This window comes from Myotis lucifugus, unplaced genomic scaffold (assembly GCF_000147115.1).
Source record: "Myotis lucifugus unplaced genomic scaffold, Myoluc2.0 scaffold_139, whole genome shotgun sequence".
NCBI classification, from domain to species: domain Eukaryota; kingdom Metazoa; phylum Chordata; class Mammalia; order Chiroptera; family Vespertilionidae; genus Myotis; species Myotis lucifugus.
The window spans coordinates 2891472-2963560 of record NW_005871187.1 but is presented as its reverse complement, the minus strand read 5'-3'; the positions used below and the strand labels follow the sequence as shown (position 1 = coordinate 2963560).

Genomic DNA, 72089 nt, shown 5'->3' with positions numbered 1-72089 from the left:
GAGAGTGTAGGGGGAACAGGTGAAAAGGATGAAGGATTAAGAAGTACTCTTTGGTAGTTACAAAATAGGCATGGGAATATAAAGTACAACACGGGAAATCCATTCAATAATGTAATGACACTATATGGGCTCATTTGGGTACTAAATTTATTGGGCTGATCACTTTGTAAGTTATTTAAATGTATGATCAGTGGGTTGTATATTTGAAAGTATTAAAATATTCTATGCCAACTCTAATTGAAAAATAAAAATAATTTTTTAAAAAAAGAACTAGTTCTTTTATTAAGTGCTCAGAGCTACCTACAGACAATTTAATTCAAGTTTGGCCTCAGAAAAAAATTAGGGATAAATGCAAACTCTGTCATTTAAAAGCTTTAAGACAATGGAAAAGTAATTTAATCTTTAGATACCTTTATATTAAAAATGAAAATAATAAAAATGCCCAGTTTGCAGAGTTGCTATTGAAGATTAAATGTAAAAACATGTAAAATGCCAAGTAGATGTCAAATTAATGAAAATGGTTGTAATGGAGGTCATTTTTGACTAATTTTTCAACTTTGATTTTTGTGCGAGTGGGAAATGAGCAAATTTTCAGAGTGCGTGCATAGCCACGGATGGAAAATGGAGCTTCTCCCCTTCCCAGTGTGTCAGGTATGTTTTTTCACTTGGCCACTAGATGGCACTTGTCTCCCAGAACATTTGTGCTGGAAGGAAGATAAATGGTCTGCAAGGCTGGTTTTCATGTTACAAATCCGGCCTAGATCCACACCAAGTAACAGGGTAGCCCCTCAAAGAGAATTTGTTCTCTAGACAACTGAGAGATGCAGGGCTCCTTCCTGAAATTCAAGGATGAAGGGGACGACGAGCAATTATGACTTCCTCACAAAGGCACTCACCCAACTAACATGAGTTCACTCCTACTATAGAGCCTTTACCTCCCATCTTCCTGGGTCCTCTTCCCCAGGCATCGTGCAGTCCACTCCTTTATGTACTTACTTTCTAGCTCCCTCCCTCCATAATATAAGGCTCAGGAGAACAGGGCTGTGCTCTGTTCCCTACAGCATCCTCAACCTCAAGAACTGTGCCTACTACATAATAATAAATATTTATGCAATAAATATTCATCAAATAAAAATTAAACGAATACCCAAGTTCTCAAAAATTACTCATCCACTAGCTGAAACAAGGCCTGTTCTGTTTTCCTTAAGAAAACAAATTCAGCCCGGCTGGTGTGGCTCAGTGATTGAGCATCAACCTATGAACCCAGAGATCACAGTTCAAGTCCCAGTCAGGGCACATGCCTGGGTTGCGGGCTCGAATCCCAGTGTGGGTGTGCAGGAGGCAGCCGATCAATGATTTTCTCTCATCATTGATGTTTCTATATCTCTCTCCCTCTCCCTTTCTCTCTGAAATCAGTAAAAATATATTTAAAAAATAAAAAGAAAGCAAGTCCATATTCAAGTGAACGAGACAGACTCTATGTCCAACCAGCCAGGGCTGGATGCTGCAGTGGTTCCCCACCTCTCATCTGTGGAAAGCACATCCCATCTCCTACATTCCTTGACTCTCTATTGACAACTGCAAGGCTAATACCCTGTGTGACTTGAGAAAGTATTGCCTTAACCTCTCTATGTCTTGCCCCTGAGATAATGAGGAAAAGTCAAGAATGACCCCTTCCTTTCCTTATCAGTAACATGACTTTTAATAGTCATGCCATAGAGAAAAATGTTGCCAAAACCCAAGAGGTGTCTTTTACCTACCCCTCTGTGTCTTACAGGTGCTTCAAACTCAAAGTCATTCTTTTCTTCCATAAACTGTCCTTGATAATACCACCCCAGTTACAGAACTTCAGGCCCTGTAATCATCACCCCCTAATAATCGCACCTCAAGCATGGCTCTACATTTCTCTTCCCCATTCTTACTACCACCACCCGGGGCCAGCTCCTCATTTCCCAGCTGCTGCCACAGGCTGTTTGATGAAATACACAGCTCTGACCATGACCTTCTCCTCAAACCACGTACGTGTTACCAAACTCAAGGGGTTCGCCACTTGGGGAGCTTTATTCAAAAATGAGATGTGCTTGTCAAAAGGTGGTTTTATTTACTTGTAGCAAGTAAAGGAGACCGGGATTCATATCCAAAGCTCTGTCTCCTGGAAGGGAGGCTGAGTCATTGCATAGATACGCTGGTCAATTACATGTTGATTTCTTCCTTGCAGTTGGCTACATTTATCAGGTGGAGTTCCTCTCCAGCTCATCCTGTTTATAGTTGGTCTGCAAAATACGGTGCTACATTTCAAGAATAGCAAGAATAGCATTTAGTAAGAGTGGCCCAGATTTTGAGGCACTTGTCCTATCTAACATATGGGCCTTTTAGGGATCAGCTTATTCCATCTTCTTTATAAAGCCTACTCTCTCCCTGCCTCTCTGAGTAGAACTAACCCTCTCCACCTGTGTCTCCACTGTGTTTCATGTAGACTTCTCTCATAGCGTCTATTCCTCATTATTGCAGTGAATTTTCAACCAGCTGCTTCTTACTAGACCAGAAGGTGTTTGGGGGTTGGTTGACATCTTATTTATTTGTGTCTGTGTTTAATGCTCAACATCCAGAAATGTATCTGGAGTATTTTGATCCTCATAGTTGGTCCCCATTATCTACCAAATAAATTCCAAGCCTCATGCCCCATCTTCAAAGTCACCAAGCATGTCCCTTAATTATTTCCCTACACCCTGAGTGTCCCTGTTATCACATGTCAGAGGCTGCCTAGTGCCCCTGGGGAAAGGCCCCTGAATAATAAACTTTAGGTACATGATGATAGATCGTACTTAAAATATTAGTTATCAGGAAGGTTCTAGAGCCAGACTGCCTAGCTTCAAATCTTCCTTCTGCCCAGCTCGTGTGGCTCAGTGGTTGAGCATCGACCTATGGACCAGGAGGTCATGATTCGATTCCTGGTCAGGGTTGTGGGCTCGATCCTCAGTGGGGGACTTGCAGGAGGCAGCTGATCAATGATTCTCTCTCATCATTGGTGTTTCTATTTCTCTCTTCCTTCCTCTCTGAAATCAATAAAAATATATATATTTTTAAAAATCTCCCTTCCACCACTTACTGGCTGTGTGACATGGGAAAATATTACCTGTTTTCTCATTGGCAAAAAAGGTGCTAAAATAGTACCTTTCCCATACATTTTTTTTTTGAGGATTAGGTTAACATGTGAAGCTCTGGAACAATCTTGAAACATAGCAAGCATTCAATTAATTCTAATTATTGAGTGTCTGCTATATGTCAGCTGTGGTGCTCAAAACTTGACATATATTGCCTCTAATCCTTATAACACTGGAAGGATGTAGTATTTTCCCACTTCAACTGGTAAGAGGGCTGAGGCCCATAGAAGTTAAGTATTTTTCCCAAAATGACATGGTCAGGAAGTACTGGAGAAAGGATTTGAACCCTATGCCAACTCTTTCCAAATTTCAGTCAACTGCATGTCACTATGTGACTTTTGCCACATGTGTACTATTGTTCACTTACTATTCTTTAACTTGGCTCCATTTTTTATATAAATATAGTATAAATGTAAAATTCATTTCACTTTCACCAGTGAATTATCCTAATTCACATGAAAATAAACATACAATTCTTAAATGTTTGCCCATCTCTTCCTTGGTAAACAGCACTGTGTGTGTCATGCTGCTTAGCCTGTTATTTATATGAGCTTTACAATAATAAAGTAGTTGATCTGTGTACAACAATGTGCATATGGTTAACAATACTGCACTGTCCACTTAAAAGTTTGTTAAGAAGAGCTATTCAATTCATGTTGAATTTTTTATCACTATTATAAAAGAGAGTTCAGCTGGTGTAGCTCAGTTGGCTGAGCATCTTCCCCTGCACCAAGAGGTTGCTGGTTCGATTCACAGTCAGGGCACATGCCTTGGTTGCAGGTTTTGGGCTCAATCCCTAGTAGGGGCCGCGCAGGAGGCAGCCTATCAATGTTTCTCTCTAATGGATATTTCTATCTCTCCCCCCCCCCTCCTTTCCTCTCTCTAAAAAGAAAATCAATAAAAACATATTTTAAAAATTCTAATTAAAAGAAGAGAGAGGATGACAAAACAGAAGAATAAAAGAGTGAAGGAGAGATTGAGAGCAAGAGAGCCAAAACTGTGACCTATGTAGAAAGAAGAACATAGGACTCAGTTCAAAGGACCTCAATTCTAGACTTTGGTCTACTACCTAAGTAGCTTTGGTCCATTTGGCAATTCTCTCCACAGTTACTTTCTCTTATCTGTTACATCTGAATAATGCCATATGGTGCAGCTCTTCTCAGGACCCTAGGAAGAATAAAATTATTAACTGATGGAATAATATTATGAGAAATGTAAAGTACTCTATTAGTCAGCATTTTAATTACTTGAGCAAATTATCAATAGCTTGTGTTCATATCAGAATCAAATTATAATAACACAGGACCATTGTGAGAAGCTTTTGCCAATACTCCGGTAGGAACTCTGTTAGTTGATTCCAACCCAATCACCCCTCTCAAGGGAATCTGCTTCCTCAGAAAAAATTGACTTTTCCAGACGGAGTTCTTCTCCAGAGGCAGTTTTCCTTTTGTTATGGGTAGACACTCCAGTGAGGATGCAGTCCAGAAAATTGTATTCTGGGGAAAAAAGACTGAAAACTTATGTTCAGACTAGACAACATGAGAAGGGCAGCCGCCACTTGCGTATTACAAAACCCCACGTGCCAAGAACTGTGAGCGTGTTCTCACTACTCATTCTGGTCCCACATAAAGGACGTCCCTCTGAGACACAAACTAACCGGGACTTCACACAAGTTCAATGTACCTTCCATACACAACCACAAACAAATGCAAAGCTGCAGGTGAGAGTCATGTATCTTATAAATTCAAATGCTTACCCTTCACCCTTGCAAAAACGTGGGGGTTGGGAGAGCCCACCACCAAACAGAGAAAATTCCCCTGTAACTTTGACTCTGCAGTCGGCCTTCACATCTGCGATTCAACCAACTGCGAATTGAAAACACTACTTTCCATATGTGGTTGGGAATCCGAGGTTGGGAATGGGAAAATACTGTTTTCGATTCAGGTCTTGTGTTGAATCCTCGGGTATGGAACCTGAGGATATTATGGCCGACTGTATTAACTGAAAAAAATCCATGAACAAGTGGACCCACGCTGTTCAAGCCCCTGTTATGTAAGGGTCACCTGAGTCATTGTCCATGGAGTCTGTTTCAAAAGAAAAGTACGGTACCATTTTCATTTTACTGCATTTTGCTTTTCAATTTGCTTAACAAAGATAATCTGGGGATGTTCAAAATACAATTGAAACATAACTACTAGTTGATTTCACAATTTCTGTCAGCATAGGTGAAAGTCAAACACATTAAAATTTTATTTTGTTAAAGAAAAAATACTTATTTTAGAACTAAAATTATCTTAAAGGCTATTTATTTCAGAAACAAGTGGGCTTCAATTATATGCCAAATTTGAGGAATTGGCAGCAGCTGCCTGGAATGCTGTGTTGGTCACAGAAAGAAAGAAAAATGCCACAGTGCTCTCTGCCAAGGGCTCAGGAGGCTGGCGTGAGGGGACTGGCCTCCTGTTTGCCATTCCTCATCTAGTCAAAGCCATCAGCTGTTCAGAGGTGATTCTCGAGTAACTTTTCTTTCTCCCACCACCGTTCCCTTAACGGGTAACCAAGAAAGCCAGGTTTTCCCAAGAGAAGGAAACTATGACAACTCTCTTGTTACTGGGTGATGGTCCCTTAGGAGGTGCACAGGGGACCCAGAGCTACCGAGATGGCAATGAAAGAGCTGGGAGACATGCCACACGGGGCATGCAGGTGAGGCCAGGAAAGAACATCAAGGAGCTGCCCCAGCCAGACACAATAGGATCCCGGCAAGTAAACACTGTTTAATGTGATGACTGTGTATTAAACCTGAAATCAGCACTTAGGCCCTGTCAGTAAGCCAGCAGGATGCCTCTAAGTGCTTACTGGGGCTCCCGCACGTGTATATTTTCCTGCTCCAACACATACTTAGGGCAGACACTGGGTTGTGGTGAGGGATCTCTTTTATGGTATTTACCTGGGCCAAGCTGTGATGCTCATGTGGGCAAGCCTCTACTTATTTGGTCCCATTTGAGGGATTTTTTAAAAATCCTCCTTCTAATTCTCTCCCTGTAATTCTCCCTGTTCTTCCTGGTTTAGAAAGGAAGGGAGGTTTGTAGAGTAGTTACGCTCATTCCTACAAAAGAAGAGCCAGAGGTCCTACCTTTGCTGGCAAGACTAAAAGCCTTTCTCAGAAAATGTCGGAAGGACCACCATGCAGAAAAGAGTGGACATGGCAGGCCTAAACTGCTATCCTCAGAAAGCTCTGCTTGCAAGGTTGGCCTTTGGCTGGCTTCTAGAAACTTAGGTTTTGGAAGGGTTCCCACCATTAATGGATAGGAATGGCTCACTGTGCCTAAACTGTTTGTGCAAATAATATGGTTTATGCCGAACACCTGGTATCCTTCTGGGAGTCTGGAATTTGGCTACCTGCCTGGAAGAGGCAGGCAGAGTGAGCGTGTCACCAGCACCCAATAAAAACCCTGGGCACTAAATCTCTAATGAGCTTCCCTGGCTGACAACACATCACACATATTGTCACGACTTGTTGCTAGGAGATGTAAGCATGTTATGTGACTCTACTGAGAAAGAACCCTTGGAAACGTGTACCTGACCTCCCCTGGACTTGATCCTTTCCACCTTTTCCCTTTGCTGATTTTTCTCTGTATCCTGTAACCAAAATAAATCAGAGCCATGAGTACAACTATATGCTGAGTCCCATCCGCTCTCCTTGGTAGGGGTAGATGTGGGGAATCCATGGACACAACCACTTTTGCTTCACCATGCTCTAGGGCAGTGGTTCTCAACCTTCCTAATGCCGCGACCCTTTAATACAGTTCCTCATGTTGTGGTGACCCCCAACCATAAAATTATTTTCGTTGCTACTTCATAACTGCAATTTTGCTACTGTTATGAATCGTAATATAAATATCTGATATGCAGGATGTATTTTAATTGTTACAAATTGAACATAATTAAAGCATAGTGATTAATCACAAAAACAATATGTAATTATATATGTGTTTTCCGATGGTCTTAGGCGACCCCTGTGAAAGGGTCGTTCAACCCCCAAAGGGGTCGGGACCCACACGTTGAGAACCGCTGCTCTAGGGTATAAGAAGATGGATCATGGACAAAAAGGCAAATAAATCTGAGCTAAGGATCTGAAACTTAAATATAAGATGCAAACTCCATAAATATCAACTAGAGAGCAGATCTCTGTCTGGGGTCTGTGGGGAAACACGATAAACTCCTGTAGCAATTACAGAAGGGGTATGTTGCCCTTGAGTGACATCATTCGGTTTATGACCTGATCTTGTATGGAAGAAAATAAAGTCACTGGGTAAGTAAATGCTACTTAACATGAATGATCTTCCTTGAGGTAGAATCACCTCAAAACCAGAAATCTAAGTTTTCTCCTTGCCTATTTTAGACTCTACCTGCCTTTTCAAAGGCATTTTAAAAACCTCAGACTTAAAAGGGATCTCAGAGGTCATCATTCCTTCTCCAGTAGTATAGAAATTCTATAGAACACACCTATCAGATATTGCTTGAGCAACACTCGGGGCTTCTCAAATTTTTCCTCTAAGGTGTCCTAAGGAAATAATTCTTATTGGCAAAGAAGTAGTTACAGGTGTAATACAAATCAGATTTGCAAATATAATTACTTCTAAAACTATCTCTTTTAGCTTTAAAATTCATCTAAAGTTTGTTTTTTATTTATTGTATATCTTTATTTGCTTAACATAAAATATTATAGAATCACACATAACCTGGCACATGTATATTTCTGTGGAGATATTCAACACCATTTTTAAAGGCATGGTCTGAAATAAAATACATTTTCTGTAACTTTTTCCTGAAATACAAAATACATAAAAGCCTAAGGAAAAAGGACAACATTCATACATAACCTCTCTCCCTGCCCCCAAGATAACTGCTTCTAATATTTAAGTGCATATCTTAGACAGAATTTTTAAAAAGCCAACAGTTATAATATATTGTGATAGATTCCACTCACATAAAATATAAGAAAGAAAATAAAAAAGAACTGGGTATTAAAATTTCAAAAGAAGGAAGTGCCTGGAAATATAACTTTGACTGGAAGACCTAGAGGTGAGACAGACAGAAAATTAGATATAATAACCATGTTTCCATTTTAAAATATACCTTTCCAGTAAGAATCCAAATGCTTTTGATATAATATGGCAAATACAGAGCCAAAAAAATTGAAAGAAAGGCTGTCTGCATGTTTGTTCACCTGGATTCTTTGTTAATATGAGGTTAGGCATCTATGGACCCTCTAGTTATACTCAGCTGCTGTCAGCAGAGTCGTTGCACAGATTCAGAGCAGGTATACAGTTTATAAAGGTCTTTCTAAGGTAGAGAACTGGGACTCGTAAGACAAATAATTGTGTCTGCAAGATGATTAAACTCTGTGGTTGGCCAATAGGAGACCTAGGAAGGTTTCAAGGGTCTAAACACACACACACACACACACACACACACACACACACACACACACACACACAGTAAAGACAGAGGATAGAAGTATGGGAGGGGCAAAACTCCCACTGACCAACATTCCACCAGGCACCAGGCATCTGGCTAAAGGACTGGAATTTCCTCCAATGATTGGAAATCTAGAGGCAGCTACAGTGTTTGAAAAAAACTGAGAACTTACCCTGCAAGAGGTCCATGTTCTATTCCTGCTTCTACTGTTTACCAACTAGTGAGTTTTTGCAAACCATGTCACTTCTTTGAGCCTGCATTTCTATCGATAAAATAGGTATCACCCTGGCCAGCATTGCTCAGTAGTTAGAGCATCACCCTGCACACTGGAGTGTCTCGGATCCGATTCCCAGTCAAGGGCATGTACCTGGTTGCAGGTCCGATCCCCACCCCCATTGTGGCACATATGAGAGACAACCAATCAATGTGTCTCTATTGCATCGATGTTTCTCTCCTTCCCTCCTTCTTCCCTTTCACTCTCTCTAAAAATCAATGGAAAAAATATCCTCACACCTAGGGTGAGGATACATACATACATACATACATACATACATACATAAAATGGGTATAGCAGTACCCACCTCGAAGGACTGAAGTTCATATATTTTATAGATTCTAGTATGAAATATATACTTAATAAATGAGAGCTCAGATGGCTGTTATACTGATAAATAAAACCATGTATGCGAAAGTGCTTTGTAATCTATATAGTTATCTGAGGGTGAGCGGAAGCCATCCCTCACTGGAATGCTAACACCTAGAACTAAGGATTGTTTCATAAGGACCTCATTGACTAAGGAAGGCAAATAGATCTCCCACCTGGAGGGACAACCGCATTCCATGCAGAGCTGCTGTCCGGAATGCTGCATTGTGGGTGGGGGACCCCGAAGCCATACTCAGACTTAGAAAGAGTTTTATGAGTGCTGAAGGGAAACGAATTGCAGCATTCTTGCCTGGCTAGACCTCAAGCCTACATCCAGCACTTCTGCAAAGGCACCCTGCCTTCACCCTGGCTCCTGCCTTACCCTGGCTCCTGCCTTCACCCTGGCTCCTGATCTGTAGCTGCTCTACTTAATGTTGCAGAAAAAGGTTTCATGAACAGAACACGGCAGTAAAACATCAGACTTGTAAGGTGATACGCTGGATGAGAAAACCACACTAGGCCAACCATTTCCAGTTTATCCAAGTGTATAATCTCAGCGCCCGGGGTATGGGCAAAAGAGAGCAGGGAGTCTTCCTGCCCACGATCCAAGGGCAATATTGGGCATCAGTTTCCACTAAACCTGAGGATAATTATAGTACTACTTTCAGGGGTTTTATGAGAAATAAGTGGGGTGAAATACATAAAATACCTAATATATGACCTGGCACATGGAAAACCTTCAATTATATTTAGCTATTATTATGAGGATGAATAATTTATTATCTTTTATTTCAACAATTTATATGATTGGGGATTAGGCTATAAAATTAATGATTAATGCATAACTCAAGTCAAATCAAAATTACTTTTGAGCCCGGCTGGTGTGACTCAGTGGTTGAGCATCGACTTATGAACCTGAAGTTCATGGTTTGATTCCTGGTCAGGGCACACGCCTGGGTTGTGAGTCACAGGCTTGGTCCCCAGTAGGGGGCGTGCAAGATGCAGCTTATCATTGATTCTCATCATTGATGTTTCTATCTCTCTCCCCCTCTCCCTTCATCTCTGAAATAAATTTATACACACACACACACACACACACACACACACACACACACGCACACACTAGTGGCCTGGTGCACAAAATTCATGCACGAGGGAGGGGGTGTTTCTCAGCCTGGCCTGCACCCTCTCCAATCTGGGACCCCTCGAAGGATGTCCTACTGCCAGTTTACAGGGATTAGGCCTAAATCGGCAGTCAGACATCCCTCTCTCAATCCGGGACTGCTGGCTACTAACCACTCACCTGCCTGCCTGCCTGCCTGCCTGATGCCCCCAACTGCCCCCCCTGCTGGCCTGCTCGCCCCACTTTCCCTCCCCACTGTCCTGCTCCCCCCTAACTGCCCCCCTGCTGGCCTGCTCACTCCAAACTGCCCCCCCCCGCTGTCCTGATCACCTCCAACTGACCCCCCACTGATGGCCTGCTTGCCCCCAACTGGCCCCCCTGCTGGTCTACTTACCCCCAACGGGCCCGCCTCCCACCAGCCTGATCACCCACAACTGCCCTCCCCTCTTGGCCTCTAACTGCCTCTACCTTGGCCCCGCCACCATGGCTTTGTCCAGAAGAACGTCCAGAAGTTCTCCTGGAAGGTCTCCCAGTCTAATTAGCATATTAACCTTTTATTAGTATAGATAGAGGCCTGGTGCATGGGTGGGGGCCAGCTGGTTTGCCCTGAAGGGTGTCCCGGATCAGGGTGAGGGTTCCCTTGGGGAGTGGGGTGGCCTGGGTGAGGGGCCTGTGGTGGTTTGCAGGCCGGCCACACCCCCATGGGGTGAGGGTCCCCTCTGGGGGGGCATGGCCAGCCTGGGTGAGGGGCTGATGGCTGTTTGCAGGCTTGCCACACCCCCTTCAGGGTAGGGGTCCCCGCTGGGGTGCCTGGCCAGCTGGGTGAGGGGCTGATGGCTGTTTGATGGCTGGCCATGGCCCCGGGCAACCCAGGCTCCCAGACCCTCCTTGAGGGGAGACCACAGCGGCTGGAAGTAGGTATCTGGGATTTATTTATCTTCTATAATTGAAACTTTGTAGCCTTGAGCAGAGCCCACAGTAGGCCAGGGCAGGTGGGAAGCTTGGCTTCCTCCATCGCCAGGGTCAACCCAAACCTCCTGTTCCCTCCAGCTCCGTGGCCACCACCATCTTGGTTGAGTTTATTTGCATACTCGCTCCTGATTGGCTGATGGGCATGGCTTGTGGGCGTGGCTTGTGGGTGTGGCTGAGGTACGGTCAATTTTCATGTTTCTCTTTTATTATGATGTCCCCATAATAATTATATATAATTCAGGAGGGCTTTTCCTGAGCACCTTCTCTAGAGTGACATGCCTGTTCCCCTCCTCATTCTTCTTTATTTTCTCCATAACACATTACACTATCAACGTACTAGATGTTTACTTGTTTATTTTGTTAAAGGATAACTACCGCCCCCCCCAAAAAAAGTCACAGTTCTTATACATTACAAAATGAACACATTTGATATTTTTTAAATTTTAATTAATTGCAGGAACCAAGATGTTATATTTTTTTAATTACTTTTGAGTAATCCTTAAACTGTCAAAACCTGAAGACTCGGAAGCTCAAAGGCAAAGGATATATAAAATATATCACTTTTTACCTCTCTCTGTTTTTCAGGTGAGCTCTCTTTACCTAGAGCCAGGAGAGGTCTTGTTTAAATGTGATTGGAGGAAAGGGATAGAGGAAGAAGAGAGCTGATGCCGGGTACATTTAAGTAAAAAGTAAATGTAATGCAAACCTATTTATAATTTTCCTTAAGAATTAAATCTAATAGTAGTAAAAGACTTAAAATAAAGCTGCCTTCTGCTATGCCCCAGTCTGAAAAACTCAGAGGCAACCACTGCAGCATATTTAATTGTCTCCTAGTATTCAACTTCATTTCCCTAAATAATAAGCTAATGCATTTATTTCTTGACTTATCTATTTTATACATTATACTGACTGCTGTCAAAATAGGATTTAGCTCTATCACACTCCCAGTTCCTCATCCTTTTCCACCCTACACTTCCTTTTTCCTCATATCACATTTTAAACTAAATTAATACTTTACATTTTTATTATATAAATATTGTTTACTTCTAAATCAAAATAGTTACTATGAAAAAAAAATCCATTTACATACAACTTTCTGCTCTCCCAAAAAGGGTTTCTTTTCCTAATTGTTAGTTTTTGCTTTATTTTTCATTGCTTAGTTTTCTGTGTGCCCATTCCAAGTTTTATTCAAATGCTCCAGCTGTTTTATGTGTGCCTATCAATAATTATCCAACCATCTAATTTAGTTTCATTTTTCCTTCCTGAGCATGAAGCTGTCCATCCTGACCTACTAAGTCTCTAACCTTGATGCTCAGCTGCTTATCCTGAAACGTCCCTTCATTTCTCTTCTTCATTGGCTCCCCTCATTCCTGAATACCATGTCGTTCTCTTTATTATTTTATTCTGTCATTGACTATACTGTGTTCTCCAGTAACCATGAGAGAAGATACATGGAAAATTGGTTTTTTTTCTTAATTTATATTTTGATTGATAGACCTAAGTTAAAGTCATTTTCCCTTAGAACTTTGAAAACAGTTTCCCACTGTCTTCAAAGTCCAGTATTCTAGACATTTGAATTTTATCCTTTGATTGTGGTCTGTTTTTTTCTATCTGTATTTGTTTTTTTGAATTTTAAGGTGGACTTTTTATGTTGATCTGGGTCATTGGTTGACCCTTTCAGTCTAGATAGAATTTCCCAGTCTTTAAGGGAGGGAAATTTTCCTATATAATTTCTTTGATAATGTGTTACTCTCCATTTACTCAGTTCTCTGTGGAACTCCTCTTGGTTGGGTGTTAGTTCTCCTGGTTTGATCTCCAGATTTTTAGCTTTTCATATATTTATTCTATTTTCTAGACAATATTCTTCACTTTATTACTGTATTTTTAATGAAATTCACCGATTTGTTTGTATCAGTCAGGGTATTTGGTTGTAAGCATGAGAAGCAAACTCTGACTAATTAAATAGAAACAGAATGTACTTAAAACATTTGGGTAGCTTATAGAGTATATGTGAGACTAAAGAGCAAATTTAGAGGCTACAACAACCAAGAATCCCAAATACCTTATAAGAACCTGTTCACTAAAGATGCTACTTCACCATGGCTTGGCATAGTCATTGCAGCTTGCACTACCACTGCTACCAACACTGGGTGCTGGATACTATCTCTGGAATACTTTTCAGTATACCCCTGGAAGCTGGAAGTAGCCGCCGCCACAACTTCCAGACTCATCAGAATGTATCCGTGTGGCACTTGAGTCTTCCTGTCACTAGATGCTAATTCCAACTATGGAGAAGCTGACCAGGCATTAGTTGCAAGCAAATGCTTGGCACTTTCAGTTTCGATATGAGAGGGTGATTCAACCTCATAAGTGGGGACATGAGTAGTAAGACAAAGATTATTAATGATTTTCAGTGAATAGTGATACATAATTGGGAAACCTCAGTCTAAGATAAGCTTATAAAAATCCTGACAAAAAGAAAATGGGGTAACAAATCAGTGATAATAATACACGAAACTTTTACAGTATTCAACATATATCTAGAAATCATTTACTATGCATAATGCAAGGGGCAAGATATCTACCATTCTGCTCTGTGCAAGGCTCATAACAAGAGAATGAATGGGAAAGAAAAATAGAAATATTTTTTAAAACTGAATAGACTGAGTTGGAAGGTACTTTTATGTATTTACTTTTTATTGATTGATTTTGAGAGAAAGACACACACATCAATTTGTTGTTCCACTTATTTATGCATTCAATGATTGACTTGTATGTATCTGGACCCGTACAAGGATCAAACCTGAAACCTTGGTGTATCTGGATGATGCTCTAACCAACTGAGCTACTCAGCCAGGGCTGGAAGGTACTTTTAAGGTCCATGCCTGGTCTGTTGAATATTTACATTGGCGGGCACATTTTGCCTCCATAGTCAGCCAGCTCCACAACTTAGATTTGGAGTGAGCTGTTATCAACTCCTTGGGAACCCTGTTTCTCCACTAATTCCAGTTCAGTGCCTTGAGCTTACACAGAACAAGTTTAAGAACCCTGCAGGTGTTCAAATGGAGCTATAATGTGAATTTTCTCTATTTAAATACTTTACCTTCCTGATAGAATGTGTTTTGAGTTCCTTTTATCTTTTGATTCCTCTCTGGGGAGGTTCTAGTTATGACCATTTAAAAAATGTGGGCTCTACTACTGGTCACAATGGTTCAGATGTGTTCTGATCAGTGCTGAGATCAATGATTGATCTGGGCTGACACTTCCTCTACTGCAGGATGGCTGTCCAGTCCAAGAACACATGCAAGGCGGGAATCTCTTGTCCCATAAGGCTGATCCCTCTACTTCTAGACAATGGTTACTCGGAAGGAAGTTGTCAACCAAAGAAACCAAGGAACTCCTGCTCTTCAGTGTGTCTCACCCAAAAGCTTGCTACAGCCCCAATTCTGTTGGCTAGGATTAAGTCTTGTATCATTTTAATTGCAAATGTGATGGGAGTGTCAGGGCATTCCATCTCATTTGTCCATTTTACTCTATTTATATTTTTCAAATTCACCTAATTGTTTCCCTTCTCAGTCCAGGACACAATCTTCTCTCTGTTGGGTTATTGCTACATCCAGCTACTGGGGTCCCACTGCCTCCAGTGTTTCGCACCATAGCAAGTCCTCTAAAATACAATGAATAATGTTTTCCCTTTCTTTAAGTGGTCCTCCATCATCCTTCATTTTCTTAACGTGAGTTAAAGGCTCAAGATGACAAAAGTCTATACCCTGCTTCATTTTCATCCTTTACCCACCCAACCTTGTGTCTAATGCTTAAGACACAAGTTTGCCTGAACGTGGCCATGCTCTCTTTCACCTTTGGGCTTTTGCACTCGCCATCCTATTTTCCTGGAACTCTCTCCCTCTACCATCCTGTGCTCTTTACCTGTCCTTCTCCTTCTCAGGCTTTAGGACACCAGATAGTTCCCTTCCTCTAGGAAGTCTTCCTGAATCCTCACATCTAAACCCCCTCCTATGCTGCTCCCTTAGCACACTCCATGGTACTCCTATCATCATGTTTATCAAAAGTCCTTCTCAAGACAGCAGAACAGGAAGTCCACAACAAAATGATCAGAGTTGGTACAATCTCCATGTCTTGAATGGACCAAAGAAAATCATATACACTATGTTAACCCTTGGAATACTTTGGCTTTGAGGAGTAGAAAAAAACTAATAGCCCTACTCTACCAAGGCTGAGAACAGAACAAAATGCAAAACCTAGATATCTGATGGAAAACAGGTAAACATTTAAAAACAGTAATGACACAACATAGTTTGCATTGAAAATGGTGATATTTGGCAAATCCCAAGAACTGATTCACCAACTTTCACCTGCTCATGAATGCTGCAATCTGGAGTGGTCTGGCCTGTTTTAGAACCCCATAATCTGCTCTGAGTCTAAACCTAGATGATGGGCATCAACCTAAGCAGAGGATCAAAAAGAGAGGAAACAAGGCTACATTACATTTTCTGAAAGGAAGCACTGTGGTGGGCAAATGCGGGATGGGAGCACCCCCATGTGTGTATATATATACACACATACAGTACATGGGACGAAGAAAAATCAGTCACTGAAATCCCCGCTAGGGAAAGCACTATGTTTGTCCTGAAATAAATGTCTTAATTAACCACTATTGGTCAAAGGTGAGAATCACCCACATTCTACAGGCACATTCTCAAGAAACAAGAATTGATTGCTCAGCTGTTCTGTACAGGGGAGAAGTGATGCATTTAAAGTTCCGTTTGGAAAGAGGAGAAAGAGATCAGAGACAGAAAACTCCCAGATGTGGCAAGAAAAAGAAGAGCTGGGGAGAATGGATGTATCAGATGGTTAAATCATAACCAGAAGAGACATAAATAAAACATTTACTCAAAAAATGTTTGGACCTCTATGTGCCCTTCTTTTCTGGATATTTTGAAAGAAAACTATAGGGTAAGCAAATGTTTGCAGAAGTTTAAACTCCTGGCTTCTTAGAGACAGAGATTAAAAGACCTTTTGAGACCTTCTCAATCCTGTGATTCCATGACAGTTCACAGAATCAAGAGCATGATTAAACCTGAAGAACTATAATAAAAACAAACTTTGGGTGTAATTATAATACCCAAAAGTGCCTGCTTCGTCTCTTTTGTTGCTGCTTCTTGTGTTTTTCACCTAAACAGCTTCAAACTGCAAATTAGCACTTTAAAAAGATCCTGAGCTCTCAAAGGAAAGAAAAGTAAATGCTTCTGAATTTATACCATGATTCTGGTTCCAAGTCAATATATTTGCTGCTGCTATAATTTACTTGACACAGCGAATATGTGCTAAACTGCTCTCCACAGTTGTATTAGACCTTATGGGGATGGGGCATCAAATAGGAATGAAATATGATCTCTGCTTGAAGGAACTCACAATCTAGTTTGCGGGACAGAAATACAGTAGATAATCCAAATAAAAGGAGATAAGTACAAAAATGGAGTTATATGAAAATACTACCTAATAAGAAATTATTATTTAAGACATGGAACAATCTTAAGCCTTGTGCTTTGTGGTACTATTATATCCTGTGATTCTTCTTATCAAAACATGTCAACTGTATCAGCTTAGCCTTGTGGAGACAAACAACAAAACTATGATAATAGATGATAATACCAAATGAGAGAAAGAATAAGGCTCTAAACCAGAATTGGAGTATAATTCCATAAGGGCTACCAGCCTGGTGGGCAGAGTATTTTGCAATAAGCTAAAGTGTGGCTTCACCGTTCAAGTGGTCGAATAGGGTTAGAAGAGACAAAGTACCCGAGAATGAGTCAACCCTAAGGAGGTATAGTTCACCGCAACTATCCCATTCGGGTGAAGTCAGGTTATGATGAGCATCATGGAGAGGAAAAGAAACCATGAAAGGGCAATTTGCTACTTTCTCAGGCTTGGGTGTGGGCGTAGAGAACGACTTTGGTGTGGTGATGGTCTTGGGGAGCAACAAATGCGAAGGCTTCGGATCATTTTAGCCCCACCAGCTAAGTCATGGTGTCATGCCCAGCACTGCCAGCTTGACCACCAGCTGTACCCAAGGTGATCTCAGTGGCAGCAGACCTATGGTGGACTTCCAGGCGGAACAGAAGCAGGTGTTCTTAGCCAGGACACCGAGAGTTGGTGAAAGTTGTGTTGGGACATCCAGGAAGCTGATTCCAACCGAAGAACCAGGCTGTTTGGAACTTCTGCCCCAGGTTGCATGGTTTGTAGCAGAACCCATGTCATACCTTTGTCACAAAATTCATGCACTGTGGGGGGGAGGAGACGTCCCTCAGCCCAGCCTGCGCCTCTTGCAGTCCGGGAGCTCTTGGGGGATGTCCTGGGGAGCAGGCCTAAGCTGGCAGTTGGACATCCCTCTCGCAGTAGCCTTCCCTTAGTTCTTAAGGTTCCTGAAACTTTACTGTGAACATCAGGTTTGGTGGAACAGCAATTGTGACTGTGGGAAAGAGCAGCAAGATGCTGCAGCACGTCGACTATAGAACGAGATGCACCCTGCAAGACAGCACCCACAAGGCTCTTGACAAACATGTGAACTTGATCCTCTGTGACCAGGATGAGTTCAGGAAGATCAAGCCAAAGTGTGAAGGAAAGCGGGGTTTGAGTCTGGTGTTGCTGCCTGGGGGAGAACGTGGTGTCCATGACTGTGGAGGGACTGCCCCCCAGAGACACTGGTCTTGCATTTGTACTACTTGCAGGAGCTGCAGGAGGCCCTGGGTTGGCAGGGCCACCGGCAGCTGGTGTTCTGATTCCCCAGGCTCCTGCTGGGTTAACAGGTCCTGTCTGAGGGTTGGGGGACCATCCCAGGTAATGACTCCACAGGGAAGAGACACTGTAGCACCTGCTGCAGTTGTGGCCACTGTTGGTGTTGCAGGAGCCCCCCACACCTGTAGGCTGAGTAACCCCACCTCCAGGCATTATGGCTCCTCTACCCATTGGGCTTCCCCTGCTTGAAGGACGCCAACAAGCATGCCCCCCCACCATAAATGAGACCCCCCTCCACCAGGAATTAGAGGTCCACCCAGGAATGCCCCCACCAAGACCCCAGGATACTACCGATCCATAATCACTTTTTCCTGCAGTGTATCTTATGAAACTATGTAGAGTGTTTGTGAGCTTTTGTCCCCTCTTTGCTACATTAACATTCACTAATAAATAGATCAATTAAGCTGGAGAGAGAGAGAGAGAGAGAGAGAGAGAGAGAGAGAGAGAGAGAGAGACTGCATTCCTTCATTCAAAATTAATGATTAATATCTAAAGGACTTTCTGAAAAAAATTAATATTAATAACCTGAAAACACAGCTGAGTTTGCTTTCCTAATTAAAAGTGTTCATTATAATTAGTGTGTGATGGCACTACACAGAAATCACTCCTGGAACCCTTTCTCCCCCATTTCATCTTTTACTTCTTTAATAAAAATTAGGGGTTGGGGGAGGACTCTGAATGTTAAATGACACATGCTAGACTTAAAAAATTCATTGCTCCAAGGAAATGGGAACGCCTATTTTAAGAAATAAAAGAATCAAAACTATGAAATGAGAAATTATAAAGGCTGTTATTACATACAAATATATGACAACAGGAAAAAAAATCCTGAGAAAAACAAAGCCAACTGCAATGACAACATGAAAGATAATATTAACAGAAACTTCCCTTTAATTCAATCCCCAAGAAGAAAGAAAAAGAGAATTCATTGAATGAGGGTGTATAAGTAAATGTGTTTTGAGTGATTGCTTTTCCCATTAGTAATATAATAATCATACTTAACGTCAGAAATCTTGTCTTAAACAGCAACAAGGAAAATGAGACATGATAAACTCCAGGAACTTTTCACTTGATCAGAGAAAAAAAAAGACAGATGACTTAAAAAAAAACTGAAAAAAGGCAGGTCCTGAGGCCCCAGAAGAAGCCAGCACCTGCCAGGGGAGAACCCGGCCGGGCACTGTAAGCTCAGACCTAGAGGCAGGAGGCAAGGAGGACATGCCAACAGCTTCGTTTTGCTCCCCGGGGGCTCCAGTTTCGCAGGAATGCACATTTTCAGCAGAGCCAAGAGTCTACTCTTGATACTAGAGTCACTAGGAAAAGGTAAATAGAAACAGGAAAAGTCAAGAAGTTAACATTGAAAGCATTGGCAGGGTCAAAACCCATCAGTGTTTACCCTTGGCTCTACAAGATACAGCCTGGGCACTTAAGGGACACAGAAGACATGCCTGTCTTATTCTGCCTTAGGTCTTGCCACTCTGCACGCCCTTTAGGCTGTGGGAACACTGGGTTGGCATGTACTTGCACAAACCAGGCCATCTCATACTGCTCCACTTCCTAAAGTGCTACTTTTCTTTCTTTTGCCCAGTTCACGGCTGCCCATCCTGTCACGCTCAGGAAGCCTGCCCTGACCACTGCAATAACCCCCTAACAATGACATCCTATATCCGCCCTCGACCCCTGTTGATAATTGCTCTCTTGCGTGATTGTACCAAAGGACAGCGCTGAGTCATGTTTACTAGGGCATCACTGGTGCCAGGCATGTGGCCATGTGGTAAGTGAGTGAGTAACCGGGATATTTGTAAACTTTAATCAGCTGTTCTTTCAACTTTTACTGGCAAAAACATCCTAAGCAATGTTTAGAGACTGCGGGGCTAACCAGGGGGAGAAAAAAAGGAAATCCACAGGGAGCCCTATGTTCTCGAAGAGAATGCTTTTTAATTGTGGAGCGGTTGGGTGGGAGTAGGGGAGATACATTTAGGATATGTTTAAAAGATTGAGAAGGAGAAAAGTATGAAAGAAGGAAAACAGAGAGTTCTCTTATAACCACTCATTAAGCTGTATACATTTGCTTAGTAGTTCTAAGCATGTTTGAAGGGATTCAAATCAAAAAGGAGTGCTGTTAAGAGGCTTTGCAGATCAATTGTAGCTTAAGATGATAATAATTACCACGTACAATGTTATAATTGTATGTTCTATACATGTACATAATATGTAATGCCATATAATATGTAATACATATAATGGTATATGATAATAATAAACATTATCCAGCACTTTCTCCCTTCCAGGGAGACATGGCCTGGAAGAAGTTTCACTGAAAATACAGACTATATTTGGCAGGATAGCATCCAGTGGAGCAGTATGGCCACCAAGCACACAAGACAGTAGATGCCTATGGCACCAGCTAGAGCCTAAGGGGACAGAGTCAAGCAGGGTTTCCGGGAGACCACTGGATATATCTTAAAAGAAAAATCTTTGTTCAAGATAAAATTTAGGTTTCATCAGCATATATGTGGATCTTGAACAACAGTCATTGATGAGGTTACCCAAAGAGAAGACATAGAAAATGAGAATACATAGAAGAGAATACGTACTCAAATAAGATGATTAAAGATGTGCCCTGAAGGGCACCAGCATTTAAAGGACTGGATAAGGAGAAACAAAGAAATGGAGGAGCACAGGCACATGGGTAATGGGGAGCAATATGGCATTAACCAGACATGATAATGGTAGAGCTCTGTATAGAATGTAGTCATCATTTTCTTGTTTTTATCGTCTGACTTGATAATTTCTTTTGAGATACTTATAAACTCAGAAAACAAATGAAGTCATTATTTAATTTTCCCAACTTGGAATGACTTCTTCCAGATACATTTAAAATTAGATACCGCTCTGGCCTTTGTCATTTTCATTGCGAATTTTAAAGGGCATCCATATAATTCTCCTTCCCCAGTCAGGGCTAGACCAAGGCTAAATGAATATTGAGCCTGAAAATTTGGCACCCTTTCAAATTTATAATCTTTCAATATTTCAATTCAATGCTTGAAGGAGATCAGAAAAAACATGTTTTCTATGAATAAAGATCACCTCTTTCATGGATCCTAGTAAAGTGAGATTCATTACAGCACTTAATGAACCACAAAATTTTAACTTACAGTATTTGGACTCATCTTTTATTTGTTTTTCCCTTATATAATTAAGCAAAGCTAAAGATAATTTGCATGACTATGGCTCTACAGATTGTTTATAATACTTTTTTTTCCTGGCTTGAGTGTTGTCAAAATATTTCTATTTTTCTAGAGTGTTTTATTCTTCCCCTTGGTTGATACAACAATTTCATTTACAACTAACTTACACACACTTTCACTAGCTCCTCAGAGCACCACTGGGAAGGAGGTCCTTTTGTGTGAGTGTGAGTCCAATTTTCCATCATAGTGAAGGGGTCCTGAATTATTTAGATGATCACTTTTTAAATGCTTATGTTTTTAAGTATTTAATTTCGAAGCAGTTTTAAGCTTACAGAAAAATTGCAAGGATAGTAAAAAGAACTCTTACCTAGAGACCTCATTCAGGTTTTGCCACTCTGCCAATAATGTCCTTTAGAGATCCCATGTGGCACCTGGCTGTCACGTCCCTCTAGTTTTCTTCGACCTGGATCAGCTCATCAATCTCTCCTTCACTTTCATGACCTTAACATTTTTTTTAATTATAGGTGGTTATTTTATAGATTGTCTCTCAATTTGGGTTTATCTGGTATAGCCTCATAAATAGGCTCAAGTTATGTCTTTTTTTGCTAGAATATTATAGAAACTTTGTTCTTTTCTTTGCAACCTATTAAGCAGCATATGATGCTTATGTATTCCACTAGAGGCCTGGTGCACGAAATTCGTGCACTGGGCGGGGGGGCGGGGGGAGGTCCCTCAGCCCAGCCTGTGCCCTCTCGAAGTCCGGGAGCCCTCGAATGGGGAGCGGGCCTAAGCAGGCAGTTGGAAATCCCTCTTGCAGTTCAGGACCCCTCGCTCCTTACCTCCTGTCTGCTCGCTGCTCCTTACTGTTCAGCTCACTGCTCCTTAGCACTGCTGCAGAGGCAGGAAAGGCTCCTGCCACCACTGCTGTGCTCGCCAGCCATGAGCCTGGCTTCCTGCATTGAGCATCTGCCCCCTGGCCGTCAGTGTGCATCATAGCGACTGGTCGTTCTGGTTATTTAGGGTTTTATTATATAGCCTAGAAGCCCGATGCACAAAATTCGAGCAAGAGTAGGTCTTTGCAGCCGTGGTGGCTGCCTGGATCCTTCCCTCGCAGCTGCGACTACAGCCCCAGCTTTGTCCGGAAGGTCGTCCAGAAGGACGTCTGGTCTAATTAGCATATTATGCTTTTATTATTATAAACTAGAAGCCCAGCACGTGAAATCATGCAGCCCCGCCCACCCACGCGCACCCGCCATGCTCACAGCCCGGCCCACCTGCACCGGTCTTTGGTCATTATGGCGTTAGGGCCACTGGGTTTTTATAATATAGATTATACATGGTGGTAATGTTTTTCTTTGGTAATAATACATATTTTGCAGAATAATACATATTTTGTAACTATAAAATTCCCTTCTTCACCACACTTTAGTATCCCTTGATGTTTCTTGCCTGGATCAGTTATCACAAAAATAGTTTCCAAATGGTTAGTTTCTAAATTCATCATTCTTTTTCCATTTATTTATTAGTTGGCTCTCTACTTGGAAAGGAGAGCTGTCTCTTATCCCCATTGTTCGTTTATTTGTTCATTTATATCAGTATAGACTCATGGTTCCCCTTTTACTTGGTGGACTACCACTCATTACTATCATTACGCATTTTGATGCTTAAAGTGTCCCAGACTAGGCTGGAGCAGGCTCCAAGAGCTGGCTTGTGTCCGTTTCACATGCCTCCATCATTATTGGAGCACTTCCTTACTACCTGGCACCACAAGGTATTCTAGGTTCATCTTTTCATTTCCCTCCCCCAGCTCTACAAACTGCCATATCCATGGACCCTAGTTCCTTTTAGTGGTGGTGGTTTTGGAAACCAAACTGTGGGTGCAAGATATGCCTGTGGGGTTCCTGGTTGCCAGCCCCTTTCACCCCATCAACAGACACAGATAGGAATTATATACATATACAAGCACACACTCACGCACATTTGGCTCCATATTTATTTCTATGAATGTGAGTTTACACCAATACCCTCATTCCCATTCTCTCAGGTGTCACTGGAGCTTTCCTCCTGTCCAAATCTGCCCCTCTCTTTCCTGACGGTGAGAAACCTGGCCCCTGTCATCTATGTAGCCAGCCTCTTGATCCTGCCAGGCCACTGCCTCTTACTGCCCCACATACCCATGTCCTGACCCCTGCAAGGGGCTGCCTTCCCCAGGTTACCATCCCCATTTGGCCCTGCAGAAGGGCTTTTTGAGAAGGAAGGTAGGAACAGAGGAGGAGGGAGAAGAGGAAGGAGAAAGAGAGAAAATTTTAGAGGAAAAAATGGAAACTTCAAAAGAAACTGCTGGGCAAACTTCCCGAAATTGCTGATTCATAGACTGGAATATGTCTATAATTTAGTGAATTGCCTCACTAAAACGATTAGGCAAGTGGAATGTGATCTAATGAGACCTTTGACACCCCACCCTTACACAGGCAGCTGTAAACACATATACTGTCCAACCTCAAAAGCCCACATTGGTGATCATTGCATTATAGGCTTGAGATTTTACAAGAATAAACAAAATGCTAACTATATTGACACTATACTTGTCTTTCAAAGTTCATGATCCAAGATAAACATAGTTGTTAGCCTTCTGGCCCGCACTTCCTACACCCCACCTCTCGGTGACCCCTCGCCTCCATCCTCACTCCCCTCCAATCTACGCCGCACACTCCTTTCAGAGCTGTCTTTGTGTAAATGCAAACCCAATCATGTCATTCCTGGGGAAGAAACCCTCCAGTGGTTTCCCATCACAAACCGTTAATGTTTGGATGCCTTAGCTTGGCACACAAGGCTCCCATGACGTTGCCTAGTCCACTCCTCTCTGGGCCCTTTAAATAAACTCAGCAAGCCCTCAGTAGCCCTTGTTGCTACTGTGGCTGTTCCAGACTTGTTCCGTGCCTTCTGCCTTCCTTGTGCTGCCAGCGTATTCCAGCTCTGTGCCCTGGAACCTCACCAGTCCTGCCCCCTGGATCTACAGCTTGGGTTAGAACTTGCTTCTCTCCTGGCTCTCACCGTTGGCCATGCTCACCCAGCGAATGATTCCTGGCCTCCGCCTTCCTGTTTCAGTCATCGGAACTGTGGTGAGAGGTGTCCTCCATCAGGCAGTTCTCTGCCCACTTTTTCTGCCCCATCTCCTGGTGCTGCCACCAAATCACCTGTGCATAAAAATACCTTCCGTTTCCTAAGAATAGATGCACTTTGACATGTTCCTACCCCATAATCTCCTCGGTTTAGAATTTCTCCCTCCTCATTTCCTTTCACCATCTCACCCATCTCAACTCTTACTCCTTCTCACCTCACCATCTTTCTGGTGAACTCTAACTCCTTCAGCAATCAACACTCACCTACATCCCAGCCTATGGAAATCCCACCCTCCTTCCACTCTCATTCTCAACAGCCCAGGCAGAAATGGGCTTTCCCTCTTCTGCCCTCATTTGGACCTTTAAATACCTTTATTATTCCACAAATTATCCTGTAGGATATTTTTAGTTTACATTCAAGACTCTCACTGGAGACTCTAAGGCCTGGGAAGGCAAGAACAGGTTTTTATGTACCTTTTTAGCTAGAACACTTAGCCTAGTACCAGCATATAGAATAAATGCAAGAGATTTAGACTGAGTAAATAGATGAAGCCCGGGGAAACAAATGAATGAGTAAAATAGGCCACTGAGTCCATTATACATTATATAGATCTTTTGTTTTCTCAAATACAAACTAAACTTAAAGGATATATTGGCATAGACTTTCAAAATTTCACTTACTGTTTTTAAAACATATGTTAGCATCAAAGGAAATTTTACAAGAATGGTAAGGTATAAGGTCTTACCACCTTAACACTATCGTTTTCGGTTCTCTAGGTTTCCTTCCAACTTTCTTGCCTACACGTATATACTTTTCTTCAAAAGACATAGAACCAAATTTGTATTGGGGGGAGGGTAAATTGTTCTTTTAATATTTTATGCATTGTTATTTCACTTCTCATGACTATATTATGTAACATGGAGTTGCCATAACTTAGGTAACCACTTCCCTATTTTTAGATATTTAGGTTGTTTCCAAGTTTTTTGCTGTTGTAACTAAGCATAAAATAACATTTTGTTTTTTTCTTTTAAGTTATTTTTAAAAAATCATTCTTCTTAAATTCTTAGGAATGTATCCCAAAAAGTAATTCCTGGTATGTATTGTAGAATTGCTTTTTAGAAGGTTTCTACCAATTTGCAGTGTAAAGGCACATTTTTGTCACAAAGAGTCAGTCCTTTTTTATCAAAGGTCTTACTCTAAATTCTCTATCTTATTGCAGTAGTAAATTTTGAGCCCCTGGAGTATAAAATCAGTGTCTCATATCTTTGTACTCCCAGGGTCAAGAACACAGACTTTGAACTCTAACAGATTTGGATTTAACTCTTGGAGCCACCACTTAATATCTATGTGTATGTGAACAAATCTTTACCTTCCCTAAGCCCAAGCTTCTTCACTTGAGAAAGGAGATCTCTTAAAAGTTGAATGAAAAAATGTACATACAGTCCTTGGCTGAGTGGCTGGTATAAAATAAGGGTTTAATAAAAGTTTGACACCTAAGGGTAATGCTACACACCTTTGATTCATTATATGGGTTGATTTAATATGTATCCCTCTGAAGACAATCTTGTTTCCCTTATTCCTAGCTTTAATCATTCAATCCCTCACTCATTCAAGCATTCACATATTCAACAACACTTTATTGAATTCTTTGTTTGTGCCAGACACTGTCCTGTGTCCTCGGGATACTGCTGTGAACAGAATAAATAGAGTCCTTATCCTTATGGAGCTTAGTGGAGAAAGACAGACAGCAGACACATAAATAATCTATAGTATGTCCATGTGTACATTTCATGATATAATGTTGTATTTTCCCCCACAACTGTTATTTTAATCAATGGTCCATTCAATAAGCAATGGCATCTTAGAAGAAAATGTCATATATTCATTTTCATTAATTCATCACAATATTTCTGGGAAGAAATAATGGAGAAAAACAATTATGAAGGCTCTCATTTATGAACTGAACTAAGCATTAAGCAACCATTAGCCATTTTAATCTTCTCAACAGCCTTCTGAGATAGATTATCTCATAAAATATCATGAGATCATACCCCGTGTTACAAAGCAGGAGATAGTTTAAGAGGCTTCACAGATGGTGGTGGACCTTTACTGGGTTTGGCTGTTTGGTACCTCATTGTTGTTTTGATTTGCATCTCTCGGATGATGAGTGACTTTGAGCATATTTTCATATGTCTCTCGGCCTTCTGTATGTCTTCTTTCAAAAAGTGTCTATTTAGGTCCTTTGCCCATTTTTTGATTGGATCATTTATCTTCCTTTCATTAAGTTGTATGAGTTCCCTGTAAATTTTGGAGATTAAACCCTTATCTGAAATATCATTGGCAACTATGTTTTCCATGCAGTGGGCTTTCTTGTTGTTTTGTTGATGGTTTCTTTTGCTGTGCAGAAGCTTTTTATTTTGATGTAGTCCCATTTGTTTACTTTCTCCTTAGTCTCCATTGCCCTAAGAGCTGTGTCGGTAAAGATACTGCTACGACATATGTCTGCCATTTTGCTGCCTATGGAGTCTTGTAGGATTTTTATGGTTTCCCATCTTACATTTAAGTCCTTTAGCCATTTTGAGTTTGTTTTTTGTGTATGGTGTAAATTGGTGGTCTAGTTTCATTTTTTTGCATATATCTGACCAAATTTCCCAACACCACTTATTGAAGAGACTGTCTTGACTCCATTCTATGCTCTTGCCTCCTTTGTCAAATATTAATTGAACATAATGGCTTGGGTCGATTTCTGGGTTCTCTGTTCCATTCCATTGGTCTATATGTCTGTTCTTGTGCCAGTACCAGGCAGTTTGAGAACCATGGCTTGGTAATATAGCTTGATATCTGGTTTGGTTTGTTAAATTGTTCTTTGGCTGCCGGGCACTAACTTCCTCTCAAAGGGAATGTCTCCCACAGAGGAAATTGGTGGTGTCTATGCAATGTATCCTGCCTCCCAGTATGGAGGCCAGATTCAGAGGTCCTTCCTGCCTCTGGACATCCAGGTGAAGGCACATGACCCAGACCTAACCAACAGACTCTCCCACTGAAGACTCTGAAAGCTGAGGGAGTGAAACTAGGATAGTTAGAAACAAGAGCCTAGTCTCAATGCCTGGACTGTCCAGCTGTAATACTATCCAGTGGTAAGAGGCAAGGGCCCCAGCAACAGATGACTCCTTGGCTTTGGTTTCCATTGCCCTCGGTCCTGCTGCTTTTCCAGCCTGCTGCTCCAGTCTTCCTGGCAATTCTCTGAGCTACCTAATCTTTTTACATATATTAGCCAGAACTGAATTTCATAACTTGAAACTTAAGAACTGGTAACATATCTAGAAAATGGCCAAGTCAGTGTTTGACTCTAAGTCTGTCTAAATACAAAGCCTGCGCTCTTTGCACAAAAGCAAGGCCAATAGACAGTCAGTTATTTATTCAACAATTATTCCTCAAGCCATCACACATATAGCAGGTACCGTCTCAGAAACCTAAATGTGAAAGATTTCCTAGAACTACTATGGCATTGAATTCAGCTAGGATCTAGCAAGAAGTTCTCTGCAGTAAACATGATTATAAGAAGTCTGCAAATAAATGTCATCCCTGCTAAAAGGCTACCAACTTCCTTTTCATGTATGTTATTTTTATCATCCAATTTTTCTACAGATACTATGCTTTCTGACATTCTCTGTGACCTGGTCTCTCATTTCATGTCCTTGTAGTCACTGACTTGCTTTGATATGATCTTTTTAGGTTGGAATGATTTGGATTTAAATTTGATACAAGGATAATAGAAAGAAAGCAGACTTTGATCCCCTGTGAAGAGAAAAATATCAAGAAAGGAAACACCTAGCGAGAAATTACCAGCTGGGGTTAGTCATTCTTTTTGGAAAGAATAAGGATGTTGCCTAGCACTGGACTGGAGCTAAAATTTATTTACACTAACTTTTAAGTGACTTATGAACATAAATTGCTATTCCTCTTCAGTTTTTGCATTTAACAATTAAAGTATCATACTTGGGAATATTGAGATTGATTATATTCATACATGAGAAGAGTGGATAGTGGGACCTACTAGAAATATCTATATCACACCTTGTAGGCAGTTATTTACCTCAATCTGCTTTCAAAAGTGGAAGTTGGCAAAACTCTTTAGAATTCTAGAGGTGAGGATGTCTTCTCTCTATTGGCCCCAGAGTTTCTTATTGTCATTTCTTCCACTCAAACGCTCCCCTCTCTGTCTGCTTTTGTACTGGGGTCATTACCATGAATTGGAACAATGGTTTGGGGAGAAAACAAGAAAACAAAATGACCAAATGGAGAAAGTTTCAAGGATCCGGTCCTTGTTCTTCAATTTGGCAGCTGCTACAAAGGTACAGTTAGCACTGCAGAGCTCAGGAAAGCATATAAATGCAAATTTTGAAAGATTATTGTAATATTTTTTTCCTTTCCTCAGACCAAAAGGTGACCATGAGTGTTTGTACATTCATTCATTCATTCATTCATTTATAAAACAAGCTTGATTGTGATATTTGTATCATTTAGTTTTCAAGAAGCTTACAAGTTAGTGAGTAGAATGAATTTATTAGATCTCTGGTTTTCTTTCTTTTTTCTTCTGAGAATCATGTGTTACATGTCTCAGAGTATGTGGCAGCGATGATGTTCACATGTGCAACAAACTCTTGTTGAGTACCTGGGGTTATTCACTGGACCCCATACATTAGCTGTAACTCTACCATTTTCTTTTTCACATGGAAAGTATATCAGGATACAACAGCAAGAGAGAGTTAGTGAGAGAAAGAGAGGGATCACTATGGGAATAACCTTGAATCTAATAAAAATGTGAAGGCCATTCATATACTTTTGTTAGTGATGAAAAGTGGCACCAGCTGTTAACCTTGGTTCAGCAACCTCAGTTCTCTAGTTCTTGCTAAGAAATAATTCAGGGAAAGTTTATTTAGAAAATCACAGAGGTAGAAGAAGTGAGCTGTAGAAGAAATGGACTCAGGAAACAAGTTACAGGAAAAGAAGGGCCCTTCGGCTCTTAAGGAAGAGAGAGAAAGAGCCCTGGGAAAAGAAAGGGGTGGGAAGGTCAGGGTGTGTTCCATAGACAGAGCCTCGCTCTGGGTCCTCCATCCTAATGGCTTCTATCTGGAGGCCTGAGAGGAGAATCCCAGTGGAACATTCATCAGCTTTCCTGGTGTGCCCCCCATGGTATCCACTGATTGGTCAGCACCAGGAAGCCGTTAGTCAATACAGCTGGTCCTAATGTGAGCCATGGTATCACTCCATCAGATTTTGCTGCTTCTAGACATCTTCTTCCAGGGGTTAATGCTCAAGGGTGTGGCAGTGCAAGGGCTTATTGTTTTGGCCCATTGCTAGGCAACGGGGGCTCTCCACCCCGGTGACCCTCTGCACCTGGCCCATCCTTCCTGCTCTGCCCCTGCCTATCTAACTCCCTAACTCCCAACTACACTTTCATGGCTTGCTAAGTATTAGTAATAAATTATTGGCAATAAACTTCACAAATGACTTTCAAATACCAGGTATATCACCACAGAAAATGCATGGGTACGGGCAGAATTGAATACTTTCTGTGACTAGAATGTTCTTGGCACTTTTTATAAATTTTTTTTTCATTTCATCCCGGGCCCCACAATTTGTTATTTACTCAACAAATCCAGTGGTTTTCCAACTTTAGCATCCATCAGAATTACCTGGAAGGCTTGTTAAAACATAGACTGCTGGGACCAGTTCCCAGAGTTTCTGATTCAGTAAGTCTGGGTGGGGGCTGAGAATTTTCATTTTCAACAAGTTCCCAGAAGACAGTGAGGCGGCTGGTCCAGGAATCACACGTTGAGAATCATTGACGAAGTCATCCATTCAAAAACATTTATTAAAAACCTACCTGGTGCCTGGCGCCAAAGTGAAAAAGAGAAACTAGACATTATTTTATACGAGCTAATGTCTACTGAGCACTCTGCTATGAGCTTTGTTGTGACCGGATTTACTCCTTTATGGTAATTCTACAAAGTAGGTATTGTTTCCCCTATTTGACAGAGGAGAATACCACAACTGTAACCTGCTCAAAGTCATATGGACAGGTTTCTGAACTAGGATTTGAACACCTGTCTATTGCATGCCAAGTGGTGCCAGCAGACACCATGCAATATGCTATGCTACCCATGTAACACTGAAGAGCTTACATACAGTATTATAGTCAGTGTTTTGCAGGTTGTTGTTTTTTTATAAAATGATGTTCAGAGAGGTTAAATTACTTGTCCAAAGTTATTTAGCTAGGAAGTATCTTAAAATGTAATGTCAGTTTGTCTGATGCCAAAGTGCTTTTCCCACCCTAAACACCATTTCTCCTTGATTTATCTCTAGGTCAAGATCAATCTTAGTCAGAGCCAGAAAAAAAAATGAGCCTTAGTTAACTAGAGCCAGCAGAGAATGGATAGTTCAGTCTAATGTCTTGGTTAACTAAGTCATCTGTCTTGTGTTCACTTTCTTTCTAATAGTTATCAGTTCACTTTCCACCCGAAGTCAGCACAGTTTAAAGTAACATTTCCCTCATGATTCAGGACCATAATACCCCACAACCATCCTTAAGAACAGCATTTGTTACTGACAAATATCAAAGTGGGTGCAGAAGACACAGACGATTGGATTGAATGTGTAGGGAGCCCAGAATTCCTGCGGACAAATTAAACTATAACCTAATCACTTACCTTCCCTGGAACCAGAATGGAAAAAGGCCCCCAAACTGAGACTAATCAAATGACTCAGTTTAGTTGGGTTCTAGTTAATCAAGTTTATCCCAATTTGTGTAAGGAGCTGATAGAATTCAGTAAAAGTGATCGCTTATCTCCTTTTGTGACTTGGCAAATTGCAAAGAATGAAGCTTTCCCTGACTCCTGTGTACTGCTGTGTTACCCAGTCATCAGGGAGAGAAATGAGCTGTATAATTACCTTTTGAGACATGAATCATCCTTGATCTGAGGGTCCAGACCTGTTTGACTCTATAAAAGCAGCTCAAGGTCGAAGTGCAAATGTGCACTGTCTGCCGTCCCCGAGGCTGATATAATTACCAAGCTACCTTGAGGAGATGAAGGTGCTGCCTGCATCTGGCCTCGCTCTCCTCCTCATCACGGCTTTGAACTTTTCCTCTGCAGCCCCCTCCCTATTTGCAGCCACCCCCAGGACCTCAAGGAACAACTACCACCTCGCACAGGTTTGTGAATCTTTGCAGAATTCCCTCTTCCTTTTCCTACCCCAGGAAACTGAAAGAGTATAGCGAGAAAATAAGGGGGAAATCTGTCATTGTTTTAAAATCTATAATAATAAAAGCATACTATGCTAATTAGACCGGACGGCCGAACAGCAGAACAACTGTCCAGACAACCTTCCGGACGAAGCTGGGGCTACGAGGGCCAAGCCCCTTGCACGAATTTTGTGCATCAGGCCTCTAGTCTTCTTATAAGTCCATTGAAAGCCACTAGATTCCATCTGCTGTGAAACTAAGACTGGCTGGTGCATGTTAGGTGTACGTTTGTATGACTAAATAAATAAGTGAATAATTATCTACCTCGTTATCTTGCTTCTTACAGAATTTGAGGTGGTTTGCAAAAATATATGCCATACAAAAAGACCAAAGAAGTATTTGAGAAATAATGTATGAGGAAAATAAAGGCAGCAATTGAGGTGTACAGTTGGCATATAGTAACTAGGTTTCCTGGCAGTCCGCTTGTACTCAGGGAAAACTTGGTCAACATCTAAAGTGAACCAAGTTTTTCCTAGGTACCTACCTGCTTCTCATTTGACAGTCTTTCCTCTCTAAAGCATATTCCCCGTTGCTTTCATTTTCTGTATCTCCCCTTTTAAAATCTCTCCCAAATGACTATTGGGAGGGATCTGATACAAATAATTCCTATTGGAATTTTTGCAAAGACTACGTGTGACTCAAAGTGATTCAATGTACGGGGGTGGACAAAAGTAGGCTTACAGTTGTTTGTGTAGAAAAAGACATCCAGGCACGATTATTACAATAGCTTTATTAACTCAAAAGAATGTCACAAGGCAACTGTAGACCTACTTTCGCCCACCCCTGTATATATTCTTCTAAGTGTTTTTGTTGTTGCTCTTTTGCATTTAATAGGAAGGTGGCAATCTTTAACCTAAAAAAACAAGTCTCATATGACGGAACTTCCAACAGTAATGAAAGGTGTGTGGATGAGATGTTTTTGCACCAGGGCCTCTCTTTTAAGAGTCTCAGTGACAGCACATCTGTGATTAGCAGGCCTGCCCCCGGGTGCTTTCCTGCCTGCCAGGCTACACCTGTGTGCTGCCTGTGGAGCTGCCCCGAAGCGCTGATTTTCACCTACATGTACATCATCTTGTTCCTACTGACCGTTTACACCACTCATCCATTCTGACTGGTCAGGCCCCCTGCCAACCAGCCATTAAACATTTTGAATATCAATCGGCCCCGCCCACAAATAATACAGTGAATGCCAAGTACAGGCCTGTTGAGTTAAACTTCCTTTGACTTGAGTCCACTTTTAGAGGAATTCAATTCCAAATAACATATCTCAAATACTGGCGTCTATTTTAAATTGCATTTCATCGGTGCCACCTAGCTTTGGTCCCTTCTCTCCAAATGTGGTTTTGCCTCGCCCACCTCATGCCGCTCTGATTCGGAAACAGCGGAGACTTCGTGACCCCAGAAGGAGGAGCACACTGCGGCCTGACTGAGCTGAGGTGGATGGAGACCGTGATGCTAGTACAGGTTCCGACACACTATGGTCGTTGGAGATACCGGCCGCACCTATTCACTTACCTGTCGTCTATTACTCTTTCGTTCCACAGTGGAATGTGGCAAAACCAAAAATATTAACTTTCAGCCCTTTACAGAAAAAAAAAAATTAGTTGACCTAAAAATTAGCAGTTTGCACCGGAAGAAGACTAGAATATTTGGGGAAAGCCATCCTTGCAGGAGCATTTGGAAAAATTAGGTGGCCTGGCAATATTGGGGATTTTTAGCAATCCCTTACTTCTTTTTCTCCAAAATAAGCCAGCCTCGGTCTGTTTTCCTAATGATATGCCCTCAGAATGACTTTTGACCAAGGACCAAGAAAACCTGTCAACACCTTGCCACCTGGCAAACAACACCTTCTCCTGCCTGCCCCACCCCCAGTCATCAGCTCCGAACAAAAACAGGCATCACTCTTTCATTCTTAGAATAATCTGGGCAAACCTCTAATGTGGGTCCCAGTGACTAAACCAAAAATTAGTGTCCCACCTTCTGGTTTACAGAATCATATAGCAACTTTGACAGCCTTAAAATACAACAAATAAAACAGCACGAAAGTAGACAGTTTAAGTTCATTCATTCACCAATGATTTATTGACTGCTGACTGTGTGCTAGTGCCAGGGTCAGTTCTAAGTTTTGAATAAACATCAATGAACAAAACAAGTAAATGTCCCTGTGCTGACGGTGCTTACTTGGGGATGATAGAGGGCATGTTGCTGGGGGGAGATAAACACCTAGTCAATTGACAAATGTCCAAGATTATTTCAGAAAGTGATGTGATGTTGGAAAAAAATTAACCAGGTTGACAGAGAGTGACTGGGACAGTGGGGCGCATTTTCACCTGGGTAATCCAGGAAGGCTTCTCTGAGGAAGTGGCATTCGAGATGACCCTGCGCTACATGAAAGAGCCAGTCCCATGAAGATCCAGAGGCAGAGCAGTCCAGGCAGAGGAAATAGCCAGTGCAGCAGCTTGGGGGGTGAAGGAGCATCAGGCTAGTGTGGCAAGACAGGAAGAAGTCACTGGCTGAGTCCCAGAGACAGGCAAGGCCAGTGGACCACCTGGGGCCTGGAAGCCCGCATCAGGATAAACAGCTCCCACACTGCTCTCTTCCTTCCATTTGATCACTCACTGGGAGAGAACAAGTGGTTTCTTGTGCCTGGAAACACAGACAGGCAACATTTCCAAATGCCGTCTGCTGCTTCTCAAACCCACAAACACAGAAATCTACAGCTGAAAAGATGAACAGGATTTTAGTTGATGTATTTAATGTCCACTTATACCCTTTCAATTCTGATTTGCTGATGAACAGAAAGACTTCAAAATGAAGGATGATGAAATGCTTACTTTGTCTTAATCCAGGGTTTTATTCTTTTTGTTTGTTTTTTAAAAATTAGTGATATCAATACAGCATTTAAAGCAGGTTGTTAAATTGTCCTTAAAATAATATAAATTTTTATTATCACATTATTATGGACTCATCATTAAAAAAAAATAAAAACTTCCCAAATATAAATTGTTAAATTTGGGTGTCTTTACTACCATTTTGCTCTCTGTGCACAGAGATATTTTTAAATGTTATTATATTTGGTTCCTATCTTTCTCAGTAATTATTATGTCACAAGAAAATATTTATTTTTATGCTATTGTCATGAACATTATTTTGAAGAGTTACACATATTCCAGAATACAGGGGTGAGCAAAAGTAGGTTTACAGTTGTGAGTACACAAAACACAGAGTTAATAATAATCATTGTAATAATCATAATGCATGTCTTTTTCCATATGAACAACTGTGAACCTACTTTTGTGCACTCTCATACAAGTGAGTTTTAATTTAATAATTTATTTTGTTGGACACGTAAATTATTTCCATATGAATAATGTTTCTATGAACATCTTTGTACATCAGCCTAATTTAAAGGATTACTTTTTCAGGAAAGATTTCCAGAAGTGGAATTAATGAGTAAAATATTATATATATACTAGAGGCCTGATGCATGAAATTCGTGCAAGGGGCTTGGCCCTCAGGGCCCCGCCACCCCGCCCCTGCCCACTGGTCGTTCTGGAAGGTTGTTCTGCCATTCCGTCTAATTAGCATATTAGCTCATTATTATATAGGATATATACATTTTTAAATATTTTTTAAATACGTTTTTATTGATTTCAGAGAGGAAGGGAGAGGGAGAGAAAGATGGAAACATCAATGATGAGAGAGAATCATTGATTGGCTGCCTCCTGCACACCCCCTACTGGGGATTGAGCCTGCAACCCCAGCACATGCCCTTGATGGGAATTAAACCTGGGACCCTTCAGTCCACAGGCCGACACTCTATCCACTAAACCAAACCGGCTAGGGCCATTTTTAAATATTTTGATACATTTGAAAGCATTTTTCAGCCCTGGCCGGAATGACTCAGGGATTAGAGCATTGGAGGGTCTCAGGTTCAATGCCCAGTCAAGGGCATGTACTTGGGTTGCGGGTTCAACCCCAGACCCAGGTCAGGGCACATGCAGGAGGCAACCAATCGATGTGTCTCTCTCACATTGATGTTTCTCTTTTTCTCTCTTTCTCCTCCCTTCCATTTTCTCTAGAAATCAATGGAGAAAGTATCCTCCCACCTCAGGTGAGGATTTAAAAAAAATTATTGTTTTAAAAAGCACTTTTCACAATGAGGGTCTCATTGGATCCTCACACTGCTGTGGTCAGTAGGACAGATCCCAACCCTATTTTATAGATGAGAAAGCTGAAATCAAAAGAATTTAAAGGAATTTCTGAAAACCTAGGGGAAATTCTATTAGGATTTATCACACAGCATCAAAAGTTCTCACAACTCCCTTTCTGTGACTTAGCCAAAGTAGAAAGCAATGTTGAAGAAACCGTATCTTGAATTTAACTCTGAGTTTTAAACTCTTAATTCTCAGGAAGGACACTAGGAAAATGCAGTGAATGAGGAGTTAGGGGGAGGCCTGGGCCGCTGGTTTGCTGGGACAGACTCTCGGGGACTCCATTATTTTTATCTCTCAAACGTTGAAAGAGAAGTGGAGAGGCAACCACCTGAACCAATAAACCCTGGGGGATGGGAAGGGAGGCCGGTGAACGGGACAGTTCTGAGATCTTTGACCCAGGGTCACCATCAGGTGTTGAGCCAACAGTGCACGAGCTGGATTTAACACAAACACAATTCTAAGTGCACATCTATTTGCCTAATTAAACATTTTGACCCTGAAAAGTATGCTAAAATCTTATCAATAGTTTTGGCAAGAAAGTTCCCTGGGTGATTTAGGCTCTCAGAACATCGGATAATTCTTCAAAGAAGACCAGCACATAGCCATACAGGCCTACCTTGAGAAACAAGGAAAATCAAGAATAAACAATCTAACTTTACACCTAAAGGAATTAGAAAAAGAAGAATAAACAAAACTTAAACAGGATGGAACTAATTAAGGTCAGAGCAGAAATAGAAATTTTAAAAAGAAACAATAGAAAAGATAAATGAAACCAAAAGCTGGTTCTTTGAAAAGATAAACAAAATTGGCAAACCCTCAGCCAAACTTATCAAAACAAACAAACAAAAAGAGCCCAAATAAATAAAATCATAAATGAATGAGAAGTCACAACAGACACCACAGAAATACAAGGAATCATTAAAGAACACTACAAACAATTATATGCCAACAAATTTGACAATCTAAAAAAAATGGATAAATTTCTAGAAGCATACAACCTTCCAAGACTGAACCAGGAAAACATAAAATATCTAAACAGACTGATCAAGCAGTGAAATTGAAGCAGTAATCAAACTCCCAGCAAATGAAAGTCCAGGACCAGATGGCTTCAAAAGGTGAATTCTACCAAACATTTAAAGAAGAATTCATACCTATCCTTCTCAAACTATTTCAAAACATCGAAGAGGAAAGAATGCTTCCAACTCATTCTACAAAGCCAGCATTACCCTGAAGGTACTTTACCTGAGGACTAGTGTTACTTCACATGAATATATAATACTATATCTAACAAACCCCCTATTGTTAAACATTAAGATTGCTGCCAATGTTTTATTATTTACATATATAAATATGTATATATAACATGCAAATTAAAACATACATAATTTATGTAGAATATAAGTAAGTGTATAGTTCATGGAATATCTAAATAAATGCTATTTATATGCAATAAAATACCTTATATATAATGTATAAATATAAAATTTTATATATAATAAAAATGTATATATAAATCTTTAGCTCTTCCTTGTTTATTTTCCTGAAATAAGTTGGATCAACAGCAGGTTCTGATTCTGCATTTGTGTGACTCTGCCTCACTCACTTCACCTAAGCAGTCATAGAAAAGTAGTTTGAATGATATATGAGAGGGTTAAGCTTTATGTGCAAATGAAAGCTTTATAATGTACTAGAGGCCCGGTGCAAAAAATTCCTGCACTGGGCCGGGAGGGAGGGGGGGTTTGGTCCCTCAGGCCGGCCTGTGCCCTCTCGCAGTCCAGGACCCCTCGGGGGATGTCCACCTGCTGACTTGGGCCCGATCCCCTCCTAAGCCGGCAGTCAGACATCCCTCTGCCAGTCCGGGGCTCTCGCAGTCCGGGACCCCTCGCTCCTTACCACCCGCCTGCAGCAGAGGCAGGATAGGCTCCCACCACTGCCACTGTGCTTACCAGCCGTGAGCCCGGCTTCTGGCTGAGTGGCACTCCCTCTGTGGGAACGCACTGACCACCAGGGGGAAGCTCCTGCATTGAGCGTCTGCCCCCTGGTGGTCAGTGTGTGTTATAGCAACCAGTCGTTCTGCTGCTGGTAGTTCTACAGTTCTGTTGATTTGCATATTAGGGTTTTATTATATAGGATGATTACTTTTACTTGTCTCAAGGGACAAAGAGCCTGTCCAGGAATCTTGCCCCACAGAAACAAGTTCAACCCCACACACTGAACACACCTGAACTGATTAAAAGCCTCAGCAGGGAAACGGATTGAACCTCTGCCTTTGCATAAGGTGAGAGGCTGGAGCACAAAGCCTCTGAGAGTTAAAAACACTGGTGTCTAAGGAAAATATGATACCAATAACTGCTCACCAGAGGACTAGGAGAGTCTGTTTCACAAATTGGGTACAGATGTCAAGGACAAATAAATGATTCATGGGGGGAAAATGTTCTTTTTCCTTCCATTATTTTTCTCTCTTACAATACCTATTCATTGTAGGGAAACTATAAAATGCAGGTGAGCAAAAATAATAATAAATAAATGAACTAACTAACTAAAATTCCCATTACCAAAATATAATTGTTGTTAGTAATTTGGCACACTGTATATCTTTCTAAGCTTTACCTATGCAAATATATCTAAATTTTTTCAAAAATGGAAATATACTCTGCACACTATTTTTCATATATCCAGAAAATATTTCCTGAGCATGAGTACTCCCCAAGACTGTGCTGTAGGTGTGTCAGCCCGCCTCTCCCTTTCAGGCATATCTTGACAAGTTCTACACAAAGAAAGGAGGGCACCAGGCTGGTGAGATGGTTGTTCGAGGAAGCAATTCCATAGTAAAGAAGATTAAGGAGCTGCAAGCATTCTTTGGCCTTCAAGTCACGGGGAAGTTAGACCGGTCCACAATGGACGTGATCAAGAGGCCTCGCTGCGGAGTCCCTGACGTGGCCAACTACCGCCTCTTCCCAGGTGAACCCAAGTGGAAAAAAAATACCTTGACATACAGGTAATGAGATCTGAGTCTTTCCAAATTCAGACAGAAACACCTCTCTCTCTTTCCTTCTTTTCTTTTAAAAAAATCTTCCTTCTGTTCTGTATAAATATCATGACTCATCACAACCACAAGAAAGATTGTTTAGGCTCAATCTTTAGACAATGACAATGGAAAATTCACTAGAAAATATGATTTCAGGATTGCTGTAATTGCTGGCCATCTTAGGTATTACAATTTTACCAGTTAGAGACAACACATTTATCTTTAAAGAAAAATAATCTAGCCTAGGGTTAATAACCTGACAGTATCCACCAGTGTTCTTAAAACAACCTGTTCAATCAGGAGGATATGATAAAACTCCCCTATCGGTAAATTCATTGTTTTCATGGATTAAAAAAATCATTTATTGATGATTTATTAAGTACCTACCATAGGCATTCAATTTTGGAAATAATTTGTCCTTTGTGGACCCTTAGCCCCAGGTTCCCGCTCCCCCCACTCTACCCCCCTCCCCACCTCCACATTCACTCCCACCCTCTGGCTTCCTCTTGCCCGGAGCAAGGATTCTGTGTAGTCCGAAGGGACATGCCCAACCAGAACCTTCATCCTCCCTGTGCCCTAGGTCATCACATAGGAATTCCATCCCAGCAGCCAGGGGTCAGCACAGGCTTCTTTCGCAGGCCCGCTGGAGGGATCACGCGTGGTGCCCATCCCTCCGCCTGAGGGTGGGGTGGGAAGCAGGCAGTCTGCCAGTGGACCTATGGGCCTCTTACATGCCAGACAGAGGTGGCATGGAAAAAGGGCAGCTTCTGTTTCTATATTTGCCAAAGACCTTGCAAATGTAGAGGTTTTCCAGGTAGAAAAGCAGGCCAAGCAGATAGCCGCAGGGAGTGGAATGGCCTGGTGTTGGAGCGGCAGGGCAGTGGGCAGGGCGTGCGGGGGAGTAGAGAGCTCAGGAAGAGCAATGGGGGGAAGTGAGGATGGAGCAGGCGGAGGGCGCTAGAACAGGAGGCCACACAGTTTGGACTTTAATCCAGGGCACCGGAGAGCCAGACCAGGGTCAGGATCAGATTTCGTTGTCTGGAGGAGCACATCTGGTCGGTATCTGGGCCTGGAGAAAGGCTGGGCTGTTAAAACAGTGGCAGCGGTGGTGCGCTGGAGCTGGCTACTAACAGCTCACAACAGCCAATCCTGACATTTTCTGCAGTGTTGCAGCCAGTTGTTAAGTTTCCAAGAATTTTGTGAGCTGGTTGCTAAACAGAGCCATTATTAAAAACTAAGCTATATAATCTTACAATTAAATAAATTATATTAAAAACAGAGGTAATCAAACCATTGTTTTTTAATTATTATACTGTACTACATTTACCTATGTTCAAGAAGTCTCTGACATCTATTCTATTTGTATGGGGAAATGATGTGCCACTGCTCAGTTCTTCCCAACTTTGCGTTCCGTGGTGACAAGTTGGTAACTAGAAATTAGTCATAGTGAGAGTGTTTAGAATATGAAAATCTGCAAACCCTACAAATCAAGGTTTCTCATCAGAGAGCCAGTTGTTAAACTGTGATCAAATGAGGGCCCAAACCGAGGCCACTAATTAGCTGCTATGAGCTTCTGAGTCCATAAGGTGGAGCTCTGAACACAATTATTAGTCATTGGCTTCAGCCTAAGAATCATGAACATAGGGGTGCATATATCCTTTCTGATTGGTGTTTCTGGTTTCTTGGGATATATTCCTAGAAGTGGGATCACAGGGTCAAATGGGAGTTCCATTTCCAGCTTTTTGAGGAAACTCCATACTGTCTTCCATAGTGGTTGCTTAGTCTGTGAATATGCCCAGCAAAATAAGGGGCATAGATCAGGATAATTTGGGACTTGGAGAAGTGTAATATTCTTGTGATAAGTTGGGCACTCCCAAAACAGCCTCAACACTCCCACTGCCCATCCACGCCTGCTCCTGAATAACTCCCTACCCCATCACGGAAGGCCTAGTACTCTGTCTACATAGCTACTGGATTCCAGAGGATTTTAAAAGACAAAATATATCACAGTGCTTGTGTGTATAAGCTTTGAAGTCAGAACTGGGATTAAGTCCTGATGAATCATAAAATGTAGACTATTATAATTAACCCTTAAGGTGTTGTGAAAATTTTATGGCGCGTGTTTAAAAAAAGTGCTTAGAACAGTGTAATAGTATGTGTTCAAAGGATATTAGCTATTATCACTATTGCTTATCAATCTCTAGACCTGGGGTCAGGACTTTTCTTGTTCTCTCCTGGTGCTCTTCCTTTCTCTGTCTCTGCCTTCTCCAGCCCAGCACACAGTTGGCTCAAAGATATGGCTGACTTGTCCATATTGTAAGGGAAGTTCAAGTGCTAACTACACAGAATTGTAATAAACCACTGATTTTTGTTATATAGGGGTCTTGGCATATTTTGAAAGCACGAAATGGTCCCTTTAAGGATTACCTCTGATGGTTTCAGGTTGAGATTTTACCATTTGCATCAGAATAACCTATAGGACACTTGCAAAAATGCAGATTTCTGGATTACACCTATATATTTAAAAATCTCCCTAGGTAGTTATCATGGGTCCTAAAATTTGAGAACCACCAAGTAGGCCCTAAAAACCATTAACTTTTATTCATCAGTTCATCCATTTATCAAGTATATTTGCTAAATACCTACTGCGTGCAAGGCACTGGACTAGGAGCTGGAGAAAGAGAGACAGTAGGCTCAGTCCTGCTTTCAGGGTTGTTTCTCACTCTGCATCTGAATTCCATCCCACCAAGTCCCCAGGTGAAGTTCCTCTCTCCAGCCCTTCCTTGGAATGCTGCCAGAAACCAACCGCCCACCCCCACTCCGCTCCAGGGCAGCATGTGTTAGAAAACCACCAACTCTCTCTACAACTGTTTGTTCCTCCCCATACCCCACACCCCCCAAAAAACAACTCCTTAATTTTCTGCCTGCAGATGTCACTGTCATACCAGGACTTGATGAAAGACTCAAGCCTTTTCCAGCTCAAAAGAGCACTTCCTCTTTTAAAATGCATTATTTAAATATTCCCCCCAAGGCCCTGGGGAAATCCTGATGGCCTTTGAATGAAAGTTTGCAAAACTTTCCAACTCCACATTTTTATTTTTTACAACTGAAAATTCTCAGTCGTCCCTTATGGGGAAAAAGAGAGCTCTTCTCAATTAAAACCACATTAGGGAAAATGGACTTCTTGGTACTTGTCATGTTTCACAAAGTATGATTCTTCAAAATTAGAGAAAATATAGTAATAATGAAAGGCAAACTCTTTCAGCACCAGATAATCTCAATTCTTTCCTTTCTTCACTTTATTTTTCTTATTGTTTAACATGTTTCAGTATTTTAACGAATATGAAAGCAAAATAAGAATTATTGTATTGGAAAACAAAATCTACACTGTAAATTTATGTTCAATATTTAAGGTTTTAATACAGACAATATAATTTCTTGACTTCTTCACTTAGGGACATTTCCTGAAAGAAAGACATGTTCCTTCTATTTCACAGAATATCCAAGTACACGTCGTCCATGACTTCTGCTGATGTGGACAAGGCGGTAGAGATGGCTTTGCAGGCCTGGAGTAGCGCTGTTCCTCTGAACTTTGTGAAAATAAATTCAGGAGAAGCAGATATCATGATATCTTTTGAAACAGGAGGTACTGTGGTGCTTCTTGGATTTTGTCTGCTAATCCAAAGGAGAAATGTTCCAATACTTTTCCTTCTACAATACTTAATCCAAGTGATCAGCACAATCCTTCTTCGTGCAGTAGTGTGATGGGCAGAGGCTAAAATCATGGCAAAGTCATGATCTTCATCTGGCCAGAATAGAACCAGAGGGGTTCTCAACATTTCTTGTCTTTATTAGACTGAGCTATAGAATGGACTCCGTGTAACATGTGTTCATTATGGTTTTGTCCCACTAGGGACAGAGAATGTCAGATTTAGCTTTCCCATTGGTTGGGTGGCCACATGACCTCATACCATTCCCGTGATGTATTCATTGCTTTATATCCCCTTCCATATTAGTCAAGAATCTCCCACTTTGAATTCTCACTGAAGAAAGTAAATTTTACAGTGGCCCTGACAGTAAAAATTATTTCCTTCAGTGGGTAAGAGAGTGGGGTTGCCGTCTGGCCCCCACTTGCAGACGACTTGTGGAATCACTAGGCCTGCCTCCTACTTGCCTGCTTCTCCATCCCTTCTCACCCTGGTAAGCAGTAGAGGCATAACTTTGCGCAGAGATTGGTAGAACTCTCTGAACCTTTTTCAAGAGAAACCTTATCTAGTTAGTAGACAAAGGAAAGGCCATGAAATCACTTTCTCTCTTTAGGATCCTATAAACAAGGTAAGTGATCGCCACTGCCTCTTACCCTCCAAGGATAACATTTTTAAGTGTCTCTTTTATTTCAAGTCTTGATCTTAATTTTAATCTGATGTCACTGGGAACCCTGCTTAGAAGCTAGGAGAGAGAAGATCAAGCAAGTCCTGCCTGGGTACAAGCCCTTTAGAGAAGGCCCATGGTGGGTCCCGCTCCCAGAGGACCAAGGCCACCCCAGTAAAGTGGCAGGACAATGTGGCCAGGGCAGCTTGGGGTGATGGAGTTAACGTCTCTCAGGCTTGAACCCTGTCCCCTAAAAGACAATCTGACTAGGACTGTGTTGCCATTTCATTAGGTGCCTCAGGTCATACAACCTACAGTGCACCTAAACCTGGGAAATGACACACCAGAACTTGGTGTTGTTGTTTTTGTTTGCTTGTTTGTTTGTTGTTTTTAGGTTTTACTTTTTTATAACTTAATTTTATTGTTGATACTATTACAGACATCCCTATTTACCCCCCTTTCCCCATCTCCCCCAAGCCGCCCCCTCTCCTTCTGGCCATCACCACACTGGTGTCTGTGCCAACCGGGTATAAATATCTTTTGTGGGTTTTTGTTGTTGTTTGGAGTTTTTTTTTATTGTCTAAAGTTTTACATATGTCTCCTTTTTCCCCAATTGATCCCCCTCATATCTGTTGTTTTTTAATAAAATGTTGTTTTATCACTAAAATCCTGATAAACTGTGAAACATAGCTTCTACACAATCCCTCATTTTACTCTTCCTCCTTTTCTATTAAGTTTGTAAAGAAGTGTTAATTAAATATAGATAATAAAACAAAAATATATGCAGCGTTAAAAGTTAGGGTTTTATAAATACTGTTATTACTTTCATGAGTTTTACACATGAAAGTCTATCAAAATTACAGAGAAATTTGTGGCACTTCCTTAAATTGTATTGTATTGTATTGTGCTATTCAAACAGAAAGCACACACATGTTCACTTTGCTGTTCCTGTCTTAGCTAAATCATACGCTGAAAGCTGCACTCTACCAACGCATCCACATTCTAATCAGTGGAAGAGATCACTGTCAAATGACCATCTGTGTTTTCTCCGTTTGTAATCTGTGGCGTGGGTACTATTCACAGTCTGCCACGCATCAACTAATAGATATCACAGTAAAAACAATAACAGGAGTACATTTTTTACTTTTAATGCATACTACCTTTGAAATATAAAAAAGCCTTTTAATTTTCCAACTGACAGATTACTCATTGACACTGAACTTCTTATAAAAAATGAATATTGAGCCCTGACCGGTTTGGCTCAGTGGGTAGAGCATTGGCCTGCGGACTCAAGGGTCCCAGGTTCGATTCCGGTCAAGGGCATGAAAAAAAAAATGAATATTGAAAATCCATTTGTACGAGAAGTATCAGTGCTATTCAAAAAGTTGTTATGTTATGTATGCCACCATTGCCAGATGGACTAAACGCTATTGGCATTTCTCCCCACTTGTTTAGATCATGGGGATTCCTACCCATTCGATGGGCCCCGCGGGACGCTAGCCCATGCATTTGCACCTGGAGAAGGCCTGGGAGGAGATACACATTTCGACAATGCTGAGAAGTGGACTATGGGAATGAATGGTATATATGCACAATTCACCATAACCTGGAAAATATTGTACCTTCTTCTGGGCCTCCATCATGAAACCCTGAGGTTCAACGCCCCAGGCCACCCTTTAACTAGGGGGGCTGGCTAGGAAAAACAAGTAAGCCAAAAATCCAAAAGGAAAGACCCTCCCTCAGTTGTGCTGTAGACTTGTCTGGTCTCTGATTCATAGCATATAATCTCAAGAAGCAGCAACCCCTCCTCCACACACAGCTCTGTTTCTTCACCTCCATAGTATGTATTGTCTTTTACTTGTACTTGGAAATAAGCTGCATTCAGAAATGACCTGAGGGAGTCAGGACTCTCCTGAGAAGTGATGGGGATGGGGATGAAACTCCAGAACATTGTGCATGCCATCTGGATAAAAAAGAGAAGACTTGCCCTAACCGGTTTGGCTCAGTGGATAGAGCATCGGCCTGCGGCCTGCGAAAGGTCCCAGGTTCGATTCCAGTCAAGGGCATGTACCTTGGTTGCGGGCACATATCCACTAGGGAGTGTGCAGGAGGCAGCTGATCGATGTTTCTAACTCTCTATCCTTCTCCCTTCCTCTCTGTAAAAAATCAATAAAATATATTTTTTTTTAAAAAAAGAGAAGGCTGTAATAGCAGGGAACTAGTAAAGCGTCTGTGACCTATGTCTCCATATTATTGCTGCTATTATCATTTTACCACTATTGGTTCTGATTAGACCCTTGTTTATCAACCTGCCGAGCATCACTGACCATGAACAAAAGGGGTTGATTTACATTTCCCTCTTCCCCCACCCCCACCCCGAAACCCCTCCTAGCCAAAGGGGAAAGAACTAGAGGAAAGTAAGCAAAGCTAAGTGCCAGGATAGCCTACTAACCTCGGAATAATCCAGTTATAGAAAGAAAATGAGTCAACTGTAATTTGGGTGTAAATTCTCCTATAAAGTCAGAAGATATTGAAAATAAAACCCTGTGTTGATGCTGCCTTTTTCTCTCTCATGTTGTCTAGGTTTCAATTTATTCACCGTTGCTGCTCACGAATTTGGCCACGCCCTGGGCCTGGCCCATTCCACAGACCCCTCCGCGCTGATGTACCCAACTTATAAGTACCAGCATCCCTATGGATTCCACCTCCCCAAGGATGACGTGAAAGGGATCCAGGCATTGTACGGTACAATCGCTATGCTTCTTTGACAACTAACTCTGAAAGTCACAAGCATTTGGTCTCCAACTTAGAGAAAATATACTTTGCCAGGAGTTACCTGCAGAGATAAGATCAAGCTAGAGACCACAGCCCCAACTCTGCCCTCTCGTGAAGAGCTTATTTACCAGAATGGATATTGCTTTCTTCTAAGATGTGCAATTACATTTCATATCTTTCCTCCAGGGCATAAGTGACCTTATTTTTCTAAAAACAATTATGATGATGATAACTACATCGCTCAGTTGCACAGGCAGTTTACACAAACCTATCATATTTACAAAAACCTGTCATGAGTCATCCCACACCGTCCTCATGACCAGCCTGTGGGGTGTGAAGTGTTTCTCTCATTTGATAGCTGAGAAAGCTGAGGCTCGAAGATAGTAAGTATCCCAAGATATTCAAAATTATCTCGTGTTAACATCCTTTCAACATAATAAAGGATTCCTAGAAACTCTCTATCCAACTTCTTTAACAAAAGACAAATCCATTCATTCATGAGAAGGAATCTTGATGTACTGTTAGACCTTGACACTTTTTCTTTGATGCAGAAAATTCTAGAAACTGATTTTCCCTTAAACCTTGGAGCCGGGTTTTCAGACTTTACTTGTCCCCAGAGGCAATGACTCAGGCAGCGCATGCTTCTGTTGCTGGCAGATAGTCCCTCAGGAACAGCGTGGGAGATAAAAACCACCAGCAGTCCTCCCAAGGGGTGGGTCCAGCAGAAGATGCCTTTTCCCACCATTTATTCTCTTGTGTATATGGCAAGGGGTGTGGGAAAGTGTATTAGTGAGAATAATAAACCCTGGCTATGGAAATAAACACCTCCAGGAACTCAGGGGCCGAGTGCAATGAACAATAAGATGTATTCCTTGCTCATGAAAGACCAGCTCATATAGTATGACTGTTGGATAGCTCTTCTCCATGCAGTGACACAAATGTACGGGCCTCTTCTAGGTTCTATATCTTTTATTGCGTAGTGCTTCACTTCTATCCATAATGGATCAAAAGTTTGGGGAAATTATTCTCTACATAGATGTTTCTTGGCCTGCGAGTTACTCATATCAGAGATGATGCCTTTAAATAGCAAACACCTTCAGTGTACCTCCATGCACAAGAATTCTCAGTCTTTCCTGGGGTGCCTAAAAAAATACTTATGCACAGTGCAGCATGCCCAGAAGTGGCTGAAAATAATATGAAAACACATAAGAAATTTATCATCTTATTGAGAACGAAATACTTAATTACAAAGAAACAATCATTGGCAACTTTTAAAATCTCCAACTTAGAGCACCTGTAGTTATCAAAGAAGTTGTGTCTAATAATAAAACAATAGCTGCCATTCTTTGAACCAAGCTCTGTACTAAGTCCTGTCAGGCATTCTAGAATTCTCACAGAAACCTGAGGTAGGTATTATTGCACCACCCACTTTACTAGTAAGGAAACTTAGGCTTCGAGAGGTTTGATTATTTGCGCATTTATTACACACTCAGTAACTAGTGAAGCTGGATGCGAACCAGGGCTGGATGCCAGCCATCCACAGACACGCTCTTTATCACCTTGTCAGACGCAGTGAGGTCTCTGGAGCAGAAGTGTACAAACTCGATTCCTAGTGCCATTTGACCAAGTCGCTTTGAATCCTAGGACCTCGGAAACCATTCCCAGGGAAGCCCACTGTGCCAAATGTGCCTCCTCATAGCCCGTCCAACCCTGACCTCTGTGACTCCAGCTCATCCTTTGATGCGGTGACAATGCTGGGGAAGGAGCTTCTACTCTTCAAGGACCGGTAAGCCTAAAATGTGCTTAAGACAATGAGGTTGTCCTAGAAGTGTGAAGAAAATAATTTATAGCCCGGCCGGCGTGGCTTAATGGTTGACCTATGAACCAGGAGGTCACAGTTTGATTCCCAGTCAGGGCCCATGCCCGGGTTGTGGGCTCTATCCCCTGTGTGGGGCGTGCAGGAGGCAGCCAATCAATGATTCTCTCGCACTATTGATGCTTCTATCTCTCTCTTCCTCTCCCTTCCTCTCTGAAGTCAATAAAAATATATTTTAAAAAATAATTTATAAACTATTTCACTCAACAACACCTTATTTTTCCATGTCAATGAATTTTCATTTTTATCTTTATTTTATATACTTATACAGGATGGAGGCAAAAGCAGGTATACAGTTATGAGTATGCAAAACACAGTTTATTCTCATATTATTATTTATTAATTATTGTATTCTTTTCCATACAGACAACTGTAAATCTACTTTGGCCCTTCTCTGTATATTATCCCAATGAATAGATATATTATTAGTTATTTAAGCAGTTCCATATTTAGGAACATCTAGATTATTTCTAATTTTTTATTTCTAGTTTTTTAAAATTAAGAACAGTTTAAACTAAATCTTTAACAATTGGATGGGCATCAACTTTTCAAAGGCAAAATAGAGCAGAGCTCAGGAACCCAGGCTTTAACATCAGGCTAAGTTGGTTTAAATTCTGACCCTGGGCAAGTAACGTGCCAAACACATAGTGATCACAATAAATATTTAGGAGTGGGAATCAAAAGTTATGAACAATGGATTGAGGCTTAGAAACTTGAGGTATTTGTTATTATTTATTTTATTGATTTTTTTATTAAGGCATTGATTATTGACTTTTTATTGACTATTATCAAAAGTAAAACTAAACAGAATTGGTAGGCACTGATTCAGGAGTGATTGGCAAGAGACAGAGCAGGAGGAACCTGGAACACCATGCTCAGTAACACTGGCTTCAAAGGGACAACGTTGTCAGATTTTACATTACCTGGAGGGGTGCATGTAGCACTCATTCACTGACAAATAAATGAGATGCTAGCCACCCTGTAGCATGCAGCTTATTCTTTTGGCAAATATCAGTGACTGTGGTAGGGACAAAGGATACAGTGAAGTTAAAGATATTACGCCTTTCCATGCAATTATAATTGTTTTCTTTAAAAAGCATTTTTTTAAGCGCTCTATCAAACTATGAGCATTTAGCAATTCCTAATGACTATTTGAAGAAGCTACATCTTTTGACAAAGTCTTGGGTATAAATACTGAGGGTGGTAACAGAATAGAAAGGGAGGCATAGATACAAGAGACATGTAGAAGTGAGTCGGGGAGGGATTGTGAGTGGTGTCCTCGCACTGGACTTGCCATTAACTCACCATGGGACCTTGAACCTCTCCTCCTCCATTTTAAAATGAGGTGTTACCTGAAATTAATAGTGACTTGAGTGTGTCAGTACTTACTATCTAACCACTTTGCTATCAAATCCTTACAATAGCCCTTGTGATGTATGAATTATTATTCTCTTCTTATAAGATACAGAAAGGATAAGCAACTTCTTTGAGCACACATTGCTAGTGAGGGGTGGAACTGGGACCTGCACCTACACTGTCCTAGGGCAGAGCCTGTGCTCCTAACTGCCCTGCTCTACAGGCTCCTACTGTGTCCTGCAGAGAAAGAATCCCATGACTCTATAGCGCTGATCCCTTGCCGGCTGTCGCCAAAAGTCCCAAACCGCTTGCTAAGCCTGGGCAGAGAACAAAGAATTCTTTCAAGTCACAGATACAATGGCAACCTGGGGGCCGTTATGAAAGGGCTCCCGTCTGTTCTCTCCCAACCGCAAGCCTGGAATTTCCCATCACCAACATTGTCTGCTGATGAGACATTTCAGACGCTCAATGTAATAACCACATTCTTTGTTTCCAAAGCAAGATGGAATGCAGTACCTTGTAAAGTCACTGTGAGGATGTTTCACAGTCTCCACAGTGGATAAAGGTACGCTGCTACATTCAAATGTTCCATTTGGAGAGAAATAAACTTCAGGTGCAATAAGTCATATATGTTTAATTTACATATTTTATTCTTTATAATAGATGAAAATATATTGAGACTATCCCAGATTTCCTCAAGTACTTAGGGAAGAAAAGAGGTAAATGAATTACAGCCACACCAAAATGGTATTTGCATCGCTCAGATATATTCTGAGTTTTACACAATATCATGTTAAGGATACAATCAAGAATATCACCATCTGCCCTATCTGGTTTGGCTCAATGGATAGAGCATCGGCTTGCGGACTGAAGGGTCCCGGGTTCGATTCTGGTCAAGGGCACATGCCCAGGTTGTGGGCTCAATCCCCAGTAGGGGGTGTGCAGGAGGCAGCCAATCAATGATTCTCTCTCATCATTGATGTTCCAATCTCTCTCTCTCTCTCTCCCTTCCTCTCTCTGAAATCAATAAAAAATATTTTTTTAAAAAAAGAATATCACCATCAGCTACAGGCTTAGATCCCTGACTCATTGTTACTTCTGAAGTCCCTCCTTCTGACGAAGAAGGGCTGTGGCTTGTAAATATTGGTTCCCCACTGTCTTCTGAGATGGCTATAGACAGGTAATTTAAGGGCACCATGCACAGCTTTGACTATTTTTAACCCGCAGCACTGTCTCAACATGGGTTTTTAATTTTATAAGCTGTATTTTGCTTGGGCTCATGAGATGCTGCATGGTGGACTGCCGGGGTTCTTGTCCCAGCATCTAGAAGGGTTCAGGAAATCTGGAGAAGGCTGTGCGTAGATTAAATAGGAGTCCAGAGACGAAGCATAATTTTGAAAGGCATATGGGGGTCAGAGGAGCTTAGCTTAAAGGAAACTAAGATCTAAGTTCTAAGTTCTCCTCGTCTCAGGACCCCATGCCTTTTATTAACACAATTTGTCCTGAGGTGAGGCAGAGATATACACTTCAAAGGGTCAGGATTTGTATACAGAATCCATTGTCAGAATGGGGGAATTAGCCTATGGCTGTTCAGGTGTTTGGCCAGTAGGAGGCAATAACATGTAGATTAAGATGCCCTGAGCGGTCTGGCAGCCAAGCAATCAATTTAATATATCCTATTCAGGTTTGGGGAAATGCCTTCAGCCATTCCCAACAGGTGACTACATGTGTGACTCAACCCTGTTGAGTCCCCAAGTTCCATCAACTTTTTGATGAAACTCTTGAAATTATGACATGCTGGAATTGGTTTCCGGCAATGGACTTCTTGGCCTCTACAGTATTCTGATAGAAGCAAACCTGGTTAGTGAACCTCAGAAGGAATGGCTGCTCAGCCAGAGGTGGCAGTTTGTACTTCAAAGTTTCCAGTGACAGAAATATTTTCTATCAGAAAGATATATATAAAAAGAAACTTGACTCTATTGATAAGCTCTAAGTTTATGTAGTATTCGTCATCATTTAATAAATATATAGAGCGAAAACCTGTCTTTCTAAATAAAGAGTAGTCCAGAGTTTATAAAGCGCTTCCATATGCCTTATCTCAATTGATCCTTTGAAGTATTAGCACAGATATTATCATTGCCCTCACTCTTATTTAACAGAAGGTACTTGAGTCTCAGAAAAATTAAGTGACTAATGATGAAACAAGGTTTCAAGCATTCCTTGCTTCTGTTACTGCACCACATCGCCCAACCTCAGGGCAGAGGAGCAGCAGTTCAATTGTGAGCATCAGAAAGAAAGAAAGAAGAAAGACACCTCTTCCCCCCTGAAACTGGAGAACAGAATAACAGAGAACAGCGTCAAGGAGAGTAAAAGGTTGAAGAGGATGGAAAATCAAGGTGTCCATTCAGCTCGTGCTGAATTACCTTGACAGTCCAGCAAATCGGAGATGAAGGCATCTCCTAAAAATGAAAGGCTGATGGGATCAGGTTAGGGAGGTGGAATGAAGATGGTTGGGTATCACAAAAAGGAACAAAGGTTTGACAAACATGGATCAAGTCCCTAGATGTGCCAGGCACTCTGCTAAATCAAGGTTTAAAACAGTGGTTCTCGACCTTCCTAATGCTGCGACCCTTTAATACAGTTCCTCATGTTGTGGTGACCCCCAACCATAAAATTATTTTCGTTGCTACTTCATAACTGTAATTTTGCTGCTGTTATGAATCGTAATGTAAATATCTGAGATGCAGGATGTATTTTCATTGTTACAAATTGAACATAATTAAAGCATAGCGATTAATCAAAAAAAAATATGTAATTATATATGTGTTTTCCGATGGTCTTAGGTGACCCCTGTGAAAGGGTCATTCAACCCCCAAATGGGTCTCGACCCACAGGTTGAGAACCTCTGGTTTAAAAGATGACAAATACATGACCCTGCCCCCAAGGAGCTCACAGGACTGGCTTAGAGCTGCAAAGGACCAGGTGAAGCTTACAAGTGGCCTAATCTCAAACATCATGAAGTAGTTGCTGTTCTTTCATACAAGGGAATGAAAATTTCAGAGACTATGAAAATTAATGATCAAATAAGTTCTGCTCAACATTCTGGCACCAATATATTTCACCCACAGATATTTATTGAGCCCTCATTATGTGCCAGGTACAGTGTTGGCTCCTGGGCCCACAAAGATAAACAGTGAAGCTAAATATCTAATCTGCAGGTCCACAAAATCAATAAATTCCATTGTTTTGTCTTCTTTATCAAAGATCAGATTACAGACTATTGATATGATTTATCTGTTTTCATTAAGAGTTTCAATACATCCTGCAGCTATTCTTTTCCAACTAGCTCATGGATGTGGGGGTGTGGAGCTTATACTTTTTAAATCCATTTACAGATGTATTAGGTTATTTACTCTACTATTTTTTGTCAATTTTAATTTATTTATTATTGTAATCTATAGCTCTAAGGTTGTAAATCCTCTGAGTACATGCTCTGTTGTTTTATTACCTACCAGACATAATATTTTTTCATTAGTGTACTGAAAATTTTCATGACTATGGATTCCTTTGGAACTTGTGATACTTTAAGTGATGACTAGAATTTATTTCTATCTTATGCATACAGTGTATACATTATAATATGTCATAATAGTGTTTAAGTCAGGGTTTCCCAACTTTGGTACTACTGATATTTTGTTGTGTTGGGCTATCCTGTGCATTGTGGGATGTTTAGCAGCATCCCTGGCCTCTGTTAGACTCCAATAGCACTGCCCAGCCCTAGTTGTAACACCAAAATTGTCTGGATACCCAAACCTGTGCTCATTTTGTGCTGGTGGAGAAACAGGACAAGAGAAAGCAGTCCCTCTTGCCTTCAGAAAAAGCTAGGCCAGATTGCTCAAATTATAAACAAAGAAAAACCAAGGATCACAGCTTGAGAATGAGCAGTAGCTGAGATAAGGTATGTGATGAAAATCAGGACAGCTGAAGTCTAATTCGGGTCTGTCTCCCCGTAACCACCAGATGAACTTTGGGCCCTTCAGCCATTCTGGGTCTCAGTTTTTCATCTGGTTATGTGTTCTCGATAAGTGTAGGGCCTGAGGCGATGCAGGATACCCTAAAAATGGACTCCTGCCCCCTGTGTATGGTCTATGGTGGGTGCCCAGTAAGTGGATAGTTAAGGCTTAAGTAAATCATAATTTCTATAATTATAAAATACTAGAGGCTCGATGCATGAAATTCGTGCAAGGGGCTTGGCCCTCTCAGCGGCGGTGGCTGCCTCAGCTTTGTCCAGAAGGTCATCCGGAAGGTTGTTCAGCCATCCGGTCTAATTAGCATATTACTCTTTTATTATTATAAGATAATATGTTTATAATGCACTTCCATATGCATTATCTCCTTTGATCCTCAGTGATCTCATGGGTTAGGCCAGGCATTATCTGCGTTTAAGAGATGATGAAACAGAGGCTTGGAGACACTAGTCAGAACTCTAGCCTACACCTTCTGAAACACAATGTGCTTTTCTTTCTGCCATTTAGGAAACACAAAGAATTGTTTTTCCCTTCTTAGTATAGTTCTCTTTTAGATTTCATCATCAGTGCAAATTGCCTCATCTGGGATGCCTTCACCAAACCCCTAAGTATCCCTTCTGTGTGTTCCCAGAGCATCCGGAACTTAACTCTTTGTAGAACTAATCACCCTGAATTAGAATGTTCTAATGCCTTATCTGTCTCAATTACTAGATTGCAAGCTCCTTGAGGGCTGAGCCCGGGTCTTGTTCAATGTTTCATCTTTGATGTTCCATAAATATTGGTTGGATTAATTGAATAGGCAAACCCAACATAAAATTTGAGAAGTTCCTTAAGTCACTACATGGAAAGTTAAATGTCAAAACTTTATTACAGTTTTCCCATCCACAGATAATTTTTCATATTGACTCTAGCTTCTATGGAGTCAACTATTCATATTTTATAAAAATAATTTTTATCTGAAAGATCAAAATGGACTACATATACATTGAAAGTTTCAACTCACAAGCCTCATGTATCCTGCCATATTTTATGGAAATAATATTGGGTAAGTGGATTCATGAGTTGATAAACCCTCAGTTAATTTGTGTGTTGCCAGATTTTCTGTTAATCAGCCATCCAGTTCAAAAGCACAAATACTTTTAATAGATAAATATATAAGCAACATGATAATTTAACATTTTTGTGTTTTTACTGGGAATAATGAGCACCTTCCAACCACAAAGTTTGGGCTCATTTATATAACGTTCATAATGCTCACCTGGATCACATTTATCTTTGTGAGATTTTAATTTTTAAAAGATCAGAATAGGAAAAGGAAATTTGTATCAAATGATATTGCAAATAGGAAGGTGCATAGCTTAAGTGTGCGAATAATTTGATGCGGTTTCCTTGCTATATCCTTCAGTATTTTAACCATCCTTAAATCAATGAAGGAAAGGAGATTGTAGAGATGCTAACAGAATGGAAAGGGAGGAGAAACTGTTTACCAAGTTCAAAAAAATATATATTCCCTTTAAAAACAAGACAAGGGCAAGAGACATGTAGCAATGGCCGCTGAAGTGTGGCTTGCAGTACGTTTCCGTTCCATTTTGGATCTAAATCAACCCTTGACCTTTATTTTTTTGGGGTTGCCCAATAGGATTTTCTGGCGGCGGCAGGTTCACTTGATGGCAGGGATCCGGCCCAGCACCATTACCAGCTCCTTCCCACAGCTCATGTCCAATGTGGATGCAGCTTACGAAGTGGCTGAGAGGGGCACCGCTTACTTCTTTAAAGGTACCCTACGGATTCCTCGAAGAGAGGATGGCAGGCTGCAGTGCCCGGTGTGTTTGGAACATGTAGCACTGTCCGCGTATGTTCAGTGATCATGGAGCATGTTTTGGTCACTCCTTCTCCTCAAGTGGGGTATGAAATGCCACCCATCGTATTGTAGCAATGACAGAATGACAATGACTATCCAACTGTTCTCAGAGCCAACCCTTTACCCTAGTGAGGCTTTGTGCTAAGGGACAGTGCCTAGGGAGCTAGAAACTTGGTTTCTGCCCCTAGGACCTCTTCTCAGAGTGGCATGGCATACCCGCCTGAGAGCCTCTAATGAACAAAAGCCAACATGGAACCCAATGTGAGGAGAGCAATACCTTTGCTGCTGTACCTTTGCCAGGCATTTTATTTACCTTTGTCTTATTTGTGGTCGGGAGATGCCTCCAGGACAAATTTTAAGTCTTTCACTGAGTTGAATAGTTAGAGGCTTCTCTCTCCTATTGGGTTATAGCCATGGCAAATATCCCAGAAATGCCCCATTTATGACCGGCATAGAAATCCTCATGAGTGAAGTGCACCAGTAAATGGTACAGAGTTTTTGTAAACTTTAACTTCTGTTGTTAGGCCCCCACTACTGGATAACGAGAGGATTCCACATACAAGGTCCTCCTCGGACTATTTACGACTTTGGGTTTCCAAGGTACGTCCAGCGAATAGATGCCGCCGTCTATCTCAAGGATGCTCAGAAGACTCTCTTCTTTGTGGGCGATGAATACTACAGGTATGCATTTCCTCCTTTTTATTGCCCAGATGTATTCAATGGGAAGGAAAAAACATTTGCAGACATAAATGCAAGGCGAGTTTGCAACAGGCACATTGACGCTTGGCCATTTACTGAGGGTTGACACTGTCTTCAAGATATGGAGCCATCCAAATGATAAGTGAAACATTAATTCAATAATACCATTCTTTGGTCACTAGGACACCAAACATCCTGATCTTTTAATGCACTCATTAACTGGACCCCCAGTGACCTAAAAGAGTGGATGCGGCACCCCCAAACACATAACTACCCACTGGGAATGCCTGGGAGGAGAACTGGCTCCCTGTTATGTGAGTACCAGTGCATTTCAGAATACTCTGATTTTGTGCAATAGGACATGGTTATGACTATGGGCTCTTTCCTATGACTATAGGAAAGTTCTGCTGAAAGGAAAAGGCCTTATTCCTGAGTCCTTTTATCCAACCTAGAACATGAAGATTCTTTTTATCCAAAATTAATTATTAATCATTTCCATTGCCTGTCTTGCTGGAGGTTATTATAGCAGATCTGAATAAGGTGTCATATGTCAGCCAATCACTGCACATAGGGTCACATCTTATTTCACCTACTGAGTTTCTATCCTTAATTGATTCATGTTGAAGGATGAATACAGCTCTTTGCCAAGCTCTGCCTCTGCACACCTCCCCTTTATTCCCAGTTCTCACTTTGGCGTTGCTTTTTCCCCTTGACTGCAAAGAGAGGAGCAAAAATATATTCTAAGCAAGTGACTGCACTTAGGGTTGGGTTGGAAGCAGGAGGGCACACTTCGGTCCAAGGGTTTTTATTTACCAACGAGGCTACTTCCCCACACATCCATTTACTTTTATTCCTTCTTTTCCTCTTTCTAGCAGAACCCAGTGATACAGCCAGTTTTTTTTCTTCTTCTTTACATTGCTCCCATCACCTATGGCTAATTTCTCCTGTAAATGTTCTCCCTTGCCTACCAATAGCAGAGCAGAAGCCACACTAAGGAGTTTCTGGGGGTATATCAATCAATGCCATCATTCTTTGAGATGGTCAATGTTTTCTAAATTTTATGTAAAGCAATTTGCAAATCTTCAGGTCTCAGCCCCTTTTCACCCCTAAATCACTCTTTCTGTACAGACTGAAGGCATGATTGATGCAATGTAGGACACAGTCTTCCACATTCTCTCCTTCCTGAATGCCCAGGAATACTGGAAATGGATCTGTATACTTAAGGATTACATAGTTAGTCATCATAGAGAAATAAGTAACAAAAACAAGAAGAAAGAGTAGGGATCAAATCTTGTCTTTTAATCTTAAATTTTAAAAAATACATTACCAAACGACCACATTCAACCTACATATATTGGACATAATTATGTATCAGGCTCTGTACTAGAAACTGACACCAAGAGAGGCAGTTTGCTGTCAGAGAGTTTGGGCAGGAGTGAAAGAGTGTTAATCTCAACTCTAATAGCAATCAGTCCTTTGGCAACTTGGATCACCTTTCTGTCTCTCTTTCATCATCTTCAAAATGGAGATAGAAATAGTATCTACTTCATAGACTTGTGAGGATGAATGAAAAAAAATGTGAAATGCATATCATATAATAAGTTCTTAATTCACGTTAGGTGCTATTAATGCCCTCAGCAAGTCTCACGGTTGAGAGCAAATATATGGATAAATAATGAACAACAATTCAAGTGCCCTGATAGAAGACTGTACAGGGATCAGTGGGGCAAAACGAAGAGGAAATAGCCAAGAAATAATTCTTAGAGGAAGCAATGACTGAGCTTCATCTTGATAGTTGAGTAGGAGTTTCCCAGTCAGGAAGCGGGACGGGTTGGGGTGGCTTCCAGGCAAAGAGAGCAGTTGAAGCAAAGGCACTGATGTGTGAATGAGCCTGTGTGTGTGGGAAAACCCTGAAGAAGTTCACTAAGATTAAAACATGGGCTGGGAGCCAGGTGTAGATCGTGGAGGACCTATGTTTTCATAGGAAGATCATAGGTCTTATTTTCTCGAGATGAGGGATATCATTAAAGGTCTTAAATAAAGGAAGAATCCAATAAGATTTATGTTATAAAAAATATCATTCTGCAGCAGTGTGACTAAATTTGAGGAGGGGGGGGCAAGATTGAAAGTCAGCTAAACCAGTTAGGCCAGAAAGTAGAGGAAAACGTGTTCAAAGTGTTCAAAGAAAAACTATTTTTCAAAAATGCAGGCAAAATAAAGACATTCCCACATATACAAAAACTGAAAGAATTTATTGCTAGTACACATGCCTTGTAAGAAATACTAAAGGAAGTTTTTCAGGCTGGACATAAATGTCACCAGGCAGTAATTTAAATCCACTTTTTTTTTTAAAGAGAACCAGTAAATGTAAGTACGTAATTATAAAAGATAGCATCAATGTATATTTCTTCTCTTAATGGATTTAAAATTAACTGTATAAAACGATATGTATATAATTATATTGCTAGGCCTTTATGACATAGAAATATATTTGTCAATAACAGCACAAAGGCGTTGGGTGGAAGAAAAACTGTATTAAGCTAAGGAAATGACACCAGACAGTAACACTGGTGTCACACAAACAAGAGAACCAGAAAAGATAATAAGAGGTTACAATAACAAACACTGTAAATATATTTTCTCTTTTTTCTTCCAGCTTCTTTAGAAGACATTGAGTTATATAAAATAGTAATTATAACAATATATTTTGGGGTTTGTAACATATACAGATGTAATATTTTAACAGTAATACCACAAAGAGAGGGGTAGGGAATAGAGTAATATAGAGTTATGCTTTAATATCTCACTGGAATTAAGTTAGTAGAAGAAGATTATGGTAAATTTAGATGTATATGGTATGCTCTAAAGAAATAACTAAAAAAAGTGAAAAAATTATGAAAGGAATTAAAATGGTACATTAAAATTTTTTTCATTAATGCAAAAGAAAAATCTAAGGGTCAATAGAGGAACCAAAAAGACATGAGGCATGTAGAAAACAAAAAGTAAAATGGCAAATGTAAGTTCAATCATATTAATAATATTAAAGTACATTAATAATATTAAGTGTGAATGGATCAAACAATCTAATCAAATGGCAGAGATTATCACACTAGATTAAAAATGCAAGATCAAACTATGTGCTATCTACAGGAGATACACTTTAGATTTAAAGATACAAATGGCTTGAAAGTAAAAGGATAGAATATATCATATATACATATATGTATGTGTATATATATATGTGTGTATATATGTGTGTGTGTGTGTATATATATGTGTGTATATATATATATATATATATATATATATACGCAATAAGAAAGCTGAAGAGTGACTATGTTAATATCAGGGGGAAAAAACTTTAAAATAAAAGATGTCTTAGGGATAGAGAGGGACATTTGATAGTGACCAAAGGGTTACTCTACCAAGAAGATATAAGAATTATGAGCCTGATAACAGAACCCCAAAGCTGATTAAAATAAAGGGAGAAAACAACAATTGAATAATAATAATTGAAGATTTTAATACCTCACATTCAATAATAGATAGAACAACTAAACATCAATATCAATAAGGAAAAGACTTGGACAGCACTATAAACCAATTAGACTAACATATATCTATAGAATAACACTTCACTCAACAACAGCAGAATACATATTCTTCTCAAGTGCATGTGGAACATTGTCCAGGATAGATGATGTGTTAGGCCAGAGTACAAGTCTCAATAAGTTTCAAACAATTGAAATCATACAAAATATGTTCTCTAATAACGAAGAAATAAAGTTAGAAATCAATACCAGAAAGAAAACTGGAAATTTTACAAAAATGTGAAAATTAAATAACAATACTCTTAAAACAACCAATGGGTCAAAGAAGAAATCACAAGGGAAATCAGAAAATACTTACAAATGAGTGAACATGGAAATACAACATACAAAAATTTATAGATGCAGGGAAGGCAGTGCTCAAAGTGAAATTCATAGATATAAAATGCCTATATTAAAAAAGAAAAAGAATCTCAAATTAGTAACCTAACCTTCCATGTTGAGACACCAAAAGAGAAAAGGGCAAATTAAACCTAAAGCAAGCAGAAAGAAGGAAACAATAAAAATTGCAGTGGAAATAGCTAAAATAGATAATAAAAAAGTAATTTGAGAAAATTAACAAAACAAAAATGTTGGCTGTTTAAGAAGACCAAGAAAATTGACAAACTTCTAGGTAAATTAACCTTTGAAACAGAGAAAACTGCACTTACTAAAATCAGAAACGAAAGGGGGACATTCCAACCAATCCTATAAAGGAATACTATAAACAATTGCATGCCAACGAATTAGATAACATAAAATGGACAAATTCCCAGAAAGGTACAAAATGATGAAATTGAGTCAAGAAGAAATAGACATTCTGAATAGACCTATAACAAGTGAAGAGATTGAACTCATAATAAAAAATAAAAAAAACTACCCACAAAGAAAAGTCCAGGCCCAGATGGCTTCACTGGTGAATTCTGCCAAAACATTTAAAGAAAAACTAATACCAATTTTTCACAAACTCCTCCAAAATACAGAAGAGGATGGAACACTTCCCAACTCATTGCATAAGGCCAGCATTACCCTGATACCAAAGCCAGACAAAGACATCACAAGAAAATAAAACTTCAGACCAAAATCTATCATGAATATGGATGCAAAAATTCTCTAAAAATACTATCAAACCAAATCCAGCAACATATAGAAAGAGTTACATACCATGTGCAAGTAGGATTTTCCCTAGGAATGCCAGATAGGTTTAACATCTGAAAGTTAATATACCATAGAATTTAAAAAGCATAAGTATCTCAATAGATGCAGAAAAAGCATTTGACAAAGTCTCACACTGTTGTGTGATTTAAAAAACAACACCACTCAGCAAACTAGTAATAGGAAATGTTTTCAACCTGATAAAAAGAACTGATGCAAAGTTCTAGCTGATATCATACTCAGTAGTGAAAAACTGGATACTTTCCCCCTAAAGTCAAGAAAAAGACAAAGTTTTCCACTCTCGCCACTTTCATTCAACATTGTACAGGAGATTGCAGCTAGGACAATTAAGCAACAATTAATGAACTAAAAGACATCCAAATTGTAAAGAAAGTAAAACCATATTTATTTGCATGTCACATAAATTTTATATAGAAAAACCTAAGAAATTCTTTTTTAAAAAAACCTATTAGAACTAATAATTGAATTCAGCAAATTTGCAGAGAATGATTTCAATATGCAAAAATCAATTCTATTTCTAGCCACCTCAATGAAGAATATAAAAATAAAATTGGCCGAACCGGTTTGGCTCAGTGGATAGAGCGTCGGCCTGCGGACTGAAGGGTCCCAGGTTCGATTCCAGTCAAGGGCATGTACCTTGGTTGCGGGCACATCCCCAGTGGGGGGCGTGCAGGAGGCAGCTGATCGATCTCTCTCATCGATGTTTCTGGCTCTCTATCCATCTCCCTTCTTCTCTGTAAAAAATCAATAAAATATTAAAAAATAAATAAATAAATAAATTGAAGAAACAATTTCACTTACAATTACATCAAAAAGAAAAGCACTTATATATATTTAGCAAAAGAAGTTGAAAACTTATAATCTGAAAATTACAAAACATGGTTTAAAGAAAATAAACAAGGTCTTAATGGAAAAATATATCACGTTCATGGATTAGAAACCTTAATATTTTTAAGATGGTGATACTCCTCAAATTGTTTTACAGACTCAACACAATCCCTATCAAAATACCACCTGACCTCTTTGTAAAAACTGTCAAGCTGACCTTAAAATTCATGGGGAAACTCATAGGACCCAGAAGAGCCAAAATATCTTGAAAAAGAACAAAGTTGAAGGACTCAGATCAGACTTCCCAATTTCAAAACTTATTACAAAGCAATAGGTGATACTAACATAAGGCTAGACTTATAGTAGATCAATGGAATAAAATTGACAGTCCAAAAATAAACTCATATCTATGGTCAGTTGATTTTATTTTAATTTATATATACATTAATATATTTTTAACTTATTTTAGAAAGAGGGAGAGGGAAAGAGATAAAAACTTCAATGAGGAGAATCATCAATCAGCTGCCTCCTGCATGCCCCCTACTGGGGATCAAGCCTGCAACCTGGGATGTGCCCTGACTGGGAATCAAACCATGACTTCTTGGTTCTTGGGTCCATGCTCAACCACTGAGCAACACTGGCCGGGCAATGGTCAGTTGATTTTTGACTAGGATGCTATGGCCATTCAATGGGGGAAAGAATGTGCTGGTGGGACCCAGGAATAAAAATGTCTACAGGAGAGTGGACATACAGTTCTTAAACTCTGAGAACTCAGGCTGGAGAGATAAGCTTGGATTCATCATACAATCAGGTAGTAACTGAGACCATCAATATTTTTCCACGTTGTTACAAATTCTTTGTTCCAAGTCCTGGTTCCTGAACTCTTATCTGGGATGGGACATGGCAGCTTCTCACTCTTCTCCCTTCTCTTCTTTCGGACCACTCTCCCCTCTACCCCCACTGCTGTAGATTACAAAGGCCCCTTCTCCATGACAGCCATATGATTCTTGGCTAGAAGTGGATTATTAACTGCAAAGGAGATTCCAGTTTTCCATTTCACTAGGAAAAAATCTCCTTGAAGAAACTTCATGAAAATATATATCTTAGATACTTTATGAAAAAAATCCCTTTTTTGCAATCCTTCCTCATATTTTTTTTAAAGCATCCATTAGCAGACACAGCTCCTCATTTGGTTCTTTAAAGGGGGCAGGATGGAGGCAGTGTTGCCATTGACATGTTACAAACATCATCACAATCAAAATTCTAACAAATCTGAGTTCTCCCATCCAAGTACTAACCAGGCCCGACCCTGCTTAGCTTCCGAGATCAGACGAGATCGGGCGCATTCAGGGTGGTATGGCCGTAGACACAAATCTGAGTTCTGAGCATAAAATTAAACATACGCACTTTACCAAAATAGTCCCTAAGTCCTTGTGTTACGAAGGTGGAGAGCAGGATAATATATCTCAAAATACCACATGAAACATCTGTGGCACCATGACATTGCTAGTGAAGTTTAAATCTCAGAAATGATTTATTTAACATCTATACACATGAATCAATATTAAATGATGAAATAATTCTAGGTCACTTCATTTTACTTGGTATTTAGGTAATTTAGTTGGTATTTCTTGTTTCACAGACAAGACATATGATGAGAAAACATATGCAATTGATTTCAGCAGGTAGTTAGTATACAGTAAATTCACAATACAAATTCAGTTCTTTTTTAACATTTAAATTCATCTAATATTTATTGATTATTTATTATGTTGGGAATTTAACACAGAATCCTAACACATAAGCAAGGCTGAGTATTTTCTCTTATGTTCCCTTCTGCTTTCTAAACAATCTTGAGACACAGGTACTTCGATCTCCATTTAACAGGTAAAAACATCGAATCAGAGAGAGTAAGTGATTCGCTCAAGGTCACACAGCTAAATACAGTCTATCTGAGGCATTGTTTCGTGTCTTCTGAATCCAAATGCAGAGGTCTTCCCCATTCACCACATATAGTCATTCTTCATTCATTTAACCATTTATTTATTTACTGTCGATTAAAATACCCATACCCATGATTCTTACTTCATTATATAATTTCCTTTTACCTTCAGTAAAATCTTCAACATACCAGTAGATCTTCTTAATCTTTTTTTTCTTTATTGATTAAGGTATTACATATGTGTCCTTGTCGCCCCATTGCCCTCCCACCCACCCACCCCCCACACTCATGCCCTCACCCCCCATTGTCTGTGTCCATTGGTTAGGCTTATATGCATGCATACAAGTCCTTTGGCTGATCTCTCCCCCTTACCCCCACCCAGATCTTCTTAATCTTAATCCATTTCTTGCTAAATTCTCTGGACTACCTCCAACATTCTCCAGCCCTCCTTTCCCCACCTCTCTGCAGCCTTGCCTGCCATTGCAAACTATTATCCTGATAAAGTGTGTTTAAAGATTAGGTAAAGATTAAACTCACTGATGATTTAGAATCCCAGGTTGAATCACAAGTTCACTTAACCTCATACTAGCCAGAGTTAATGGTTCCTGGTGCCAAAATAAACCACATCTTATGGCTTGTGTGTCTACATATTTTGTGGTAGTGGTAACATCTAAAATCTTATGTATATATAAGGTGTCCCAAAAATGTATACACACACTTTGAATAATTATAAAGGCAGTGTTTATTAAAATAAATTTCATTTTCAAAGGTATCAGCTATTAAAGTGTGTATGCACTTTTTGGGGGGACACACTGTATAGTGTGTGTGTGTGTGTGTGTGTGTGTGTGCGTGTGTGTGAACTGGCTCTCATCCTCAGGACCACTATGATCCAGATGAGGAAGCCAGAGCTCACAGCTCTGAGCACTTTCCCCTGATCACAGAGCCTGCAACAGAGTCATCTGACTATACATGTTGTGTCCTTTGCTCTGTAACAGAAAACCTCAAACGTTTGTCCACAAGTCAAGGGCTAGCTCATCACAACATTTTTATAAGCCCATAACAAAATAAGAACAACATCACAATATTATACATGTTGGGGAGTGGGGCCCGTGTCAGGATAAAGACACAGTATTGGCAAGAACCATCTTTTATTCTGAGAGTATGTCCTTTCTGACTTTTTGGTGTTAAAGTTTCTTTTCTTTGTGAAATGGTAATGAAAATAGGTGGTGATTTTTTTGATGGTTGGATGGTAATGTTCTCACTTGGTAAAATGAAAAGTAGGTGACCCTGTATTAGTTACATAGGCCCTGTCTACATATGTCTACATAAAAGATTCAAATGAAATATTAATATGTTATCAGATAATCTCAAAATGGTGATTTTTGTGTCAGGCTGGTAATTTGAAATGGAGTTTGTTGGGAGCAATACTCTTTGGAAAGCAGTTATAGGACAGGAGGCAAGAGGGCAGAAAGGAATATATCAGTGGTAGAAGAGCTGGAGGAAATAAATAGTAATTTCACAATTTTGCCAAGGACTTTGCCTAGGTTTCTATAAATATGATTGAGAACTAAAATTTGCAACTGGACATTGCTTTGCTAACTTTTCTTCTGAAATTTTATTGACATATAATATTATTACCTTTGTTATCCTCTGAATATACAGGGTGTCCCCAAAAAATGTATACACACTTTAATAGCTGATAACTTTGAAAATGAAATGTATTTTAATAAACACTGCCTTTATAATTATTCAAAGTGTGTGTATACATTTTGGGGACACTCTATGCATACATATGATTTTAGATGTTACCACCACCCACCTCAGTGAACTAAGCAGACAGATAAAAATAGAAATTTTTCTTTTTCAGGTTTTCTATTGAATTAATAGTCATCTTTTTTCTTGAAAATATATTTCTGTATTATTTAAGCTTTATCTCTATTCTCAAGACAGATCTTTGCTCTGTCCTTTCTTACTTCCCATACTTCTCCATCCAATTTTAATATCATACAAGCAGATCCCAACTTGTATTAGGTTTCCCTGTAAATATTCTTTAGTCAGTCACTTGTTCGGAACTGAGACAGAATTTACCGTAAAGCAATATAAATGGGGATTAAGTTCTCAAAATCACTCATAAATGTCTGTCAAACATACACAAATGTAAGGAGCTGTAATTATAACAGTTCAGCTTCAAATCCTGTATCAGAACAGACAAAAGAGGATAAAGATATGAAGGTCATTCCACCATTTTTCCTGAGCATAGGTCAACATTGGGCAAAGAATTCAAAATAGGTTACGTGATCTGTTACCCTCCCACTGTGATCCCCTCTGTATCTACAGACATACCAAATGCCTGGTAGCAGCTTTGCATTCTTTTGCATTCCATCCCCCAAATATTTCCAGCTTTAAAATGATGTTGCTTATTCCTACCCATCAGAGCTTCCACTTCCTCAGTAGGACTGTCTCAGGGAAGTGGGAGAAGGAAAACAACCTGGTGAACAAAGATTACCATGTGAACAACCTGTGCTCCGTTTTGAATGAAGAACTCCAGATTTCAGATTCTGGAACAAAGTGAGCAAAAGAAATCTAGGCCCTCCATTTTTTCCCTAACTTCACACCTGATACTTTGCAGTCATTCCTTCCCTCTCATTGAGCTGGCATGTCCGAAGATGATGAAATACAGTAAATGGTTCCTATTTTCATTTGTGCTGCAGTGCAGGTTCTCATGGCTCTCCTGGAAAGGGAGTTTGGGAAAGTTAGCTGTCACTCCCATCCTCAGAGCCCCATATCCACAGGGCTAGTTTCAGCTTGACTCTTTCCCCAATGTTTAACTTCTACTCAGTATCCTAAGAGATCTGTCACTGGCCTGTGTATTCTTAGCCACAGGAGAAGGACATTTCAGGAGAAAGTGGGTATTATCTGTTGCCACAGGCAACTGCCCAGTGGTTCAGACACCAGGAAAAATTGTCTAACCTTTTGGTGGGAAAGGACTTGGGTGGCCACCCTGGGAATGTCATCACTGGGAGTTCTGTACTGATGAAGAAGGGACTTCCGTGCACTTTAATGAAGTCTTCCTGATGAGATGAGAGTCTGCTCTGCCTACAAACTGAACTCATACAATGATTCATACGGTGATTCATGCAAGTCACAGTCTTTTTTACACGCTGAGTAATTTTGATCACAAAGAGATGCATTGACCGATCTTGAGAGTTATCGCTGAATGGTGGTTGCTGATCCAGAAAAAGTTACCTAAGCTATTAGGTCAGTCATATAATCTTCCCAGAAAACAAAAGCAATGTAATTCAATTGAATTGATTTAAAAAGCGGAGCTCAGTTATTCCCGGTTTTCTTGTTTCTTATCTTTACCTACTGATCTTTCACACATTTATTCATTCATTGTGCATTATTTGTTCAGTCCCACCTCTGTGGGTGAATAACAAGAAGCCCATGAATAAGAGCCTCTATGAAGGACTTTCACCTGTTTGGTGAGCCAAGAAATTCATACATGGGGTGGGGATGGAGGGGAGAAAGAGAGAGAGAGAGAGAGAGAGAGAGAGAGAGAGAGAGAGAGAGAAAGAGAATAATTAAATATATGTAGAGTTCCTTTCAAAAGGCAACATTTTTTAAATTATGAGAACATTTTGCTATAATATATACTAGTAGAATAACTACTTCTAAGCAATAGATGTGACAATTTTTTAAAGAAACTCTGCAGTGGTTCTCAACCTTCTGGCCCTTTAAATACAGTTCCTCATGTTATGACCCAACCATAAAATTATTTTCGTAGCTACTTCATAACTGTAATGTTGCTACTGTTATGAATTGTAATGTAAATATCTGATATGCGGGATGGTCTTAGGCGACCCCTGTGAAAGGATCGTTTGACTGCCAAAGGGGTCTCGACCCATAGGTTGAGAACTGCTGCTTTAGAGAAAGCTAGTGGTCCCAGAATCTCAAGAACCTGGTGGGAGCAGGAGAGAGAGAGAGAGAGAGAGAGAGAGAGAGAGTTAAAGTAAATCATAAGACAGCCCTGGCTAAATATGCCTGACTAGTACAATGTCACTACAATCAATAAAAACCTCTTTTATGAAATAATACTTCCTCCAGCTATGATGAACGAAAAAGGAAAATGGAAAAAGACTATCCAAAGAATACTGAAGAGGAATTTTCAGGAGTAAATGGACAAATAGATGCTGCTGTGGAATTAAATGGTGAGTATTTTCACCAAAAAACTTTCTTTGTGGAATTGTAACAAGAAATCTGGGTTTTAACGTAACAGAAAAAATGGGTTTCCAAATGGGAGTCCTTCATTCTTATCTTTGGTCCCGAGCCCTTTATAAATTTAGCTAACCAGATTAACCCCTAGGAAGAATAACTATAAAAGGGCTGTCGTTGTGGTTCTCTCTTTGAGAAAGGAAAGTTTTAAAAGTATAGCTTCAGTCCATTAGTCAGCTACATTATAAAGTTTACCTGGTCAAAATCATCATGTTTATCTTTTTTTTTTTAAATATATTTTATTGATTTTTTACAGAGAGGAAGGGAGAGATATAGAGAGTTAGAAACATCGATGAGAGAGAAACATCGATCAGCTGCCTCCTGCACATCTCCTACTGGGGATGTGCCCGCAACCAAGGTACATGCCCTTGACCAGAATCGAACCTGGGACCTTTCAGTCTGCAGGCTGACGCTCTACCCACTGAGCCAAACTGGTTTCAGCCATCATGTTTATCTTTAAAATGCACATACTCTCAACTTTCCCAGTGTCTTTCCCCACTCCATCACTCAACTCCTGAAATTCAACACATAGTTTGGGAAGGTGACTTGAATTGAACTGGGTTGAATACGTTTAATTGAATCTTTTGAACCAGTCAACACATTCTTTTTAAGAATATAGCACAGAGCTGGGCACTTCAGAAATGTAAAGACAGTCCCAGATATGGTCTCTGCTCTCGCAGAATGGTTAATATCTTTGGGAAACCCCTCCATACAACACAGATTAAATTGCTAGAAAACAGGACTATCTATAATTTGGTGTTGAATCATGTGGTAGTCTTCACAATAATAGCGAGAGATGACCTGAGAAAGAACAGATCATAGTTGGAGATTTCATGGTGGGACCTCAGCTAGAGGTTTGACTAGGGAACGAAAGGGGAGGAGACTTCCTGGAGGGGAGCAGCCTGAGCAGAAGCACCAAGCATCATTGAACTTGACACATCAGATGACCCCAAGGATGATGCTGGACCTGGCTGGAAGAGAGAAGACGAGAGATGATTGAGAAGTTAGAGGTGTCCGGTTCTAGGGCTCAGTGAGAACTGTGCAGAGGACTTGCTAACTGCCACCTGACACATTCCCAATTCCCCTTTGGTGCCACCTCAAGAAAATGACAGTTACACATCCTCCCATTTACACATTTGCAAGTCATTTTCAGTAACCACAATTTCAACTTTGTCTCTTTTAGGCTACATTTACTTCTTTTCAGGACCAAAAGCATACAAGTATGACACAGAAAAGGAAGATGTGGTTAGTGTGCTGAAATCTAGTTCCTGGATTGGTTGCTAAAGAGAAAGGTCTGGTCTTTCCTAAGGAATGAGGAAGACTGCAAGCAGCTGGTAACTGGATTTAAGGACTAAAGCAGAAATTAGGGTAGGGATTCTTCCCATGGCCTTCAGTTCTAAGGGCAACTTAGAGTTCATTGAAAAGAATTATGCTTCTACATTTTTTTCATAGTTGTGGATTCATAATTTTAATCCAAATGAGAAATTCCTATTGGTCAACTTCACACAAAATCAGAATCAACACAGTGTACTTTTCAGTTAGACACTCATTATTTCTTTTCTTACCTAATATCCTGAAGTAAATTGATAACTTTGGATTTTATTTCCAAGAAGAGCCTACTTGTGGATTCCCTGACATATCTTATAGTTTTTTTGTAGGAAATGTCCATTGCCATACAAATTATAATTACTCTTTACAAGTTGTGGCCTTTGTGGCCTTAACATTTGCTATGATGAATATGAATTTATCCTTCTGTACTTTAAACATATCACAAACAAAAGACTGCATAAGTTTTGTTTCTCATTTCTGTTTGTTTATGTGTACTCATTGGTCTTTGAAGTAGGTTATGGCAGGAAAACCTATTCAAGTGAATTTTCATACGAGTCAAGAGGTAGGCATTTTACAACAGGAAAACTTTTAACAAAAGCCAATTAAAATGTTTTATAAGAACAATTTTTTCATTTCTCTTTTCAGTTAATATTTACTAGCTTCTATCACATTTTACTTGGCAACAAATTCCATGTACCTGTAAAAAAAAAAAACAAAAAAAACAAACAAACAAAAAAAAAAAACCTCAAACCTTGAGATAGTATGTGAGTATACAGAGCCAGAATAAATAACAGTAATTCACTCTATTTCTTGCTTCCTGACAATAAAATGCCCTCAATGAGTGAGTCTCTTCTGAACACTTTTTCATTTAAGGGAGTTCATCTTTTGTTTCTGTTTTTGTTACTTCAAGCTAAACTCTTTTTTTTCTACCTAGTCATTAATACAGATAAAACATAGCTGCCTGTCATTCTTATGATTTTTTTTTTTACTTCTAGAATGTAAGGATTCTAAAACAAGTTAGTGGTTCTGAAATTAGATGACAAAATACATTTAACATGCTTCCTAGACTGCCTGGAATATCTGAAGTGTTCAACAGATGTTAGCTATTATGTTACCATCATTTATTAAATTTGTTTCATACGCTACACAGACAATAGTGTGGTAGGCTGAGGGACAGGGTTGAGGGGGTCAATGGGAGAGGAAAAGCGGGTATCTGTAATACTTTCAACAATAAAGATAAATTTTTAAAAAATAAATAAATAAAAACAAAAGCTCTGGGGCAGTTACTCAAGGTTACGCTAAGCTTTCCACTGGTTTCCTTAATTGAAAGTGGCTATTCACAGCTCACATGTTGAATTTTTGACGATGAAGAAAAGTCTACTGTGCTTGTTTTCTAGTGTCAACTGCCTTTATAGAGTTAGAAGAGTCACTTTTGCAAAAACCATCAGCTGAGGAGAACTTCTTAATATTAATAAACAAGGAGGAAAACCAGCCTGGCAGTTCCTCAAAAGGCTAGCCTGGAGTTAATATATATGTATATATATGACTCAGCAATTCCACTCCTCTGTACATACCTATGAGAAACAAAAACATATGTCCATACAAAATGTGTACACAAATGTTCATAGCAGCATTATCCATAATAACTAAAAAGTGGAAACATGTCCATCAAATAATGAATGTTGTTAATGTGGTAAACTCATTCAATTGAATATTATTCAGCAATAAAAAAGGATGAATACGTACATCAACATGGAGGAATCCTGAAAACATTACACTAAGTGAAAGAAGCCAGACACAAGAGGCCACACAGTGTATGATTCTATTCATATGAAATGTTCAGAAGAGAAACATCCATAGAGACCGAAAGCTGACTAGTGCTTGTCAGGAGTTGGGGGAGAGGGAGTGGGAGGTGACTACCAATGGCTATGGGATCTCTTTGTGAAGTGGTGAAAATGTTCTAGAAGTGATGGTGATGGTTGCACAGCTCTGTACACTTTAAATGGATGAATTGTATGGTATATGAATTATATCTCAATAAACCTGTTGTCTTCCTTGTGTTGCGCACTGACCCAGGACCATGCACATTTTAGACACCTCACTAAATAAATTAATGTTAAAAAAAAAAACATGTACTCTGAAATCTGACTGACGGGATTCAAACCCCAGATCTTCTATCTTTAGCTGTGTGATGTTGGTCAAGTTCCCGAAACTGTCTCAATTTCCCCTTTTGTAAAATTAGAATAGGAATAGTTCTTACCTCCTAGGGATAGTTAGAAGCTTAAATACACGGGTGGGCCAAAGTAGGTTTACAGTTGTTCTAATACAATAATTAATAAATAATTTAAAAAATAAACTCCGTGTTTCACATACTCACAACTGTAAACCTACTTTGGTCCACCCTGTATAGGAGCCAAAACATGAAAAGCTCTTAGATAGTCCCTAGTACCCAACAGGGGGCATTATAATGGTTGTTTTGTTTTATTTTTGTTTTGTTTTTTTAAGTTTATTTTTATTATTGATATTATTACAGATGTCCCCTATTTCCCTCCTTCTTCTCCCCTCCACCAAGTCCCTGCCCCACCCCAGGTCTTCACCATACTATTGTCCGTGTCCATGAGTTATGCATATAAGTTCTTTGGTTACTCTCTTTCCGTCCCCCATACCCCTCCCCTCTGAGATCTGTCAGTGTGTTCCATGTATCCGTGTCTCTGGACCTATTTTTTCATCAGTTTATTTTGTTCATTAGTTTCCACATATAAATGAGATCATGTGATATATGTTCATAACAGCGTTACTTACAATAGCTAAGTTCTCAAAACAGCCCAAGTGCCCATCAGTAGATGAGTGGATAATTGTTGTTTTTGAAGCAATTAGAATTAATTTTGAGATATTTCGGAGGATTTGTATATATCCTTTCAGATAGTTGAA

At 40.2% G+C, this 72089-nt stretch overlaps 1 protein-coding gene across 1 annotated transcript; it reads left to right on the top strand.

Moving 5' to 3' along the window:
• Positions 1 to 31590: 31590 nt before the first annotated feature.
• MMP20 (matrix metallopeptidase 20) lies at positions 31591 to 69603 on the top strand. Its single transcript, XM_006094667.3, has 10 exons — positions 31591 to 31723; positions 38781 to 39028; positions 42556 to 42704; positions 44885 to 45010; positions 46013 to 46174; positions 47849 to 47990; positions 55104 to 55240; positions 55850 to 56006; positions 67662 to 67765; positions 69013 to 69603. Exons 1-10 carry the CDS (start codon positions 31598 to 31600, stop codon positions 69111 to 69113), a joined length of 1452 nt encoding a protein of 483 aa, XP_006094729.1. The 5' UTR covers positions 31591 to 31597; the 3' UTR covers positions 69114 to 69603.
• The last annotated feature ends 2486 nt before the right edge of the window (positions 69604 to 72089 follow it).

Bases quoted from the DNA above. Each gene is read 5' to 3' on its own strand.
- MMP20 (XM_006094667.3), top strand. From the start codon at position 31,598: ATGAAGGTGCTGCCTGCATCTGGCCTCGCTCTCCTCCTCATCACGGCT. The intron at 31,724-38,780 runs GTTTGTGAATCT...TCTCCCTTTCAG, and splicing joins ACAACTACCACCTCGCACAG to GCATATCTTGACAAGTTCTA. The intron at 46,175-47,848 runs GTACAATCGCTA...TTTGAATCCTAG, and splicing joins AGGGATCCAGGCATTGTACG to GACCTCGGAAACCATTCCCA.